This window comes from Pieris napi, chromosome Z (assembly GCF_905475465.1).
Source record: "Pieris napi chromosome Z, ilPieNapi1.2, whole genome shotgun sequence".
Taxonomy (NCBI): domain Eukaryota; kingdom Metazoa; phylum Arthropoda; class Insecta; order Lepidoptera; family Pieridae; genus Pieris; species Pieris napi.
The window spans coordinates 12,453,623-12,525,711 of record NC_062259.1 but is presented as its reverse complement, the minus strand read 5'-3'; the positions used below and the strand labels follow the sequence as shown (position 1 = coordinate 12,525,711).

At 33.7% G+C, this 72,089-nt stretch overlaps 2 protein-coding genes across 2 annotated transcripts; one reads left to right on the top strand and one right to left on the bottom strand.

The window, feature by feature from the left end:
* Positions 1-12,118: 12,118 nt before the first annotated feature.
* Positions 12,119-20,767, bottom strand: LOC125062598 (EF-hand calcium-binding domain-containing protein 1-like). Its single transcript, XM_047668611.1, has 5 exons — positions 20,592-20,767; positions 17,490-17,559; positions 16,999-17,179; positions 14,477-14,587; positions 12,119-12,737 (listed from the first exon to the last, which is right to left on the bottom strand). The coding sequence occupies exons 1-5, from the start codon at positions 20,710-20,712 to the stop codon at positions 12,552-12,554; spliced, it is 669 nt and encodes a 222-aa protein (XP_047524567.1). The 5' UTR covers positions 20,713-20,767; the 3' UTR covers positions 12,119-12,551.
* A 26,488-nt stretch (positions 20,768-47,255) lies between these two features.
* LOC125062739 (calcitonin receptor-like) lies at positions 47,256-70,554 on the top strand. The gene is made up of 9 exons (XM_047668840.1): positions 47,256-47,424; positions 48,739-48,859; positions 50,195-50,296; positions 51,660-51,778; positions 59,473-59,546; positions 61,140-61,246; positions 61,430-61,537; positions 68,590-68,710; positions 69,319-70,554. Exons 1-9 carry the CDS (start codon positions 47,333-47,335, stop codon positions 69,348-69,350), a joined length of 876 nt encoding a protein of 291 aa, XP_047524796.1. The 5' UTR covers positions 47,256-47,332; the 3' UTR covers positions 69,351-70,554.
* Positions 70,555-72,089: the final 1,535 nt, after the last annotated feature.

Sequence of the window (72,089 nt, the reverse complement as noted above, 5' to 3'; positions counted from 1 at the left end):
AGTATCATTCCTAATTCTTTGTTTAATAAATGTTCCTTCGACTATCTACCTATTATGATTTTAATAAACCTAAAACTTAAATCCAATCAAAAGTTATTTACCTATAAAATTATATATAATCAAAAAGTAAATTTGAAATTACATTTAGTAAATGACAACTAAAACATATTTTTATTATCATTGAAATCTCTATTCAGGGTGGATCTATGCCGAACACATCATCGAGCGTTCCATTTCTGTCAACCGCTTCTTGCCGTAGACCTTCGGGCCAGAGGTCTCAAGGTGGATCGCAAAGAGGATCTCAGGGATCGGGAATCCTCTCCCACATGGTAAGGCTCTTTCCCAGCCAATCTGCAACTAGCAGCCCCCGCCGCACGCGCAACGTTTGGTTCCCAGGCAATGCGAATTCCGCTTACAACTCTATCCGTCATTCTACCAACGTATTGACGAGGAAGTTTGATTCCCTTAACGTGTTTGTCAACAATATACAATAGAAGGAAATTAAGTAAATCGATTATTCAAATATCTGTGTTTGGAGTGAATCATATTCCTTTGTAACATCAGACGATCCACATGACACTTAATAATTATGGGGTGCATCACTTAGACTAAGTGGTGACTAAGCTGGTGCGAAGAGAGTTTATCTCTCAACTTGTTGTCTATCAATTCTAAAACGAAATTTTATGATTTCATGCAATAACAATACAAAATACAAGTAAAGAAGCAAAGTTAAAATGTATTAACAAATGTGGCAAAATGATTTTTAATTTGGATTATACAAAATTTAAACGATTATTTTCCTAAAATTAAATCTGATGGTACAAAGGACAAAAACTAAAACAGCTTATGGCACCTATTTTAACAGTCACTGCATAAACTCACACAAAAGAATGATTTTAACGGTTTACTTCTTGTTCCCTTACACAAATAACGATCTGTAAAAAAACTGGACATTAGATACAGTTTGAAATGCGCCGTTATTTCTAAAATGCCTGTGCCATATTTTATGTACAATTTGAAATGTGCAGGAATAGCGTCAAACAACTATAAACGCCCCTTATTCATGAATAATTCAGTTTTTCACTCACTCATTCTCGATGTTCTATACGCTGTAAAGAAAAGAGACAGAACAGTTGTTTTAAAACAAAACTGTTAAAAATATATACTGAATAAGGCGGCTAATCTTTACGCGAAAAATTTGAGAAGAAAATAAAAAAATCTACTTTTAAAGAAAGCTTTGTGTTCTGTATTTAAAGGCCTGTATTCACTTATTTTCAGATTATATTTCAGATTAGTGCGAGTGCAAGTGATTAGTAATTGACATTGATTAGTGCAGGTGTGTAGTGCAAGTAGTGTCCAATTATTGTTTAGTGACTCTTAAGTAAATTCAGATGTCATATAGTTTGGCAGGCACGCTGCGAGTGAGGGGTAGGGAGTGCGCACGCGACGTCCCTATTCGCAGTTCACTCGCAAAAAAAATAGAACACGCTTCTAATCACTTTACTACGCAGCCAACTAATCACCTGCATTAATCAGTCGCTGTCCACACTTGTTTTCTCATAATCACTAATCACCTACACTAATCACTTGCACTCGCACTAATCAAAGTGAATACACGCCTTCTAGGTGTTCCTGGACATGTTAACATATTTATTCCTAAAATTGTAAATTTTAATAAATTTGTGACTTTTTCCTTAATGTTAGTTTCTATTGATGTTGTTAATGTACATGTTGTTAATGTGATGTTTTTGCATTTCACACAACCTTCTTTCTCCCTTCTACTCTTCCAACTTTCTTCTCATTTGGAATTTTATTTATTAAGATTTAATTCATTCATTTTGGGAAGACACGGGTATGAAATGTAGAAGTTGATGATTTTATAAATTTATAATAAATATATAATTACCAGGGATGGATCTGTGATAGAGTATAGTAATATTATATCTTAATAATGAAAAACATTCCAAATGTAAAACGCTCAAACCATGTTTATATTAAATTCATCTGGATTTTTAGGTCGCAATAAATGAGTTAAAAATTAATAAACTTAAAATACAACGCATTTATTAAATATGTTAATTACGCGTGGATACTAACATTATCTTGCTTATTTCAAATATATCTAACTCATTTTGGATAAACCTTAGTAAAACAATCTATAAACACACGTATGCATGATAAAATCAAAATCTGTCTAATTACAATCTTTTAACTAATGCACTCCTTGATTTATTTCTGTCAAATTGTGTTAACAATGTGATGAAAAGAGACAGTGTACTTTAGTTAAAAAGGTGTAATAAGACGGATTTTTTTACTTCTTTGATTCTGTGACATATGCATCAAAGAGTTACCTGTCAACTGTCATATTATCTAACAAATAGCCCAATTATTATTTATCTATTAGCACAGTGAGTTAGGCTTAAGTTGGCGAATTAACGTTATTTCGAGGAGTTACCCTATTAGGTTCTTAATGGACGTTTTGAAAAAAAATATTGTCGTAAATGGGAAATCAAATTAAATTTAGTCAAACATGGGTGATTTCTCATCGCTCTAATTTATAGCGATCTTTTACACAGACTTAAATAATTTTTATTTTATCTTGTTATTTCTTTATAATTAACCTTAGGACTATGACTGAATAATGTGATGTTAACGATCCTTCAAGATTTAAATTTTGAAACTAATCGTTCATTTTCATACTATTTTCTAAATCTATTGTATTTAAGTTGCTTATTCGCTTCACTGTACATTCGAGCCTTTTAGAATACCGTAGTGTACGTAGATAGACAGTTAAATTAATTAAAGGGTCAATTTTGCTTCCGGGAAGTGGTTGCGATTGCCTTTAGTAAATTAAGCCGGTAAGTATTCCCCTAAATCTTCAAAACGTAGAATTTGAATTTTAAATTTAGAGCGTAGAGTTCGAATTTGATTTTGCGTAATTGTTTAATTCGCGCGAATTAATTTCAATATTGTGGTTAATTTCAGCAACAACTGTTTACCGGACGCTCATAAAGAATTAAATTACGATTAACTTTGTTAAACGATTGGTCATTTCGGAAACTTCAGATGACGTTAGCCGCTCGACATCTTCATTATATGGAATCATCATCACTGGCTTTTTACTTATATTATCGTCGTAAATAATTATATACATTTGTGTCGCTTTTTCAAACTGTCGTAAAATTCGTTCGAGTTGCATAATCACAAAACTATTGACTTATGTTTAACTACGCATGCCATTTTGTAATGTATAATATTATTTTATACTGTGCAATTCGCCTTTTCTACTCAATTACTATTTTCATCCTAGAAATCTTGAGGGAATCGTAGGTGCGATATTTTTAATTAGGTCGCGGTAAGTGTTAGTGTAAAAAGGAAAATAAAAATTTCATATTTATTTTAAAATTAATATGAAGGGTGAAACGAAAAAGGATGAGAAGGGAATGTCAATAGTGTAGCAAAAATTTTACTACATTTTACTATTGATTTAAAAAATGAATAAGACAAAGTCTTTAAACGATTTTAGATATTAATTACCTGTTACAAATTAATATACCTATGAAACGTATCAAAGCATCGAGCCAATATTAATGTATCAGTAACAAAGATGGATGTAAGGGTGAAGTAAGAGTATTTATCATATCATTGTCTATCTATAATTTTATCGATGTTCTTCCTATTCCTATTCATGGCCTTTTATTCTTGTCAATAATATTAACCGACACTTAACTATTTCTAAATAGTGTCGATAGGCTTAAGTCACTTTATGGAGAATACTGAGACTGTTGGATTTGATTGTCAAGATCTGTGGTGGCTACCACCTATTAGGTCCAAATATGGATTTATAAGTATTAGAATAGGTACCTAATGAAGATGTCCAGAAAGTGAGATATAGTTTTAAGATATTAAAAATATATCAATTTACATATGTGGAAAGTTACAGTGTGAATGTCGAATGATTTTTTATAAAGGCGGGTACAATCTGGCACAGAGTAAAGAAGCTTTTATCACTGTAATTTTACATATAAATATATAGATGTATGTAGTCATATCGATGTTGTGATCTCCTAAGGTTCTATGTCTTTATTAATCTATAAAGATTTATCTTGCATATACAATATTAAACTTTCCGATACGTTTATTTTTTAACAAAATTGTATCTAAGGTTGTGCCATCTTCATAGCTTTTTTTAATTAGTTTTATATACACTTATACATTTAGTGTATCCTAGATTAACACGATAATCATTAGTAAGCAAGGAGTATTTTATGCAACAAATCCGTCCATCCTATACCCTGATTACCAATTATTTCGTCCTGATTTTTTTTATGGCTCTGGCACGGTTTGTGCATTAGCCAGCGTCAAGTATAAGATTTTTTTATAATTCGTGCTTGCCTTAGAACTTCGACCGTGTCCTCCATGTACGGTTTAAGCACTTGCCCGGTACCGCACAACCATTCCAAAGGCCGAGAACAAATTTAAATTAAATTAAAACTTGCCCTCGAACCGGGAATCGAACCCGGTACCCCTCACCTACCTGCAACACTAACTTACTTATTTGGAATATAAATTATAGCCTTTTAACAAAACCACTTATTCCCATCATATCGTTAACAGTTTGAGGGAAATAAAACATGGAGTACTTAATTTAAATTCAATTACATTTTTATAAATGCAAGGAATAATTAATTTATTGATCTTTAATCAAAGTTTCCCATTTTTCTATACACATCGTCTTTAACATAGTTAACGTTTGTTCGGGAAAACCTTAACACTACTTAGGAACTTTGCCGTGATTTATTTTTAGGCTGACAAAAAATTAGGAAACCAGTGATTAAATCACAGGCCCTGCGATGTTAGAATACGTTGTTAGCACAAATATTCTAAAAGAAAACGCATACTATTTTGAATGTGAACGGATGTATGTCCTTCCACTTTAGCTTCAAACACACTTATGTTCACTTTTATTTTAATAAAATAATACTTTACGTACAGAAATCGATTGCCCTTCTAAGGGGAAATATCAAAGTACTGTCTCGTTTTTACATTATTATATATAATTATGGTATAATTAAGTTATTCGGAATTCCTTGATATTCTTGTTTTAACATATGCACATAATCAAGTTAATATAGCATATGAGGACGGTAGACGGCTCCAGTCCAGTTTTTCTATTACCGGTATTATTAAGGCTATTTAATGATTTAATTTATCTAACTTTAAATTTGAGAATTCTAAATTCGATTACAGTAAGGATTACTTTAGGGCATAGATCAAAAAGGGAAACACAATCTTGTTGCTTACTAATGATTAAATCGACATATATATTTATAAAAAATTTCTACTACATACCTTTTCTACTCTACGGACTGTTTTTTCAAGATTGAAATGACAATACATTTTTTTTATTCTATTGAATATGTATTATTTTTGTACTCAGTATACTTGTAGATTTATAATTTCGTACTAGAGCTTAGTTTATTTTACGTCCTACACCTTCCTAAAGGTGACATATTATATAATGTATCACTTCTATCTTTCCATGTAACGATATAATTGGTGTTATAATCAAAAATGTACAATCAAACTTGGTGTAGCAAAATATAAATGTTAAGCGAAGTTTTATCACGAAAGAGGTTTAAACATTTTAACCATTCAGAATCTTTAAGTTACGAGTGTGAAACAATTGGACAAGCCACAAGTTAGAAATAGCGTCTTAAGAAACTTTGTTGAGTTACTTGGCCTAGTTCTATGTTTAACCATTCGTAAGGGCAAGTAATAGATTTCCTTATCAAGCACATTGCAAGCAAAAATCTTCAACTGCCGTACTTTTTATCAAGCCGATGCAGTTGCAAGAATTATAAAAGCTGTTCATTGTGTAGTAAGAAGAAACTTTAAAGCAAAACATCAACCAAAAAGTTTTAATTAAAAAAAAGTGAAAAGCTATTGGCGTAGACTTCACGTCAGAGTTCGAATTTGGAGAGCTTTTATAACTGGTCACACTCGTAAATCTATACCTGTGACCCAGGGATAAATCATTTACAAACATGGAACTGTCCTACTATTCGAGATTGTTCATTTGCTGATTGACCGGGGCCGATACTAATCGTAATTATGTTTAAATGTCTTTCGTGAAATTTCAATCAATTAGTAGAGTCATTAAAATTGGCATTTTTAGTTAAATGTACCGTAGATTTGACGTGAAATATGTAATAAACGATTCTATAAGTAGTAAATACAGTCGATGTTTAAAAACTTGAATGTTATGTTGGCAATTGCCTTTATGTGTAGAGAAATAAATAATGAAAAAAAAACTTGTTTTTCTTATAATCCCAATAGTAATTTTTGTTGTTATTTTAGTTCTTTAATGACCCCAGATCCACATGAATGTATTGGTAGAAAAACGTAAGAATGTTTTATATTCGCATCTGTTTCCAGACCTTAGCTTTCAGCGTAAGTTCTCTTTGATCATTTTTATTGCTAGGGTTACCGATAATCCTTCTGTGATTGATACACGCTGTCATTTATCGAATAGAATAGTTTGAAGATACGACTTTAGCAATGAATTTATAAATTCGAACAAAACACTATTCTTTAAACGAAATTTACCGTATTTCAACCAAACTTTCACACGCAATCATGAGGAAATAATAATAAAGAATACATTTTTGACATCCAAGGTAAAATATCTATAGATCTCTATTTTTAATTTCCAAGTTACTCGTAATAATTATTGTAATAAAATTAAGATAAATTGTTTACTATTGGGTCGAGGGTTCGAAGATATCAGCATTGCCTCATATTACCGTTTTCATTAATTATGCCTGAATTAGTTAAAGATTGCCTTTTCATTGTATTTGCTTACAACGTTCTGACAGTTATTTCAGACTAGATTGACTGAGTTTAATTAGTTTCATAAATGAAATCTATCCATCTCTTTGAATTACAGTAGTAATATCATTTTACAGAATATTATAAATAACTTATATTATATTATTTGAATACTTGAGTATTTATAAATAAAAACGTGTTTAAAATATGTCAGGCGGTAATCTTAACCTACCCTACCATAATGTAATTAATATTTATTTATAATATAAAAATGAATCGCAAAATGTGTTCGTAAGCACATAACTCAACAACGCCTGGACACAAATTTGGCCAATTCTTTTTTTATAATATTCCTTGAAGTACGAGGATGGTTCTTACGGAGAAAATTTAAAAAAAATTTAGTGAAAAAGCCTAAAAACAACACTTTTCTATATTCCCATACAAAATATTCGTAAGAATACTTAAAAATCAATTTGAAGTTTAATACCATATCATAAAGTTCAAGTGTTAGTGGAGGGGTTCCGGGAAAGTAAATTTTTATTTTTTGACATAATGTATCTGTTGTCTTATCAACTTTCTTTTTTTCTCTTACTAGCTAGACCAGTGTCTCGAATAGCAGAATAAGTATTTAAAAAAAATAAAGAATCGACTGTTAGGCGGTACGATGTTCGCCAGGCTAGCTAGTTTGTTATAAAAATAAGGCTTTATAATTTTCATTTTAGGTGATCAACCATTTTGATAGAAAATGGATTGTTCCCGGCCTTCTATATATTCTGGAGATTTTCTGAAGAAATTTCATAACGCTTCAGCAGTTTCGGCTGTATGTAGAACTTTTTGTAGAAATTTTATAAAATTGGATACAGATTTCTCATTATCCACAAATCTCGTAATAAACATTATAAAGAAAATGCTGCAGAGAGCTAATAGATGAAACCAAAGGTTGTAATGAACACTGACCCAAACTCCCTTTATCCTTTAATCAAACCTTTTCTATATTATTTAATAATATAATATTGATCGGGTATATGAGTGGCACATGCGTAGAATTTTGTTTGGGTATAACTAATTTAATCAAGAGAATTTCATTCATATACTTGATTATATCATCATCAATGGCTACAGCTACTTGTAGGCCTTATCCTCCTCAATTATATTTTGCAATCGCAATCTATTTAGTGCTTCTTGCGTCCAACTTCGATACCCTATTCTTTCGAGGTGCTTGACAACTCCACCCCACCAACGCAGCCTCTGTCTACCGGGTTTTCTCTTGCCACTTGGTTGTGAGTTCAGTAAGGACCTTGGGGTTCTGTCGTCTACCATTCGTTGCACATGTCCAACTTTAGCCCATTTTATGAATTCCACGATGTCGTTAAGGAAGTTACGTGGGTAACACTGAAAATGTTTAGAACGTGCCAGTAAGGCTGAATTTAGTCTCACACTCACCGTCAGCGCTCATAGATCAGCGCGTAGTTCATCAGCGCTGACGCTCAGCGTGGTTCGTTTTAGTATCGTATTGACCGCCTTACTCGACCTGTATCCACTTCGCGATTTGCCATGTCTGTACACGCTGACGACGTCCGTTCGACACTACAACGCTCACTGAAAGCAGAGGCGCTCTAGCGATCGTCAGCGCTGACAGCTACGCGGCGCCGACGCGCGACGCGTACGGCCACGCAGCCATCGGCGCTGACCACCGTGCGCGCTGATAGCTACGCGTCATTCAAAAACGCTTCCCAGAAGTTCATATATCTTGACCATCAGCGCCGACGGTGCGCGTGCGGTCGGCGTGACACTAAATTCAGCCTTAGAAACATTGCTAATGAAAACTTTTTGAATTATAATTTTAGAACTCTTTCGTAAACTTATGTAGTATATTGAATTCATTTGTCATTTGTTTTTGTGAATTGGCGCCAAATCTAAAACTCTTGTTACACGTAAAGCTGAACCTAAGTGGGCGATCTGCAGTTTCCATACTAAATTCATATCCGCAATACACGGACCGCTCGAGCAGTTCCTGAGCAAACTGCATATTGCAGTTGGTCTTGACTGCAATATGCGGTCCGTCTATGGCCCGCTTTACGCGACAAAATTTTCGGTCAATGATTTATTATGACTATCGTTGTGGGCTTACTCAACAACAAAGCTATGATAGGTTGCGATTAGCATTTCTTAATGAAGCCCCATCTCGTGCCCCCTATTTACAAATGGTTTAACAAGTTTAAGCGTAGACGTAGCAATCTCCATGATGATCCGCGTGAAGGACGTTCTTTAACAGCGACTACTGAAGATAACATCAGTGCTGTGCGACGCATGATAGAGGAAGATAAGAGAGTGACCTATCGTCAAATACGGGCAAGCCTAGGCAATGGTATGAGTCAAGTTCAAAAAATATAACACGAACATTTAGAAAGTCTACCAGATGGATTCTCGACCGACGACCAGAAACACCTTCGCATGGACTGGTGTCGTCAAATGTTAAATAAACATCGGTGACTCAAATGCTGTATTTGACATCGTCACAGGTGATGAAAGCTGGATATATTGCTACGAACCCAATAGTAAAGATAAAATTCAAGGTATTTGCTTTACGAGTCCTGAAGATGCGGTGAAAGCGTACAAAAATGCCATAGAAGAGACCCCTAAGGAAGAATGGTCCCACTGCTTTTCTCAGTGGTTCCACCGAATGCGACGATGTGTAGAGAGTAGCGGAGATTACTTCGAAAAGTATTGGCAACTTTCTATTAAGCCGTTTTTCATTTTCTAAACATTTTCAGTGTTACCTAGGTATAAAATTCTTCATTATAGCGAATATGTCAAACGCCAAACAAAAAATATAAAAATAAAACAGTGGCGCTACAACAGCTTTTAGGTCTGAACCTCAGATTTCTGTATCTGTTTCATGAGCATTTGTTAAATTATTAGGCCAGTAGGTGATCAGCCTCCTGTGCCTGACACGCCGTCGAAGTTTTTGGAGTAAGGTAAGCCGGTTAATGTAAGGTTAATGTTAAATGCGCACATAGAAAGAAAGTCTTTTGATGAACAGCCGAAGATCGAACCTCCTCCTCGATCGAACGACCTCAGGCATGAGAATCGCATGCTGAATCCAATAGGACTGCTTGATTATATAATGTTTAAAAACCTAGCAGTCGGTGCCCATGGGCGGCAGAATCTATTCGTGTGAGGCCTCTAAATTAAAAATACAATTGGATATGATTTTTAATCAGCTTCAGTATATTAAATTGGAGATTCCATAACCAGAATTTATAGATTTAATTATAAATGAGTTGGCATCCAATTCGAAATTCAAATAATTTTTATTCAAAAACCGATGTTCATTTAAATTCAGTGTCTTGTTTTCAGAATTTGTTTTTGTGAAATTCTGATAGTTTTTGGCGCCGTAAATAAATGTAAAGTTCGTAGAATTTTCGAATATGAGAAATACGTGGAAATCCCGCTGCGCAAATTACACGAAACGAGTCTAAAACGAGGAACATGTTATGCAAGCACATAACATGTTCCTCTATCAGTTCAATCGTTTTAAATTTATAAATTTTGAGTTGAAGAGCGAGCTTCGCGTTTAGACGGTAACCATTTACATCGACGACGATTGACGGCGAAAGTGGAAGCGCATCCAACTCAATTTACGGCTGATCTTGCTGAGGGTCTTGGAGCGTCAAATCAGAATGATAAAAAAGCTAGATCATTGGGCGCGAACCATATATAAGACTACAAAATTGCCATAAAACCAGGAACTTCTGAATCGAATTGTTACCTACGTTGAAAATTGAATACTTAATGACAACCATAAGCCTTCGTCTCAATGGGTGAACCCAGGTACAGCAGATGATCTAATGATGATGACTGTTTAGTGGACCAGTTGCGAAAAAATTGAAAAAAATTATAGAGAAGCTAGCAAATTCCAAAACCGGGGCTGGTCAATCTCTTCCCCCCCCCCCTTGTTTCTCCCCTTAAAATCTGTCTTCACACACGTCACAGGTGAGTGATCCCTTTCAGCTCTGCCTTGCGATTCTTTAACTCACTTTTCATCTCACTTGATTATCAGAATGCCAAATCGTAAAATGACTGCTTCATAGTATAGAAGGAACATTATAATGCTTCTGGACAACAGTTGGACCAAAATATTGGATTACTTTTTGTAATGATGTCAAGTCAAGTCAAAATAACTTTATTCATATAGGTAAACAAGTACTTATGAACGTCAGAAAAGTTAAAATATTCTAAATTTACATTTACTACCAGTTTGCAAGTCAAGGGCGTAGAGCGGGCAAGAAGAACTGGCAAGAAAGTTTCCGCCACTCTTTTTAATAGAGGATTCTGCTTAGGCACTTTGATTAAAATCCTAATTTTGTCGCCAACAACAAATCAACTACCACCAACTGACCTTATACAAGGAATCAAGGTTATGACCCATTAGTACTCGTCTGTATTAAAATATATCTAGATCTACATATAGTTAGTATGTGTTGTAATTGTAATTTATCCTAATTGTAAAGTGGCAGTTTCGTCATGTACCATTACTAGGGCTCTTAGACTCGTGTAAACTCGCGAAAATCGTACTTCTAACGTTATACAATAAGAAAATATGTTGCGACCTTAAATGTTTTGAAAAATCAATTACTTAGTATACAATAGTAGAAAATAGAATGGGTCTACTGTTATATTTCAATAGTATTAAATGTGATCCTTAACCACACAACATACTCAATGTTATTAGATTTTATTGATTTTATCTACAGTATTTCTTAGTAGGATACCAGTACAGCCATTTCACCGAGGTGGTGTGATTAAACCCAATGCCAGTTTATTCTCAACTATGTTTGATATAGCATCGTAAAAAACTGGCTTTTTTGTACCCAAAATCTATATGGTAAGTAACAGACAGACCGATGATTTGCCTACATATGCAAAGATGTGGACGTGTGTAAACCCGTATACAAACTTACGAATTGGAATTTTATATACAGTGGTTATAGTTAAAACTCGAATTTAACCATTAATGTTTAGCGCCACGTGATATGTGTAATTCCTTAATTATTATTTTCTATTTTTATAAATCTTTATTGCAATAAATTTAACAAAAAATATTAATGTATGCTTAAAACGTACTATGTAAAATGCCTCAGAAAAAATTGTAGGCTTTGTAGGACTTCTTATTAAAATAAGTAAAACAGATATTTCGTGAGTGATATTAATTATAATAAATGGTTTTAACATTATTATAACCTGAGGGTACAACGGCTCAAGCAGGACAAAATGAAACGGAATATTTTGATTATATTATTTACTACGCAATAAATGAGTTACAATTTAAAAGCATAACTATTTCTTGGAAAATGCCTATACATATTTAGACGTTTAGAGTCAAACCAAAGTTTAATAGCTAAATGTATATGTGTATTCAAGTAATAAATGACTAAATATTTCTACTGTGATAATGATACGCTGGTTGGATATTTGTTTCGAATATTCCGCTATTCAGCATATAACTAGAAGGTTGATTATACTATTTATAAGAAGTATACTTTAGTAAAAATTTAACATATACAAGAGGATGAAAAATTGCTATGATAATTTTTAGATGGTTATATTCCATGTACATGTTAAAATTTATGTAGAAACTCAATTCGGGATTAAACGTCATCGGAAAATCACGCTTTGTAGCCAATATTCAAAGTTATTTTTAATTCCTTATAAGTAATTTACATTTTGGCCCAATTAGGACACCAAGTAGCCAAGAAGGAGTAAACAGCAGGTCTCTCCGGCAGACAATACCCGAGACTTTCCAATAATGAAGGTGTTTTCGTCACCGACTTGTGGAAGTCATCGAAGTTGATCACGCCATCTACATCTGTGTCCATGCGTTTTAACATAATGTCCACGAACTCCTGAAAATGTACGAGACATTTAGTCACTTCAAGATTGAATAGAGGTCACTAAATCAATTTTTATTAAATGTTTTAATTAATATTTAAATTATTAATTGCTTTACGCAAATAGCATACGTAGCTTTACCTGTTTGGCTCAGCTTTACGTCTGTCGATGAATAATAAAACAAAAGTTTAAGAAGATTTATATTATACTAATATAAAATTCGTGAAATGAGAATAAAGGCGGGCGAAAGTGGTGTAATTGTATGAACTTCAAGAAGTGTGTGTTTTATTATCGTCTACTAGCCTAAGCCAGACATATCATGAAAACAAATCAACTGCCTTGACACAAGGTTAATTACAATGGATACGACATAACCATTCCTTAGATAGTGACATCTATCTCACAGCATATAGTAACAATTTATTACAGAAATACATTCATCGAAACTACTTGTTTACAAAATGCCATTTTCAAATTAGCATTATATTTTTTGTTATTTCTTAACTCTATTTCTATTTTAAGTAATATTAGCAAAAACAAATAATATGTACTTAATACAAAAAGGTGTTTTGTCTACAACATAATGGTGACTGGCGGTTGTATAGAGAAAGCATTATAATTTCCGAGTCAAACTCTACATTATAGAGGGCCCTGAAAGGCAAAGTATGGTTATCTTAAAATAGCCCGTCTTTAAGTCTATACAATCCAAGAAGAAATTTAACTGTGAATTTTGAGCCAGGCGTCATCTATGAGTAATGGATATAACTAAACTAGTAGTAAAAATAATGTTGTGGTGTTATAATATCAGTTTGTCTTTTTTACCCTAGATCACGCTTTCACAGCTTTATAATACATCACTCGATTCTTATAACCTTAACAAATATTTCAGTAATTTTTATATTTAATATATAAACTTCATAGGAATAAACGTTACAAATATACCAGGATAAATGCAAAATATGAAAGGTTAATAATTCTACGAGTCGTAAAAAGCTATACATAGTCTTTTACTTTATAGAATTTAGAAACTATATTTCGAAAATAGAGGGCGTAAGCTATTTTATCTGTACGCATCCGACAGCGTGTGTCAGGATTCGCAGGCAAACAAATGATTACGAAACATATACAAAAATCTGAGGCCTAAAAGGTTGTAGCGCCTTTGTGACCTTTATTCCTACATTGTTTTAAAACCTGATTAATTTGAAGTAAAACTGCCCAAATTTGAAAAATGTAATTAAGCGCGTAACCCTTTGCACGGACGCACTTTCACACGTACACACTCGGGCATACGCACACAAAGATTACATGTTCACACACATGCTTATTTTTTGTAATGTTGAAGAATTGTGAACCAATAAAATTATATCTAATATATAAAATTCTCGTGTCACAATGTTCGTTCCCATATTCCTCCGAAACCTATTCTTATGAAGTTTTTTATGCAAATTCAGTAAGTCTGAGAATTGGACATCTACTTTGCAAATTTTAAGGGTGGTCCCATCCCAAAATGTTTATTTTTTAGACAAAACTTTTTGTTTTTATTTCTTTATGATACTTCATACAAAAATACTTCCAACCCTTAATTGTCACCCCTATACGATCAACCCCTATTTTTTATGATAGTAGATAGTTATTTTTATTGACCTAAAAAAATGTTTCCTAGAAATAATATACATGGCAAAACGTTTGTTTTGTTGTTTGCCGGGTCAGCTAGTATTACATAAAACTAAGCGTTCAGCTATTTCAAAGTTACCTTGACAGCTTCTTCGACATCGTCATCACGGGAAGCTTTTGCGATGCTCTTCTTCATACATTGATACATCGTTTCCCTCCTTAAATACCCTTCACCCAGCAAGTCATAGCACTGTAAAATCGGAAGGGGCGCTTGGATTAATAATGTGTTTATATGAAAACCCTGGATTTAATAATAACTTCAGTTAGGTAAGTTATGCTTCATTTTATAAATGATTGAAGAAACATTTTTGTATTAATTTACTATACTTTATTTTGAAAAGACCGAAACAGGTGGAAATCTGAAGGTGCAAGGTCAGGTCTATACGTCGGATGCATTAACACCTCCCAGCCAAGTTCTCTTAATTTTTGATGAGTGGCTCTAGTATGTGTGAGGTCTAGCGTTAACTTCATGAAAAACCACATCCCTTCTGTTGATTAATTCCGTCCGCTTTCTCTCAACTCCTTGCTTTAATCTCATCAGTGTTTCGCAGTAGAGTTCAGAGTCGATGGTCAAAAAAAATAAAAATAAAAATTTGAAAAAAAAAATTGAAAAAGCTTAAACCAAATTTGTGCTACTCTCACAGACACTGCACTAGGTCCATAAACATTGCAAATTTTTTTCGCGGCTTGCGTTGCATTTTTACCTCTTTTGTAGAAAATTTTTAAAATGTATCGAATTTCTTCATTAGATTCACTTATCTTGACGGTACGAAAAATAAATAAAAATCACACATTATCCTAATATGAATTTGGTAAAACTTTCTACGATAACAAATACAGGCAAATACATATAGTATAGCCAAAGAGATTTTATTACAAGTTCATACATAGTATAATGCGAAAAGACTTTTTCCCCAACCCAAGTTCGTTTCGTGTTTGCATATTATGTAACTAAGCTACGTATCCAATGCATGTCATGGTCATAACATTAATTTCTTAGACCTTCGTCTTCGTAACTGACAAGGAAGATGTAACTATATCGGAATTAGTCGCATAACTTCTAGAGTTTCCTGGTGACAGATACATGGTGAATTAATAAACCACTGTCATATGTATGATACGAACGCAAAGGGCAATAGCGCACTAGCGGCCAGGTCGCAACGTCCAGCGATATAGATACATTATTACTAAATCGCCATGAAGAACGCGGTCAGCGACTTCAACGAAATCGAAGAGACGCATCTGCGGCCCGTGATTGGTCGCAAATTTAAAATATTTCTTACTTTTCATTTTTGGCTTCTACTTGAGAGATACACGAACATTGCGGTAATGATTTAGAAATACGTCACCCGAATTGGGGGTTGAAAGTGGGGGGGGGGGAGTAGAAGGGGCAGGGCTATCACCCCCAACCACTTCCACGCGCCGGAAAAAGTTATTAAAAAATATATTAAAATACGAACCTAGTCCTGACCTAACAAAAAGATAATAATAGGTTTTTTGGACAGCTCCGGAACTACGGGAAATGCAGCCCCTCCACCCTTGCGTACCAAAGCACAGGCATTTTATTCAAGCCTCCGCAGTTCCGACTTTTGGGTCGCCATCGGCGACTAGCCTTAGCCGTTACGGCTTGCATTATGCCTGTGCTTTGTTACAGCGGACGGCGGCTGCTCTTCCTCTGCGCCTACGGATTTAAAATAACACTCTAGGGGTAGAACAGCCTAGTAACCATTACCTCAATTGTAAATTTTAGCCAAGTCTCCAATAAAATAAACGCAGAAGCACAAACACGTTAACTTGAAACTTGCTCAGCGTCCATTTTGAAGAGCGCTGTATTTGCACTGACCAATGTAGCTGTGGTTTTAGCCGCGATGCTTGGTAGGACTCTTGCGGCCTGGTCGCCGGCCAAGACGCGCGATCGGGCTGGCTAGTGCGCTATTGCCCTAAGTGCAGATCATGTCGCAAACTCTGCATTCAGGCATTGTCAAAACTGTATGACCAAAACAGAATCAAATAGGGTTCGTCCTTATTATGTAAATAAAGCTTTTAGCGTACAATTGTGATCGCGGCAGATCGATAATGGGAAAAATACTAAAAGTAAAAACACCCAATTTCCTTCTCAATTCTATTTATATACTACGACAGATGAATGAGGTCTTCAGTTATTTATTTATTTATAAAAACTTTTAGTACAAGAAAAGTAAAATATTTTATGGGCAAACATGTATGAGGGGAGCAACTATGCATATCCAAACCTAGGTTCCAGTTAAAACAATGCGGACTGTTTTGGTTTTTACCAAGAGATAAAAAGAAGAGGGTAGATGTCCATAAAAAAGCCGAAAAGGCTTTCAACGATTAAGTCCCGCCAGCGAATTTCTCTATGATATAAAATATGTTAAAACAAATTATTCAAAAAGCTTGGTATGGCGCTTTTTTTGCTGATACTATGGTAAATCAAATATTAATTACATGTTTCTTTAATCGTGAGGCTGTTTACAATTATGTTTTCTTAAATTCAGAATCGAAATTATTTTTATATTTCTTAAATTAATTTAAAATCGCATTAGCTTTTTATTATCAACGCTTTGTATAAATTGATAATACCGTAAACGCGTAGGAAATTCGTTCCTCCAACGTTCCTCTCAAGTAGAGAGATATTGCTTTGGCGAAAGTTGCCATGGTAACAAATGGTGAAGTACCACGGTCTAAGGCTACCATCACCCGCTCCATCATATAAGAGTCTGTCATCCCCAGGCCAGTGTGCAGAACGTCTCTAAAATGTGCCCTGAAAGAAAGCTAAGTATAATCTCCTATTGCGATTAATTATTTATTTGAAATCAAATTACCTCGAATATAATGTTATTAAGTAGCTCTTGAAGTTAATTCCGTTCGATGGAGTTTATTTTATTCAATAAAACATATTTCGATGAATAGAATATTTACGTAGCACTACAAAGCAACTGACTAGACCTTTTATTTTTTTCGGACATACGGCATTTGCATTGTTCAAATATTTGGACATATGAAATCCTTTGTTTAAAACAAAAACGAAAAATGCGCCATGAAATAAATCATCAAACAAATTTAACTTTTACCTCGATATTAAATCCGATGCCGCCGGCTTCTCATCGCGCTTTTGAATCTTGAAAAAAATTACCATAATTTCTGTGGGTCATACAAGAATGCATAATACAATGTGAGACAAAATAAAATCAATATAATGACACAGACAAAGTGTTCCGCGACCATAACGATGTTAGCAATTACTAGTGACATTCTAAATAGAATCTAATCAATACAATGCTCTTTATATGGGAGACAGTCTCAAATGTGCATAATACAAATTTAAAATGCACGCTATATTAATGAAATGATTTGCTTAAGGCTTTCGTCACCCGAAGAAAATATATCGCAAAACAATTTTATATTTTGAGACTAATAATAAAAAATAATATAATAAATTATCTTTTACGTATAATTATAAAGCCTTATGTAATAGTCTAAGAAAAACTTAATTATTCATTTATAGAACGAATATCTAAGAAGTGGTATCAATGTCAATAGTGTTACCGATGAACTAAAATACAATCGCAAATTGTTTGCAGGTCACAGTTACGTGTGGGGTTCTCATCTAGAGATCACCCACCCTGTGCTCGAACCCGGCTTTTATGCAATCGATTTTATTTTCTTAGTATGCTATAAAGACATATTTTTATCTAGATACTTATAGATATATATCATCAATATCATTTCATATCATAAACAAAGACAATGTGCTTTTAGAAACAATTATTATTGTTTCACGTTTTCTTCCTGGTAAAAAGGCAAGATACGATTAATTATAATCACATCTGCTTATGGCAGTATACATTTTTACTCAAATTTTAAACGCAAACACGGATCTTTGTCGAAAATTAATCGCATCGTTGGCTCTCGGAAAATTATTTCACCCTTATACAGAATTAATTGAGTTAATACACTTAGTTAGTATTTAGTAATAAATTTCATAACTTCGTTTCATCAAAATTCAATCGAAATCGTTGTAAAAACGTAATAAACCAATTTGCACTCCAATTTATTAACGAATGGAATGCAGATTAATTTCAATGCCTGTCTACCTTCAAACATCCAATAAATCCATAACCCGTTGCTTACAAAAAAGTAATATCTGTGCTTGTGCGCAAAATTTCTTCAATTTCAACGCTTCAATGACCGAAAGACATTAAAAGGGGCATTATTACACACTTGTGGTATCTTTGTCACCGTAAAATTGTAAACACCGTTAGATTGTAATCTATCTCGCGAGGTTGTAAACTGTCGAAAGATTGTGAACCTCAACCAACTGCTTACCTAACTCTATGGACATATACCGGTCTACTATAAAGCCGACCAATCAGGGACAACCTTCGGACAGTTGATAATTTTAAGATTGTAATTTGACGATTTCACTTCGATAGATTACAATCTACCGAATAATAATACGTCAAATTGTAAGCAGTACGCTGAGGTTCACAATCTTTCGACAGTTTATAATCTCGCGAGATAGATTACAATCTAACGGTATTTACAATTTTACGTTAACATCTTCATAATCACACATTCATTTCTCAGATATTAGACAAATCTGTATCATACAGAACGTAGGTACGAGCGTCAATATAGTATCGTAATTACACCCATAAATTATATTCAATATTATACCCTAATTACCACAGCTTTTACCGTCAATAATTGCAATGGTGTCTTCAACTAACAATTTTCCTATAAATTATTCTAAGCATTTACCCGATTACAGGGTACGTTTTCAGTATGAGACACTTTTGAGTCGTTGGTAAATTACGCGTCGTCTATGACTGAGTATGGACGTAAATCAGGAAATTGATATTACTGTTACTGGGAATATGATCTTTATACTCTACGTGTAATGAAGGGTATTCGTTAAACCTGTAATAAAAAAAACTTGAGAGGTGTCAAGGGACACCCGGATGGAACGAAGTTCCTTTCGATTAATTTATATGTTAATTGGTATCATAACAGTATGATAGATTTTCTCGACACCAATCTTTTATTTCATCGTCTATTACAGTTTTAAGAGACCAGGAATCTAAAAGAGGAAGAAGGATGATGTCGTTGTGCTACGCAGCGATTAAATAGTAAAGTAACCAAAATATAAATTAAGTGGCACAATTAATAAGCATATTTTGCATTTCGTGGTTTAGATGTTTTAATTTAGTCTCATCTGGTTCATCTCCTTGTATAAGCTGTTCTCGTTGTGACATTAGTTCACTAATTTTTGAATTCGCAGAAATTTATGACATTTTCCTAAAACATTATTTTTTTATTTAGTATAATGAATATTGGAACGAAGTTCCTTATTTTTTATTGTATTGTATTGAAAAAAATTGCAAGGAAACTAGGGACCCTGCAATTATTATTGTAAAGGGATTCTGGTGTACGTTTACTACGACTAATTTAGTTAAGTGATTCCAAAAATAATTTTCACTTATCGCTGCGAAAAAAAAACAACATTACGAGGTGTTCCCAGGCGGTCACCCATCCAACTCCAGGTAACTTAATCAATACTTTATTTAACTTTATCAGTACTTTATTGCGCATTTTATTCCACATGTGGACAAGAATAAAAACCAGCTAAACATTAAGTAAAATTGCATTAGGTAAATTAAAATAGCGAAGTCAATATGTTTGTAAAGTTATAGGCTTGTTTCTTATGGCTTGCACCATTGTGTGTTTTTGAAATGGTTTATTTATCATCGTGTTTGGAGTGTTTAGCTGAAAAATCTTCTCAATCAATCATCAATCATAAATATTTTAGTTAAATCAAAAGATATGAATTGCTAAATGTCATAAAATACTATTATAATAGAATTTCTCACACTTTATTTTAAAAAAACATCTCCAGATACAGCTCCTGCGGAGATTCGGAACTGTAAAGCGATCCACAAAATCGTTTTACTATTTACATTATTACCAAACGGTGACCGTATGACCCAACTCTAGTTGGTCTAGATTACTTATATATTGATAGCTGTTATAGACATGAAAAACAATACCGAATGGCAATCGATAAAGGAGACTGAAAAGGGATTCCCCAAATATTTGTCATATGATACTAAACATTGCTTATTATGAGCGTGTATTAATATTCATTCATAACAAAGAACGTCGTCTCGACTTACGTTCAAGTTCGTCAAAACTAAAGTGTGTCTCCTTCTGAATCTCTATCCACATAGCACCATGTTTTTTTCGAAAGCGTATTTCTTCCATCGGATCTAAGTTTGAATCGAGTGATGCAGACATTGTACAATTTTAATAAAATTTAGGGAAAACTTTAAATTATTTTGGTTAAAAAATGTTAAACTGACAAATTGTCAAAATACGTCAAGTCGCATTACTATCAAAAAAAAGTGTGTATGTACAAAGTACACATGTCAGAAGTGAAACTTATGTGGCAAACAAATATAACATGACAATATTTATTCTAAACAATAATATAGGTATAACTTCACATATTACATACAACTAATATTAAATATAAACATAAACTAATAATAATAAAATAATATACAAAACTAATCTTTTAAGTGTTGTTCATATTTATGTAAGGATAACATCATAATATACATATTTTCCTAAACAAACTCTTTTTATATTTTATTTTTCTTCTTTGCCGTCAGATTGACGATGTTTAATTTGTCACTTGACATAGTATAGTGCTTTTAATGAAAGAAGTCCCGCGGTGATTTTCGGAACTTAATTTGACAGGTCGGCAATGTTGTCATTCGTCGATGTTATCAAGTTCGTTTGTTGTGGTATATTTTTGTGAATTTTTAACTAGCTTAGTGCATTTTAAAGATTTATTACAATGCCAAAAGTTGTAAAAAGTTCGGCTCGAGAAATGATATTAAAGGTGAAAGAGTTCTGTGAAGCGGAACATAAGAAACAAGGTGTTTTAATACCACTAAACAATGTTCGGAAGAGAGTTGCCGCCATAACAGGTACTTTTTAGAGTTGCCATTTAATAATTTTTTGCTGTATTGATGGGACTTTTAAGGTATAAATTCGTTTTTGCGACAAAATTGAACAAATACATAACGTGATGAAACTAGGTAACTGAAATTAAAACATATATTACATATTACATAAGCATTATAAACTGAAAGTTACTATTATTTTTAATTGTTCATAATTTAATTGCAGGTGTGTCAGAGAAAACTGTAACAAGAATTACAAACGAAGGTATAACAGCGGCTTGTACTTCGAAAAAAATTGTAACCCAATAATTATGCAATAAAACTCTGAATAAAAAATTGTATTGCTTTTCTTTACCCTATTTTCTCATCTTTTCCCTGTAAGTAGGTAGAACACCGCTAATTTAAGTAAATAATAATATACTTTTTACATAACAGAAATATTGTTTCATCGAAGTATGCAGAAAATAATATTATTTGATAAATTACATCTGCTAAATGTAAATAAAATAGGTAAATTTTTTACTCATAAATGGCAACATTACGTCATGCGATTGCAGCGCCGCATCTGGGGGACTTCTTTCATGAAAAGGACTATACATGTAAAGTGCCCTGTAAACGATCAAATTGTTTGTCAAATTTGTTTGCCAAACTTCACGTTTTCATCAAACAATAGCTTGTTAACTTTCTAGTAGATTCGGGTTTCTCCTTTCGTGACGTGACGTCGCCGTGCCGTGCCGTGCGTGCATTTTTGGCATTGACTCTAGCACTGTGTATCAAGACAAAAAAAATAAGACGATGGAGTCGAGAATGGTTGAAATTAAGAGATAAATACGACGCATGCAACTATATAAAGCGCAAATTCGGCCCCACATGGAGTACTGCTCTCACCTCTGGGCGGGGGCTCCCCAGTACCAGCTCCTTCCACTTGACCGTATTCAACGCAGAGCGGTTCGAATCGTCGATGACCAATCCCTTTCCGAGCGGCTTGATCCTTTGGCGTTGCGTAGAGATGTGGGGTCTCTCTGCATCTTCTACCGCATTTACCATGGAGAGTGTTCAGAGGAGTTGTTCGGATTAATACCTGCAGCTGAGTTTCGTCATCGGACGTCGAGGCAGAGTACGAAATTCCACCCGTATCACCTCGACGTCCGCCGTTCCACAACTGAGCGTTTTTCAAGGCAGTTTTTGCCGCGCACCACCACTTTGTGGAACCAGCTGCCCATTGAGGTATTTCCGAACCAATTCGACTTAGGGTCCTTCAAGAAAAGAGCGTACCGATTCCTGAAAGGCCGGCAACGCACTCGCGAGCCCTCTGGCATTGAGAGTGTCCATGGGCGGCGGTATCACTTAACATCAGGTGAGCCTCCTGCCCGTTTGCCCCCTGTTTTATAAAAAAAAAAAAAAAAAAAAAGAGAATTTGCTACGGGAAATATTGCGCACTGAACCTAAAGACTACGCAAACTTCCTGCGCATGGACCATAAAACTTTTGAAGATTTACTGACTATACTCCATCCTCGTATTGAAAAAAAGGACACAGTTATGCGGAAATCTATACCAGCTTCTCAAAGGTTATCAGTAACTTTGAGGTATCTGGCTAGCGGCGATGATTTCGAAGACTTAAAATTTCAAGCCTGCGTTGCACCTCGAACATTGAGCAACATTATCATTGAAACTTGTGAAGAAATAAATAAAATAAAATAAAACAAAAAGCCTTTTATTTCTTGCTAAAAGATATACAAAATAACAAAGGTTTACTAAAAATAAAAAAAAAAATCACGATAAACAGATATGAAATGCAACATAAATTCTATGTTAGTAATATTGTCTCATATTGTCACTGAGCGTAGCGTCCTCCATGATGTCAATACAACGAGTGAGATCTTGTTTCAAACTCGACATCAATCCAGATTTTCATCAAACACGACAAACACGTAGATTGTTTGACAAACGCCTCAAACACAGCAGTACACTATCAAATAATTTGACAAACACGTAAAATTTGACAAACAATTTGATCGTTTACAGATGTTTAAATTTTTTCCATTATAGGTATTATTTTATTTTATAAAGCCTAGAATATAGGCTTGAAATGTTGTTTCTGTTGTATTCACAGAGAAACGCAGTTGTGCCTTATTTATTCCCAGTACTCGTATAAGCGATTGATACCATTTAATTATCCTTATACAAATCTAAAAGTTTAGATTCACGATACTTAGAGGGACGGAAAAAGGAAGATATGTTAGGAAATTAATGAATTTAAATAATAAATAATAAATAATCAATATTAAATAATAAATAATAAATAATAAATAATAAATAATAAATAATAAATAATAAATAATAAATAATAAATAATAAATAATAAATAATAAATAATAAATAATAAATAATAAATAATAAATAATAAATAATAAATAATAAATAATAAATAATAAATAATAAATAATAAATAATAAATAATAAATAATAAATAATAAATAATAAATAATAAATAATAAATAATAAATAATAAATAATAAATAATAAATAATAAATAATAAATAATAAATAATAAATAATAAATAATAAATAATAAATAATAAATAATAAATAATAAATAATAAATAATAAATAATAAATAATAAATAATAAATAATAAATAATAAATAATAAATAATAAATAATAAATAATAAATAATAAATAATAAATAATAAATAATAAATAATAAATAATAAATAATAAATAATAAATAATAAATAATAAATAATAAATAATAAATAATAAATAATAAATAATAAATAATAAATAATAAATAATAAATAATAAAAAATAAATAATAAATAAAAAAGAGGGCACGTAACCGAAAAATGTGACGGTAAATTTTTTTCCGTCGCTAAAGAAGTTTGACTTCAAAAAGGTGACGATTTGCTACAACATTTCTCACATACGTCGATATGAAGTTTCACTTCAAAAAACTTTTTTTATTAAATAGCAAGTTACATTTTTAGCAGATATTGAAGCCCCTGAACTACGTCTAGGGAGACCTGTACATCAGGGTACTCCGCTCTTTCAATGGATTAATGAAATAGTAACTTAACAATAATTTAAACCAAAATACTATATTATTATAAAGAAAAACAGAAAGCTAAGACTAATAATTACTTTACGTTACGTTTTAATAGACTGCAAATATCTACATATAATTTTTTGTTGTATTTCTGTGTGCACTATAAACTCTTCTAAGCCGGAGGGAGGTGTGTACTATTAACTTATTGTGCGAAAATGCTGCCCAGTGGTTGTTTGAACTATTGAAATTGTTTGTTTTTCGCAACTTTTCTTCGAAAAATTAACATCGCTCGTATTATGAAGAGGTATAGCAGTATTTTCTATGTATCTATATTTTTTTGTTTATATAAATTATTATTTTCTTGTTTTAAGAGTAATTTCAACATTGAGACGAATTCCACAAACCGTAGAACATAGATCAAATGTTGACTGGACACTACTAATGGTTAACGGTGTAACGACGTGTATACAAGAATCATGTTCTCTCTTAATTTTTACTAGTGACCCGCCCCTGCTTCGCACGGTTGCAATGCTGATACTAAATTCAAAGTGCTATAGGGATAACCACTTTTATTTTTGAAAGGAATCTCGCTGTTGGTCTTAAGAGCCTTTACAGCTCAGCTCGGGCTGTTTTGGCGAGCGTATCTCGGCCTGAATGAGCGTTTTTTCCCGCGGCAAGCCCCAGGGGCGCCTCCTGTGAGTCTCGAACCTCGGCTTGGGCCGTCGCGGGGTAGTCAATTGCCGGAAGGGCAGGATGGAAGCTCACTGAGTGAGCGAAGTACGAAGTAAAGGTCTTCCACGGTGAAGGAGGTTTTTCACCCTAATCTAATTTAGATTTTTACTAATATTGGCCTCGCGGGCCAATTAATATGTTGTTTGCTACGGTGTTTGGATCATCCGGATCCGTTAGTATGTGTCGGGGCCTCCTTCGAGCCTTTTTTGTCGGGAAGGCGTAGTAATTGATGCTTTTACGCACCAAAGGGTTGGGATGATTTTTCGCCTTGTCGAAGTGTCGAAGGCAGGGAGAACCGCGGCCTCCGACGCGCTATTTATAGGCACGCTCCCGCCGCCTTGGTCCAGCCGGCCGGCCATTATTTGTCGTAAAAAGTAAGTGACAAAAAAAAATATTGTGGCATACCAATAAGATATAGATATATACCAATGCGGAGTTTTCTGTAGACCTTTCAATGTGTACAATACTTATTACATTATTTTGATAAATCTCGTAGGGTTCAGCCTGCGTTTGCAATATAAGCGGATAAAATGTAATTATTTACGACATCACATTAGAAACCTCAAAAACAACAGTACTTCTCCACTATTTAATGGATGTTATTATACATATTAACTTCCTCTGCAATCACTCTATCTATAAAATAACCGCATCAAAATCCGTTTAATGTATCCGCATCAAAATAATTAAGCATACATAGAGATATAGGGACAGACAAAGCGACTTTGTTTTATACTACGTTCTTAACTTAAAAAATCTTTCATTACGTCATGACTGAAATAAACTCATACCAATGTACTAAACAAGCCATGCGCAACGGCGACAGGCGACATGTACCTAGCGAATCGCGCGGGCGGCGTCGCGGCGGGCAAGCGAAACAAAGCTATGAATCAGTACGGCGCGAGCCACGAAGTCGAGCGGCAGTCGTGGCGAATAGAGCAGGGAGTAGATAAGTTTAGTCGTTTTCGCGTCGAAAAATAAATACGCTTTTTTTATTACTGAAATACTGGCTCTGGCTATTTCGAAGTCTGGCCATCCACAGCATAAGTTTAAGCATGTAGTGAAGAAATAAAAATAAAATTTCCAGATTCTCATAATTTTTCAGCGGCACTTAAAATTCTATTTGCATTAACTTTTTTCTCCAATTCTGGTTGAATATATTCATAATAATATAATCGAAGGTTTCAATACTCATTCTTGTATACAAAAAAAAAATTCTGGATATAGTCTGTATTTCTCGTACTTTTTGTGGAATTCTCCCTCGATTCTTATTTAAATCATGTACTCCACAATCTCTTCCAAATGTTAGGTCTTGAACCAAAAAAACTATTTCTTTTCAAGCAATATCGAGATAATTTCGATAAAGACATTTCGCTGTCGAACTTCAATACATTACACAAAACTTTAATTTTTTTTTTAAATACTTAGACGCGTTTCCGGCAGCAAAAATCACTTGAAGGTGTTCCAATGAAGGTCCCCCGAGACTACTACATAATTAGTATCATCAAATAAGTGCGACGACATTTATAACTGTTACCTGAACAATACATAAAAATTAGTTATCAAAGAAGTTTCACTTCTGACATGTGTACTTTGTACGCACGCACTTTTTTTTATTGAACAGGGAGCAAACGGGCAGGATGCTCACCTGATATTAAGAGATACACATGGACACTCTCAGTGCCAGAGGGCTCGCGAGTGCGTTGCCGGCCTTTTAAGAAATGGTACGCTCTTTTCTTGAAGGACCCGAAGACGAAATGCTTCGGAAATACTTCAGTGGGCAGCTGGTTTCATGGACAAAAAAAAATTCGGCAGCGTTTGTTCGAGACATGTTAACATAAATGAAACCACATTGATAGAAGCTAAGTGTCAACCGTATTTTTAATGAGTTTTATCAGTTAATAATAATAACAAAACTTATATAAAATTAAGGGTGGCGATACTGAACTAAAAAAAAAAAATATTCCAGATTTTTTTAGCCAGCTTGTTTACTTAATTATTTTCTAATTCTAGCGCAGGTAAATAAAAAAATCAATTAACAACACAACAACAACAACACGAATTTGCTTTCTGTATATACGTAATTGCTTCATACTAATTTATCCTACAAAGAAAAATACGTACTACTTCCATAACTGAAATATTATAGTCTAGTCGACAAGTTGAAAATGGAACAAAATAGAGATACTGCTCTTAAAATTATGTGCGATAGCTCATTGGATCCGGAATGACGTCTAGAAAAATGTGCTAAAAGCGTGTATTAGCACATAAAAAATTGCAAAAGTTATAGACAATTAAAGATGAAAAAAAAATGGCATTTAGTTTTTTACCAATATTTAATAAACTATTAATATTTAAGAAATTTCAAATAAAGATTCTGAAAGAGGAGGAAATTTCCAATAAAAAACTCCTAACTCCCGGAACTCTATCTCCATTATTTATAATTTTAATTTAACGCTGAAAATAGGTCTGCGGGTGACATTTTTAGGATTCGCGCGTGGCGTCAAAAGCGACTACGGCACATTAATTAATTAATTTAAGGTATTGAATATATTTTTTTCGCACATAATTTTAAGAGCAGTATCTCTATTTTGTTCCATTTTCAACTTGTCGACTAGACTATTAGACATAATTTGGTCAACGAATGCATGCAACCATTTTTTATTACAGAAACTAATGAAACTTCGTTGTAGAGCAATTCATGAGTAGTCTGAATGAGTATTTTTGTTAGGCTTATAGTCAAAGTTTTTGGTAAGTCGTAGATTTCGTGGACTTGAAATTAAGCTAAGCTAACACTCGGAGAGATTCGCAGTTTGCTCTATAAATACCGACTGTGTCTTAACTCGATTGTTAAGTCTGAGCAAAGTTTATCTCACCCTGAGACTGACTGCTGACCTTACAGCAGCAAATTCCATTTACTGAGTAATTGAAAGTTTAAACTTTATTGAACAAACACGAAAGGGAATCTTATACAAATAATCAAGTGGAAGCAAAAAGATTTTTATAAATTAAATTGCAGTACCTAATATAAAATTTCGCAGAAAAATGTTTTTTAAGTCGCTCTATGAATTAAAAGTGAACAATGAACATTTATATGGCTTTGCTTTACTTATAAATTTATAATATATATAAATATATTTATAAATTTAAAGAAAGAAAAGTAAATTGTAATTTACTTTGATACAATGTACCTTTTTTTCTTGTGTATGTTCCAATATAATTTATACAACAATAACAATCTAAGAAGTTCTCGTAAAAAGAACTCGTATAGGTCACTATTTGTATAGTTATTGCATGTATTATTTATAAGGATTGATTGTGTTTCCGTTTAGTTATAAATATGTCTAAGTCTATTAATCATTACAATCAAGTATACAGTATTTACATTTTCCTTAACCTACTAAGTAATAATTAAAAATTAATAAAAAGAAAATAAGAACAAATTTAAAAAGTTTGGTCCCTGTGGCAGTGTACCTTTAACACTGGCAGCATTTCCTCGCTGTATACCTACGATACTTATTCGTTGAACCAGCTCTGGGATGACCGGTACTATCTACCAGGTGCGAACTTAAATGTTTAATCTTTTTATATGTATAATTACTTTTTTCAATTGATTTTACCTACTTATTGTTCGTGCTAGGACCTCAGTTATACGACTGATTATCGAGGCTAAATCCATGCGCACGCTATACGACGCGCAGTCCATTGAAAAGTTACATTTGGGGTTGCGTTCTTTAGAGGACGCAATTTTATTTTTTTGATGTGTAGGGGGGTCAGTGTAAAGCTAAAAACAAGTTTGTGGGGTCGCCACCCTTGTCCCACGTCCGCCATCTTGGAAATAGGGGTTGAAATGGTATTTACGATATATCTCTTAAACTATTTATTTTATTTTTTGTTGCAAATTAAATTCTCTACAACTTTGGTCCAGTAACTTTTTGTCGTAGAACTATACATAAAAAAGTTTTAAGCGAAAATCTTCAGAAATTCGAGAAAAAAAATTATAATTCTGACCATTTTTGAGGAACAACTTTTATACGCATCATTTTTTCATTAAGTCAATAGCTAAGGTTTTACAGCGCTCCGAAGTGAGTACTATTTTTCAGTACTCTTAACTATACCTATATTATACGTGTGTACCTATAATATGTCATCAGATATTGTTTTTTTTTTTACTTTATTATATATTTTTTTTGTCTGCTGCTGCGACGACGAACAACATTATCAGTTCGATTATCCACGTAATAACAATAACACGTAACATGTACACTAACTTCCGAAGCAGTCCGTAATAATTTTTCTATAATATTCTTTTTTATAAAAAAGTAAGCAAAGCTCCTCAAAAAAATAGTACATAAACGTGTTAATTTTTTGTAGGAATCCTCGAAAAATCATTTAGTTTTAAGCATAGACAATGTATGGGTATTATGTGTAAAAAAGTAAATAATTACGCTTGACTTAATAACCAAATAAGATAATCAAAGACCCTCCCCTCCCCCCTATAGTGCTTACGTAAAACTTGAACGGCCCCTAATGCCTCACAATAATCTAAAGTCTAATAATCAACATTTATTTTTAACACAGAAAACCTGAACTGATTAATAGGAGTTAGTAACAAATTTACTTAAGAAAAATTTGTAATATACCGAGTACCCACGACAGAATGTCAAATAAGGGGTTGCCATATGAAGGCATAAAAGAAATTCTTTCTGCGACCACACAATGTCATATAATATAAATAACAGTGCACTTACGCTATGTCTTCTACGCAAATGACCACTTGTCAGGCAAGTCCTATCACCTATTTGCCTACGGATTAACTTTGGCATTCACTAATTAGTGTGATATTATTCACTAACAAGGAATTACGCCAATTAATTCCATAATTGTTAACCTCAAGTATGAAATTAATTGGCACAATTCAATATCGACCATCCAGTGTTGGTCATTAACAATAATTGGAGACTGACGAAGCTGTGTGTCAAGTTAGCTAAGCAAAATTTTTTTTATTAATAATTTTATGACATAAAATAACTAATAAAATTATGGAATTATAAGTAATTAGAACATAATTGTGAGGTGGAAAACATTGTGTTTAGCATTAGCTAACTTGACACATACCAGCTTTGTCTGTTTCCTAGTGTTGTAAAACCCCAAGATCGAATTGGATTATATGGATTATATTGGATTATTGGATTATATGCCAATTATTAACTTCATTTTTGGAGTAATCACTTATATTTATTTATATTATATGAAAATGTGTGGTCACAGAAAGAATTAATAAACTTTCCTAATGTTATATTTATTAAGTTACCAACCATCATGATTCGTTTCATAATTGGAATCGATATTGAATGTTACACCTTGACCTTATGCCCTAGGATCTCGAGATGCGGGGTAGGGGGCGTCCTCACTGAGCCTCCATCGTGGTTGGTGTTGTGTTTCGCATTTTATCTCGCTCTAAGTCATTATCTCTCGCTCTCTTCGCCTCCTCAGCAACTTACTTCACAGTGTCAACTGAATTCAAAGAATAAAATATAAAAAGCAATTAATAGAAATATTGTTCATCCTATTAAGTCTAACTTCTTTATATAACTGACACTGTGTTATGCTTATAATGTATATGTATAAATTAGAAAGTTTTTGCTGACAAAAAAATTCCTTAACTTTATGTTGATATGCATCATAAGATCAGCATCTCCAATCGCAGCTACCCAAAATCACAGTAACGGTAGCCAAAACAAGAAACAATATATACCCATACAACAGCGCAACAAATAAGAAAAAATCTCTAGCAACATATCAAAGCGTCAACTAAAACTACCCGTCAATTATAATCAATTAATTACGATAGGTACAGCCTACGGAAATGCGAGCGCAACCTATCATATACACGAGACCACAAACAATAATTGGTCAAGCCTAAACTGTAATTGTTCAATATCAGAAACTAATTTTGATGCTTATGGTAAAGTTCAGACTTGATTTCGTAATACCAAGAGAGAAGGACAAGTGCTAGATTTTTTATAATGCATTTAATCCCTACATATATTTGAACAAATAATATAAATATTTTATCAATCGTTTTACGATTACATGCCGGTAGAGTCACCACTGAGCGTATCTTTACTGCTTAGACAAAATGTTTTTTTTTTTCGATTTAAATAATCTAGTTGATTTAGTAATGTATTCTTATTGAATGATACGCAATATTAAATTGTGAATCACGTACACGAACAATGTAGGGGCAACAGCTAAACACATAAAAATGCGTTTGCTTTAAAGTAATCTAACTAACACTATCTAAGTAACTAGAAAATCTGCGCATCACCCTCTACGCAAGTCCATATTTCAAGGGCATTCGTGGAAATAGTATATATAGCGCTTACCTGCGCCATCCAGACTGCATTCTGGAATAGTAGCTTTGTGATCTCCGGACAGATCGTAGCTCCGTCGAGGTCCTCCTGATAAATATTTGCGAAGTGAAATAAAATCAGTGTTTCGAAAAAGTAATAAATATAATATTATTATTATATATTTTTTTACATTACGTTTATATTTTAGAAAAGCTTTTTGAAATTATCGCGATATTTTTTTTTTTAAATTGTGAAAAATTTAATAAAACCTAAATTATAGTGTGTTAAAGTGCATAAAATAATATTTATCGTGTTTTTTCAATATTACATTGATAATAAATACATGTTAATTTATTTAAAGCAAAATATTATATCAAAATTATTATTAAAATTTTATAAATAATTTTATGTAATATAAAAAATTAAATGATTTTTTTTTTTAGTTTAAAAAACTTGATGGGTTGAATCACCGAGTAGAATAGAAATTCAAAAGTACCATATTTTTGCTAAAAAAAAACTAGATACTTTTTGTATAATATCGGAAATTTCTGTTAAAATCAGCGTGTCTATCGGAAAACTCTTACCTGTTGCTAACCACCGGTTGCTTGTCCTCGTGTATAAAACTTTGTAGCGGTTACACGAAGCTTAGCTTACACAACGCAAAGAATTTCTCTTTGTCCGCAATTAACACTTGTAAGAGAGACATTATTTTATATTTACTATATTAGGTAATCTTATGCCAAAGCTTGACGTGACTATCTAATTTTGTTCTACAATATTAGCGATAATTTTTAAGTATCTTTCTTCTCAATAAGGAACAATTCAAATTTTAAATCCTTTTTTTAGTAGAAAAATTAATTATCCTAATATAATTTTTAAACTTGGTGAGATTTTTATATAAAATAAAATTGATCCACCGAATAAATTATCGAATGAAATAAAAAAAGTTTAGTTGAACCTGTACCTCGGACAAAGAATGAGTCCTTCGGAACCTTGCCTAAACGGACTCCTTTTAATAATATATTTTACTAATTATTTTTTAAAGTTAGTTATCGTTTTTAGTTATATTAATTTACGTCAGCTGTAGGATTACGAAATAAAGAGAATTGTCGAATTATCTTCGCTATGAAGTTACGTGTAGCCCTCGCGTAAAAAAAACATTTAACGAAAATTAAAGTTGGTAATAGCCTAAAACTAGATTTTGAGCGTCAATTTAAAATGCACCAAAATCGCGTCACAATTTAGTAAAAAAATTCAACATTTCATTAATATTATATTTATTTTATTTATTAATATTATTCATATCAAATAAATCAGTGAATTTGAGCGAAAGCGGAGTAGCGCCTTTCAAATATTTTGCACATTTCAGTTAATATTCTGAAAACATAATCTGAATATAATACTTTCTATGAGACCGATTCGCTGAGCTGAAACGGCCGTCTCAATTGTATGTATTAGTCTACGGGAGTTATGAAATATACCAAATATTTCGTACCATACCTGTCGAATAGTTAATTTGCTCAGGGTTTTTTAAGTTGCTCAACACAACATTATTCATGAAACTGGCATATTGAATAATTGAATATATTTCCTGAACCTTCCGATAAGTACGTACCCTACCCCCAATAAAAATAACGCCAACCTCGTTTTGCAAATAAGAAAAAAATGGCTTTATTCACAGAACCATTTTGGGCTATATTGTTTGACTTCTGAATATAAACATATTCACGAGATCACTTTTTTCGCTGTCCGCTTCTCGTGTATTGCCCCTTAAACATTTGAGTTCGAGTTTGAGTTCGAATTGAGAACTAGTGCGACCTGAAAACTTGGTCTAAACGCCCGGAATCGATCAGACCCTATTCACTTTATAATCTATTGATTTTTGTATAAAACAAAGAAATTAAAATACAAGAACTTATCAAAGCCGTGACGCTAGCTGCTACTGTTGTGAGTCAGGGCTTGTTTCAAAAGCCAAAGAAAATAATTTTCATTTTACATTTACATTCGAAACTTATAAGAATATTTTTTTTATATTGTCCCTATAATTTCGTGTCGTAGGGTTAGCGTTTCCGCAACTATTTCAAGTGCGATTTATCTACTAATTATGGGCAATCAACGTAAAATAAAGTAACTTCATACACAAAGCGAATATGTAGGCTAGATGTGAGCTGACCAGCTTGTCAGATATTTTTTAATAGAATAAGAGGTTCGGAAAATCTCAACAGTGTGTAATTTACTATAATTTCCATTAAAAAAAAACATTTTTTTACCTGCAACATTACTTTAGCCTTATATTAGGGTAATAAAGATTTGCAAATATTATGTCCAAAAAATTAACAATGTGTGTCAGGCACAAAAAATAGAAGGCTTAATGGGAAAGGGCTCGCGAGTGCGTTGCCGGTATTTTTAAGGAGAGTCTTTACGCGAGCGACGATAGCTTTTATAAAATTCAACCACGTCGAGATCCACACTAACCATACAATCACAATCACAATTAGGAATTGGCATAATATATAAAAAATCAGAAATTCAATTAATAATTTATTCAAAAGAATTCAAAAGTTAATTTCACATTGGCATGAGATATAAAAAATACGATAGTGAGATGTTGAGGAATTATTTACTTTATTACTAAAAAAAACAAAATGCTTTGTCTTTGCATATCTAAAGAAACAATGATTATTTCATTAGTAGATATTGCCAGTTAAGTCAAAGCGAAACCTCCTTGATACAGTTGGTAGTTTGACCAAAAAAAGTTTCAGTCAGGCACCGATTCAATGGCAAGGGTTCAGTCGGGATGCGTTACGACGGCGTAAGGACGTTCCTTTTCGCGAATATTTAGAGAAATGAACGACGAAACAGGCGGGAAAAGTTAATTCTCTTGGATAATCGTATCGGATAAGCATTTAGTGTATATTGATTTTTATTATATCGTTCATAAAAAAAATTATTAGGATCAATTATTTTTATAGGAATTTCATCATGAATTACTCTGAACCGAAATTTTGGAACGGAATAAACGTGAGCAAAATTAAAGATGTGTGTTACAAAGGATTGTCCAAGCCGGTGAAAGGTAAGTTGTATTTTTTAAAATTATTTTTGTATTATAGAAATTCGGAACAATTAAACGTCGATTTTCATCGTTCATTCATCATCGGGAAGAATTTATGATAAATATATCGTGATGATCGTAGAACAATGTCGGATTCGAAAAAATCCAAAATCCGCTTTTTATCATATTTGGATACTACATTGACTATATATTAAAAAAAAAACTATGTTTTAAATTTCAAATTAATCAGTCGGTAAAGTGACGGGTTTGAGACACATGTGATTTTTCTAGAGAAATGTGTAAATGAATGTTATTATTTTTATTTTGTTTCAAAACAAAATCTTTTGTTTGCTTGTATGCCAATTTCATAATAACAGAATATGAATTAAAATAGTTATGACAAAAACTAAAATGATTATAATATTATTTTGAAATAGCTAACTTAACTATTTTGCAATTTAATATTGAATGAGGTATTTGTTGTATTTTTAAACGCATTACTTAGATTCATTGGAGAGCACAATAATTAAAACCCGTCACTTATTTTTATTTCAAACCTTAAATTTTTTATATATTATCGAAATTCCAGACACATTCTTCAAGAATATTATAAATAATTTCAAGCAATTTACTAATAATTACTTCACTCGAGCTTGTAGCTTATACCTAGGTAACACTGAAAATGTTTAGAAAATGAAAAACGGCCTAATGTAGAAAGTTGTCAATAATATTATTGTTCGAAGTAATCTCCGTTCCTCTGTACATATCGTCGCATTCGATGTAACCACTGAGAAAAGCATTGGGCATTCTTCCTTAGGGGTCTCTTGTATGGCATTTTCGTACGCTTTCACCGCATCTTCAGTGCTCGTAAAGCGAATACTTCGATTTTTATCTTTAGTTCTTGGGAATAAATAAAAGTCGCAGGGCGCCAGGTCAGTACTGTATGGCGGATGACTCAATATCTCGACACCTGCCATAGTCAAATATTCAACAGTGCGTTTTGCAGAGTGCGCTGAAGCATTGTCGTGGTGAAGGAGGGTCCTGCTTCGAGGGCACTGCTGTCGAATTTTTTTCAAGACTATACAGCGATGGTCATACCAGTCTGCAGTAACTGTCTTTCCATCTTCTAGCACAACTGTCGCGAAATGATCTTTCCGATCAAAGGATGAGGCGATCATCTTTTTTCCTTGACTTCTTCTTTCCTTTACCTTAGCTGGCCGGTCCTCGAAAGGAAACACCCACTGAGCTGATTGTCTTTTGGTTTCGGGTTCGTAACAATATATCCAGCTTTCATCACCTGTGATGATGTCAAAGCATTTGATTCACCGCCGTTGAATTTATCTAGCATTTAGCGATACCAGTCCATGCAAAGGTGTTGGGGTCGTCGGTTAAAGTATGGGGAATCCATCTGGTACAAAGCTTCCTGACGCCTAAATGTTCGTGTAATATTTTTGAAGTGAAACTTCTTTGTCGACGTATGGGAGAAATTTTGTACAAAATCGTCACGTTTTTCGGTTACGCGCCATGTTGCTTTTTTTATCAAAGTTTAGTATAGTGACGTAAAGAATATAATATAATATATGATAATAATAACAACAATATAATATTAGTTTTGAAGTGGCTTACAATAAGAATAACAATATATTAATTTGAAAGTGATAAAAATCTTGAGAGGTGTCTAGGGACACCCGGATGGAACGAAGTTCCTCTCGATTAATTAGTGAAGGAATTGTAATATTTTATTAAGTTATTTATTATTTATTATTTATTATTTATTATTTATTATTTATTATTTATTATTTATTATTTATTATTTATTATTTATTATTTATTATTTATTATTTATTATTTATTATTTATTATTTATTATTTATTATTTATTATTTATTATTTATTATTTATTATTTATTATTTATTATTTATTATTTATTATTTATTATTTATTATTTATTATTTATTATTTATTATTTATTATTTATTATTTATTATTTATTATTTATTATTTATTATTTATTATTTATTATTTATTATTTATTATTTATTATTTATTATTTATTATTTATTATTTATTATTTATTATTTATTATTTATTATTTATTATTTATTATTTATTATTTATTATTTATTATTTATTATTTATTATTTATTATTTATTATTTATTATTTATTATTTATTATTTATTATTTATTATTTATTATTTATTATTATTTTTATTTTTATAATATTAAGAGTTTTAGATTTGCCGCCAATTTACAAAAACAAATGACAAATGAATGCAATATTAGTATGAAAACGTTTTTTGAATTTCAATTTAAAACACTTTAGTAACCTAATATAGTTATTAGGTTACTAAAGTGTTCTAAATTGAAATTCAAAAAACGTTTTCATTGGCAATCTTTCTAACTGGCCAGTGAACATTTTCAGTGTTACCCACGTATATTGCTAATTTATAGATAATGCTATACTTATTAAAATTTTCTATCTTTATTGTTCATAAGACATACAATTTGTCAAATGGTTAAATTCTAAACATAAAACCCAGGTTGTACATGAGTGTTTTTGTTTCAGCGGTGAAGGACTTCTGTCCTACTTATTTCGATGGCATTAAGTGCTGGAAGGAAGCCATGGTCGAGCAGACCCTACAAGAGCCATGCCCAGACTACGTGATTGGGTTCGACTTGATGAAGTCTGTCAGTAAAACGTAAGTACATATGAATATTTGTTGTTCGAATTCCCATACCATATGCGCCATTTAGATAGGTAAGGACATCAGGAACTATTAGCTTAAGCTTTGTTCAATAACATTTTGTATATATTATGAAAGCAATTATAACTCATCCATTTTAATAACTTAAAAAAATCCTATAATCGAATAAAGTTAATTAAAAGTTTTGTAATCTAATAAAATAGTTTTTTTTCTATTATAATATCTAACTCTTTTTGTCAGCACACTTTTGTGATGTCCATACCTGTTTATACAGACCTGGACAGTGGTATGGCCACAATCCGATCTGATGCGGCTTGTTTAACCTCCATTTCTACAGTTTTTTCTTCTAGAATTTTTGAACAAATCGGCGAATTCTTAGCCTATTGTAACGTTTTTACCCATCAACACATGTTGGGACCCCTACCACACCCAGGCTCTCCAGGAATACCAGGAAATCATTGATTAATATTTGTAAAGAGTAACATTTTTACGGTTCCAGTATTGCGATATTGGCCCATCAGAGTAAATAGTGTGTATCGAATTATTTGTTTTCCAAAACTGTAGTTTATGATGGTATAGTATGAGCTCAAACGGCACCCTGCTTGGTGATCTAAATGATTGTTTACTGTAGCGAAAGATTTTGCTTTAAAACCAGATCTGGATGGCTCTTGACATTTTAATCGAAACTTTATTTCTTAGAAATTAAACAAATAAATTTATTTATTCTTGCGTTTGTATAATTAAACTATGAACCGCGCGGTGCGCTGGCCACTTTTACTATGTGGAGATAAAAATCCCAAATAGCATTACTAGAGCGAGTTAAAACGCCCTAGTTTATCGAATAAATTCCCATAGAGCATGCAAAAAAGGTATTCCGTCTGATTCCGATTTGCTCAATATACAGGGAGGTCAAATAGTCGTAGATCAAACGAAACTAGGGGATAGATGAGGTCATCAGCTGCAAAAAATTGTTCTATGGGAGGTCCCTAAGCTCAACCCCTGCAGAGTTATAATTTATTTCCGTTTTTATAAGAAAATTTGATTTTTTTACTAATTCTTATTAAAATTGGAAAAAAATCTACATCCTGTATCTTTTTCATAATATGCACTAGATTGGTACTGATGAGTCCTTGCGTTAGACATACTATTTATAGTTGTTTATTGAGTTTATTGAAGATAATATTAAGTTATACGATATAACATTTTTTAAAACCTCACTGTGAAAAGTGACCCTGTATTAGAAAGATATTAGAGCGACTTAGGCCATGTGTAATACCTTAGGGTAGTAGGACTCCTTTCTCCGCAATTAGACTCGTGGTTGGTCCGTTGTGCGTAATACCTTTTCAAAATCCCTATTAAATTCGCCAAAACATGTAATACAGAGTCACTTTTCGGTAGAGTATTTTTTTCACAATGGGGTCTGACGTAAACAAAAATTTTTTATATCGTATAACTTTATATTATCTTCAATGCACTCAATAAACAACTATAAATAGTGTGTCTAAGGCAAGGACTCATTAGTACCAATCTAGTGGATATTATGGAAAAGATTAGTTTTTTCGAATAAATTATAACTCTGCAGTGGTTGAGCTTGGAGACCTCCCGTAGAACAATTTTTTGCAGCTGATGACCTCATCTATCACCTATTTGCGTTTGATCCACGACTTTTTGGCCACCCTGTATAGCTACAAAAACTACAATAAAATTTCCATACAAAATTTGAATTTTGTTAAAACAAGTGTTTTTTACATTCGATAATTCTCAACATCTCTAAAACTGCCTCAGCAAAGCGCCAGAACTATGAACTATTATGAACTCCATCCCTCCACTCCTGGGGGGGCCCTAACCCCTTATCAACACCCTAAGTAGCTGAATAAAGGGGGAGTTACTGCTACCTTTTGGGTGGGCTGTCTACGTTCTCGTGTATGAAAGTTTTTGACTACCATCATTAGAATGTTCATCTTTGAGAGTCCTCCATATTAGTGCACCAAAGATGATATGTGTACCGGAAAAAATTCCTAGAATTAGCGATTTAACTTTGTTTTAAATAGTTTCCTCGCAGGATGAAATTTAACGTTAATAAACTTTTTATCAAAGTCCTACGTATATGAGTTTGTTCTTCTTTACACAAAAGGCAGATGCATTCGTACATATGTAAAGTGCAAAGTACCAAGCGGAGAGCGGCGCGCTAACTTTGAACTAGAGAAGTCGTCGACATCAAAGGATTTTCTGCATTTTTCAAATTATTAGGGTAACCTGTCGTAACAAATGAGTCGATCTACTTTCTGTATAGCGATTATTTTTTGTATAGAAATTATCTTTTTATGCTTTAGGACTTACTTGACTTAATTTCCTTTAATTCAACCAATTGCTTATGAGGGAAGCTAGTTGGTAGTTGTATCAAACGGTTGAGCCTTTAGAGGACTACATAAATACTATTCTATATAATTTTTTATTTTTTTTACAGAAATTTCAAAAAGGTTAGTCGACATCACAGGAGACCGAAGATCTGGCAGCTACCCCGGACAAAGAATTAGTCTAGCGATTCAAAGGGGGAACGCTGCCAGTATCTTCGGAACCTTGCCTAAAGGGGTTCCTTTTAATAATATATTTTAGTTTATGTTAAGGTTAGTTATTTATTTCAATGTATATTATTTTATTATTATGTTTTTTAATTGTAATTTATATGTCTGGATATTACATTCTATATAATATATGTGTGGAATATTGACGTTGATTTATCTCAACAAGCAATTTATGGTTTCGTTCCGTTAAAGGTATCCCATTTTATATTCTTTTATAAGATTCGCATCATTGATTAATTTCATATGACACACATGCCATATATTTAATTATACCTATTGGACAACTTACAATAGTTATAGCTATTGTTAAGGTACGATTCCACCACTTGTTGACGAACTTGTTCACTGAGAAGATTTTCTGCCGACAGTTGCTAATATGGATGGGCAGGAAAACGTTATTTTATTTTATTTAATTTTGCACACTAACGAAACACATACAAACACTTACAGAGAACACATGACATAGAAAACAAGATACATGCATTTGCATCAATAACAAGTGTTCACAACATTTAGTTATGCTTGGTTATATATTCTTGATCATTAAAAATATTACTTGGCATAGTGCGTGCACAATTAAATGTGTTCGCTTTAGTAGCGGAAGCAGGGCTGAATTCGCGAACAACGAGTGTGTGCGCATCGACACGAGTACACTATTTGTACCGTCTGCGCGCACGCAAGTGTACATTTGTGCGCAACTTCGCGTTATTTTGTGTTTGACAAAATATTCGCGCACAATTTGTTATTGATCAATCAAAACAAACATTTGTCCAGTACGCTGTGCAACACTGTCGCACACTTTAGCACACTGGTGGAATCGTATCCTTATGCCGACTGTATTTAAAACTTCTTGTACCGTAAGCCAAGGGTTAAACGTCAGCGCTACGGAGATCGAAATCGCAAATAAAACGCCATCGACATATATTAATTTTAAGGAGTATTTCACTTAACGTACTACTTTAACAGGTGCGGAGCTGATGGGGTCTGGTTAGAGCCGACCAATTACACTAGTTGCTTAACTAGTGATGAGGATCTACGCGTAAGTACTAACACATAGGTATATAGCATTAGTACAGTGTCAACTATAAAACATTTAGTAGGACGCCTATTGTTAAAAGTCAGTAGAATGAATTGAGAGAAACAATCGCCGGCACTCTTTACGCACTTAGCATATAAAGCAATAATTATTTATCATAAATATATTGTTATATGGAGTGAAAATCATAATTCTCGATTTGAAGTAATATATAATGCCACTGTGAGGAATCTTAGCATGTAAAACAAATTATCCAGTTAGAAACGCAGAAGTCCATTTGTTCGGGCTGCTGCCAAAACACTTTAATGATATTTAAATAAAAGATTGCTTTGCTCTTAAAAACTAATTTAATGAGTGATCGCGGTGATGGTTGATGATACACTGATGTATATAGAAAATCGTCGCGCGCAGGCGGCGATCTAACTATATTTACTTATGCTATTTTACAAGGTGTTCGGTTACTTCCGAACATGCTCCCGGGCGGGAGAAGAAAAAAACAAAATGCTTAAAATTATACATAATAATGAGAGAGAAAAAAAAAATTTACTGATAAAAAAATAATAAAAAAATGAGGGATTATGCTACATGACACTATCTTCGATTATCGAGAATGCCTTTCGCGCACTAACACTTTCACTTTCATTGTGAACCACTGATTGAATTTCACTATTATCACTGCGTTGCGCGCCCGGTGAGAGCACCAGACGCCGCCGACGCCGACACCTCCTCCAGGCGACGACGAGCGCCGCGCACGCGCACGCGGCGACCAAGCTGTAGCTGATGGAGTATTGATGTATGTCGTGGCTCGATAGCTCAGGCATTTCATACATGTTGCTCTTCATGCTCTATATTTGCTTTTTTAAATCGTTTGTTGCCTTATCGAGAGAGTTTAACCGACTACTTATAATGTTATACTGCCTTTCCATCGATGCTTCTGTTCTTTTTAGCAAGTTAAATTCTGACTCTACTATAGAAGTTTGGTTACGCCATAGATTTACCAAGTGTTGTTGATTATTTTTAATTAGTTCTATGTCCTCAGTGTATTTATCTGCAAAATGCTGGTCTAGCACACCAAACAATGTGTTCGCAAGGTAGCCTACGCCGTTGATAAGACCGCGACGCTGTCTGGAGTGCTCGGTAAAATGCTGTGTCAATAAAAGTTGATTGTTGTATTGTAATTCTGAGTAGTCGTGATTCATTTGTAGTAAAATCATATGGCATTGTTGATTATGCTCGATGTTAGTACATAGTTTGTCCAAGTGATTTGATAATTTTTTGTATGCCAGTTCACCTTGCCAGTACGGGGCCATATCGTGGTACACAACTAAGGTCCATTTGTCTCTGATAAGTTGCATCTTTGTTATGGGGTCGAAATACAACGATTGGCTGGCGCTCATCTCAGTAATATTATACTCCGATCTAGACGTAGACATAATGCTCATGAATGAAAGAAGCCCTATCGCCATTGATATAAAGTCGAATTTCTTCTTAACTGGTCGTGTCTTCTTTCCGGCTGTTGATTGACCTTTCCATGATTCATTCGTTTGCTTGCTTGATGCTTTTTTCCTGTTTTGTTCTTGCTTGCTTTCAGACGCCATTACGCATGATCTCAAATATTTTTTGGTGGCACTGTATCCTCTTATGATCCAGTACTTCTTTCTTAAACATGTCACAGTAAGTCTTGGCCCACCATGATAAGTTAGTTCATGTGCTTCTGCTATCAGTAAGGTCGTGAGACGCCCTTCGTGGGGTATGATTGCTGGATGCTTCATCTCAGGATCTATGTTTGCTTTTGATAATCTTCCACCAACTCTAAGGATTCCTGACTTGTCCAGGTGCGGTGTCAAAGGTAATAATTTGCTTTTACTTTGGACACGTTTATGTTCGCGATAATGCTCTATATCGCTTGCGAATGCGGATCTTTGCTCATTGATAATGATCAACCGACTTGCATTTTGTAGCTCGTGCGGTGTTAAATAGATAGGTTGCTCTACTGAATTTCTACATACAATTTTTTGAAGATTTTGATCGGTTTTATCTAATAAAATTTTCCGAAACATTTTTTCTATGTCGGTGACGAAGCCGACTTTATATTGTCTCCATGATAAAATAAGTGATTGCAAGTCTTTTTGTAAATTCGGACCTTTGTACATTAAATCATTAAGACTGAACCCAGACGACGTCTTTGCTGACCCACTGTAAACAACGCGTAGGAATTTGCTCGCGTCGGCACGCTGCACGCCGTGGTGCGGGAGATAACTAACTTAACTTTCGTTATATATACAAGGTGTCATATGACCGTCTAGATATTCCTGCATAAATTGTTTGTAACTTGTTGCCAAATTAGGACCCTTTGCTAGTTTCTTTTCGATGTTTTGATATTGTGCTATTGCTATGTGCTTAGACTCTTCTAATTTTTCTTCAAAATTTTCTGTCATTGGTAACCTGACCTGGTACCGTTCGTCTTCGAGTCTTTTTGTTGTTTGCTTATATAAGTCAATACAATGTTGATCATCTGTGGACATTGAATACTCCTCCGTTATACCCTCGATCTCCCGAAATTGTTTCAGGTCTTCGAAGTTGCTGAGTACAACGTTGCAGTGAAATGTTTGGGGCATGTTTCCGCAGAGAATCCAGCCAAGGCGCGTTTGTTGTGCTATTGGTTGTGATTGATTTTCGCCCTTGACTATCCCGCTTAAGATTATAGATGCGAAGACATCCGCTCCGAATAGTAGATCGATTGGTCTGCTTATATTATAATTAGGGTCCGCTAATTTTATGTTATCTAAATACGGTAGAAACGGTCTATCGAAGCTGTGATTCGGCAAGCTTTTGATTAAGTTGTTTATAATTAAAACTTCGGTTTCGAATGAGTAATCATCGTTGACAGACGCGCACTTGATAGTGAGCATGCCTTTGCAATTATTTTGCTTTTGACCGACTCCAAAGATAGAGCCGTTGCATTTTTGCCGTTGTAAACCTAATGATTGAGCAGCCTTTTCCGAAATTAATGATATCTGGGATCCTTGGTCAATCAGGACCCTCATTATTTGCTGTGAACCATCGATTGCCGTGATTTTGACTTCAGCGGTTGCTAAGAGAACTTCGGTTGCCTTTCCCATGGCTGCATGGGGCGTAGTTGCTGCGTTGCTATTTGGTTGAACGTGAGACTTCGAAGTACTTGCGGTTGATATGGTTGGTTTTTGCTTGCTAAAGGCGTCATGTAACAGGCTGTTATGATTTTAATTACACGTACGACATCGTTTTATTGAATAACATTTATTATTTAATGAGAATACAAACAGTTTGCACAGAGTTATAACTTTTGCACGGTTTTAAGTTTCAATTCGCACGGCATTTGCAAGAAATTATTGCATTGGAATATGCCGTGTGCCTGGGAACGTAATGGACATATGATACCCGTAGATACGTGAAGCGCTTTCATGATGGGACGCGGTGGGAAAGTTTTGTTTGATGGTTGGTGTTCAAAATGCTGTTTTCGATTTTGATAATAAGTTTGTTGAGTCCCTTGATTTGTTTTTTGAGTCGAAAAGTCTTGTTTTTTGCTAGACGATTCTAGGGTAATAAATTTCAATTCTAAGAAGTCGATAAACTCTCGTAAAATAGGCAATTCCCGGGGATTTTTGACTGATTCAATATAATCTGCATGGGTCTCTGTGTCGAGTCTTTGTGATAAGATATGAACTATGATGGGGTCCCAGGTGCTTATGTTGACACCTAGGTTCTTTATAGCATTAAGTACCTCGACTGCTGTGTCATGCATCCTCTTGATCTGGATCAATGACTGCTGCTGCATGGTTGGGAGACTGAACAGAATATTCATGTGTGATGTGAATATTAATCTTTGATTATTATACCTGTTATTTAGAATTTCCCAACATATAGAGTAGTTTTCGGAACTGATTTGTAGGTGACGAATTAAATTTTCGGCATCACCTTTTACCTTGCTCTTCAAAAACTGCATTTTTTGTGCATTTGATAAGGACGGGTTGCGGTCGATTGTTTCTAGGAAAAGGTCCTTGAATGAGGTCCAGTGCTGGTAGTTACCCGTAAAAACTGGAATATCCATTTTGGGCGTAGAATACTCGCGATGTGCAACGGACCATAATTTGCTGTTGATTGATTTGATGTACTCGTTGTATGTTCGTTCATGCTTAGAAAATATGCTTTGATATACCTCATCCTCACCTTCTTGGTACATGTCGACCTCCCAGTGAAGAGAGTCTATAGCTGACCAGCGCTGCTGTATTGATTTTAGGGTATATTCAAACTCCCATTTTTCGGACATGCTACTTAAATATATGTTCTGCTTGCTGTACTGATTCATATGTAGACGATGTTTGCTGTTGACTAGGCTGATAACCTTGATTATGCTGTGCTGCTGCGTCTGGAGTCACAATGGTTGCTGCTGGCTTATTAGCTGACAGTGGAGAGGCTGCCCGATCCCTTACACCAGAAATAGATGCCTTTTCTAATATAGGCTGTTGGACAGAACCTCTTGCTTGTATCTGCTTAATTAATTCCTTTGTAGATTCATACAAAGTTGTTGCCAATTGATATTCGGAATTGATAATGTACGGATGCTGTTTGATTTCATCGTAGGTACACAACTGTATGTGATTTTATTGAAAGTCAGACCACAGGTCTTCCAGATTAGCTAACCTACGCCTAGCATAGTCCGGTCGCGACTTTCTTTCCGCGGGGTCTTTTTTAATATTTCTTTGTAACGACTCGAGAGCCTCAAAGGTTGTTTTTTGATTTTCAATAAGATTATCGAGATACATACTGGATTAAGTAGTAATATGGAAAGATCTCACTTGATATGCTGTTACTGTTGTGCTGTTGCTCGAGCCCGCGCGGTGCTGTCGATGCTGTATGCTGCTGCTGTATGCTGCTGCGTAGCAAGCCTGCCTGGCTCGCCCACAGGTAATGATGCTGTTGTGTGGTTAGCCTGCCTGGCCACCTCACGAATACTGATGCTGATGCTATCCCTGGTAGCAAGCCTGCTAGCTTGCCGAATCAGAACTGATGTATGCTGTGATGTATGCTGTGTGGGAGCTGGTTCAGCTCACCGCACTTGATGATTTAATGTAATGGTGCTGGCACTTCGTACACACGAAACTTTCACGAAAACTCGCGTTCCAGGTCCCGCCTGTACCGAGGCTCGAAGGACCAAAAATTTTCGGGCTGCTGCCAAAACACTTTAATGATATTTAAATAAAAGATTGCTTTGCTCTTAAAAACTAATTTAATGAGTGATCGCGGTGATGGTTGATGATACACTGATGTATATAGAAAATCGTCGCGCGCAGGCGGCGATCTAACTATATTTACTTATGCTATTTTACAAGGTGTTCGGTTACTTCCGAACACCATTTATGTAGTTTTCTAGAAGATTCCGCGTGATAATTCCCCAACTAGAACAACTCAGGCGCGCCATGAGTTACAAAAATGCGGGACTCGATTGCGCTAACGCTGCTACCCTGCGGTGGTGCAGCATCACTGATAGCACGATCAAAAACCAGTGACATTAACAACCTTTTAGGTTTGGGCCAGAGATTACTGAATCTGTTTCGGGATCATTTGTTTTTTTCTCTTAGTAGGTCTTATATGTCAGACACACGCACAATAAAGGATGATTCACGGTACACCGTGTCGCGACCGGGCCGGGCCTCGGCCGGGACACGTCCACCGTGCGCCGGCCGGGACAGTGGTTCATGTTACACCGGGCTGTTTGGGTGTACGCACGTACGTGTTTGGACGACTATATCTGTTTTTGTCAACAAAAAAAAAACAAAAAAAATCTTGAATTACAAGAAATTTTTAATATTTGGGAGTTAATTTTGTATGAGAGAGTAGTACTGGCGGCACATCCGTTAAAAATCAAGGATCTTCTAAAAATTTCTGTGCAAAGTAGATACGTATTAAAAGAACATGATGATTTTTTATCATTTTGCAGGCTATTTTCAAACCTGCCTTGCGATTCTGTAACTCACTTTTCGAACTCTCACGGTTTTCGCAGCGGCGGTCGCGTTCAAATCAGTCGAGAAGCAGTCATTTTATGATTTGGCATTCTGATCAGGAGGGAGCTTGTAGTTTATTGTTTATCAGAAAGCCAAATCGTAAAATTACTGCTTTACGACTGATTTGAGCGCGACCGCCGCTGTGAAAACCGCTCTGTGAGTTCGAAAAGTGAGTTACAGAATCGCAAGGCAGATTATGTAATTTTGTTCAAATCCCCATAGTATATATAGCTTTCATTGTAAATAATGAATTTTGTCACTATTTGATCGGATTGGCATTTTCCTCGATCCGCATTATAACTTCTAAACAAATGTTTCCATTTTTTTTTGCTGTTAAAAAACTAAACAATGAAAATGGATGACTTAATGATTGGTGTGATTACAGATGCGCAACCTAGGACACTTTTTCTACGTGGGTTCTTACGGCCTCGCGACATTTATCATGATTATGGCGCTTTTGATTTCCGTGGTTTTTCGGTAAGTTGTCTCTTTTTTTATATAGAACAGGGGGCAAACGGGCAGGAGGCTCACCTGATGTTAAGACATTCTCAATGCCAGAGGGCTCGCGAGTGCGTTGCCAGCTTTTTAAGAATTGGTACGGTCTTTTCTTGAAGGACCTTAAGTCGAATTGGTACAAAAATACTTCAGTGGGCAACTGGTTCCACATAGTGGTGGTGCTCAGTTGTGTAACGACGGACGTCGAGGTTATACGGGTGGAATTATAGTTGTACCAGATTTGCTTGCCTTGCTGTCTCTGACTTTTCCTCCTAGTGGCTGATGCACACGTTATTGAAATAGATAAAGAAGTTCTGTTGATTACCGACGTGGAAATGAATACTATAGTTATCCGAGATAAGATCGAAGAAGAGGTCCTAGTCCAGATAGAGTCCACGGTCGGGTTTTAGCGATTGCCCTTGAATATCTAACGGGACAATTACAGGAACTTTTCATTCTGTTTCCATATAAGCAAGTTCGACGAAATAAGGCTACTTTGTTTTCGTAACGGTAAATCTGATGGACTCCCGATCAACATACAGCCCAATTATCTTCCTTAACGAGGCTGGCAACAGCTTAGTAGCTGTGCGCCTATCACTTTTCTGGGGCCATTGGGGCTAAATACGAGATTAGGGCTGGTCAACCGACTATTGCAGCAATTATTGACCCAAAGGAGACATTTCACAGAGGACCATGGAGATAGTTCACAGAGGGAAGGCATTGTATCTTTAGATATTTCCAATGCCTTCATTAGCTTGCCGATCCAGTTTGTATTTGACATCTTCGCTTACGTTAGTTACTTTAAAAGCGTTAAAAATTCAATGCGACCGATACGATAGTGATAGTGTAGTCTTAGGTCTTCTAAATTGTATCTCAATCCACAATCTTGTCTTGAGCGCTCTCAAATCAATATTGTCTGTATAGCGCTTGAAATGAGATTTTTGATTGACGGTATGAAATAGTCCTTAAATTTACATACTACATCTCGAGCAGAGATACAAAGCCTGTTGCTTTGTATCGAGATAATTTCTGTGGGTGAAAATGTCAAATAAAAGTCGAAACCACGGTGCGATTGTTTTGTAATTGGTAAAATGGATCGCGACTGGTACTGTCACGTATCTGTGCTTGGACCAGACATGTTGTCGATCATAAAAAAATTAAACTTGCTGTCGTCTAGTCTCTTATTTTACAATCTCACCCCTCTTTAGTCTCTAGCCACACCTTTAGGAATAAGATGTTAAAATAGATGTTGCAATTTAATTTTTACTATGACTAACAAATGAATTTTCTTCAAAGGAAGGACTGGTTTCGCGTGATCCATTTCAACTTATTCCTTGCTAATTTGTTCAAAAACATCATGACTATGACATGGTATATAAACGTGATACGGGACCCAGAAGTGGTGTTATTTAACCCGGTAAGTTAATATATTTCTTTAATACAATCGACTTTAACTAGCATACCTATAGCTTAACGGCTTGCGATTAATAGTCTAGTCGACAAGTTGAAAATGGTACAAAATAGAGATACTGCTCTTAAAATTATGTTCGATAGCTCATTGGATCCGGAATGACGTCTAGAAAAATGTGCCAAAAGCGTGTATTAGCACATAAAAAATTGCAAAAGTTATAAACAATTAAAGATGAAAAAAAAAATGGCATTTCGTTTTTTAACAATATTTAACAAACTATTAATATTTAAGAAATTTCAAAAAAAGATTCTGAAAGAGGAGGAAATTTCCAATAAAAAAGCTCCCGGAACTCTATCTCCATTATTTATAATTTTAATTTAACGCTGAAAATAGGTCTGCGCGTGACATTTTTAGGATTCGCGCGTGGCGTCAAAAGCGACTACGGCACATTAATTAATTTATTTAAGGTATTGAATATTTTTTTTAAATTTGAAAAAATTATGGTATGTTCTGAACACTATAATTAATTTATTACCGTTGGAAATTTTACATAAAATTAATTTTTCAACAAGTTAAACGATTGTTAACTAACGAAATTTTCTCGAACTACCGTCTTAATTGTAAGTGAAAAAAAATGTTTAGTAAATGGTCGTAAAAAAATTTCGCTTTGTAGAGCCTTTCTTACATTCATACTTAACAAGATCGTGCCATTAAAAGTTAATAAAATATTTATACTTTGTTTATAACAATTTTTTACTTAAACAAAAACTAAAAAATCCAAGTAATGTTGTTTAAAGTTTTTTATTGGAAATTTCCTCCTCTTTCAGAATCTTTTTTTGAAATTTCTTAAATATTAATAGTTTATTAAATATTGGCAAAAAACGAAATGCCATTTTTTTCCATCTTTAATTGTTTATAACTTTTGCAATTTTTTTATGTGCTAATACACGCTCTTGGCACATTTTTCTAGACGTCATTCCGGATCCAATGAGCTATCGCACATAATTTTAAGAGCAGTATCTCTATTTTGTACCATTTTCAACTTGTTGACTAGACTATAACATAAACACGCGTTGACACGCTCACAATCACATAATTCAATCTTTGTTTGACGCTTGTATTATTTGTTGTGTTATATTCTTCCTTTCAGTACCATTAATTAGATAGTCCCTTAGTACTCGTAATAAAAAATTAACAGTAAAATGTGAATGAAAATCTTTGAAAGCTCTTGTTACAAAGTTCTCGAGTACTGTTGTCATTATATAAAAGCTACCTATGTTCAAGTCGCTTCAACTCAAACCTTTGAACTGTTTGTGGTAATGGTGTTTCTTCTTTTTATAGATATGGTGCCAGCTTACACACAACATCACTAATTACTCTAACTTGGCGAGTCATTTCTGGCTGTTTGCTGAGGCCGTAAACATCTACCAGACGGTTGTTATCGTAAGTATAAAACATGAATATTTAGGGGAATATGTTTTTGGATTTTATTTTCTTATAAACAAGTAGGAGGCCGACTGTGCCTGACACTTGTCGTTGATTTTTGGGTCTACGACATGCAGGCTTTTCATGACATTTGCCTGCATGAGCAACTTTTATTCTATGCGCACATACAAAAAAATAATTGGTGCTATCAGGATTTCCCTTGACCTTAGTAACTATGGCAACACTGATCAATTCTATTATTGATATATATAATATACATGCACTTTAAGTGCCCTGTAAACGATCAAATTTGCTTGACAAACTTGTTTGTCAAACTTCACGTTTTCATCAAACAATAGCTTAGACGATCAAACCAAATATCTATCAAATTTGTTAAATTTCTAGTAGTATTCTCCTTTCGTGACGTGACGTCGCCGTGCCGAGCGCGAGTAATTCAGATGACGCATTTTTGGCATTGACTCTAGCACTGTGTATCAAGACAAAAAAAATAAGACGATGGAGTCGAGAATGGTTGAAATTAAGAGATAAATATACCCACGAGAATTTGCTACGGGAAATATTGCGTACAGAACCTGAAGACTACGCAAACTTCCTGCGCATGGACCATAAAACTTTTGAAGATTGACTGACTATACTCCATACGGTTTTATTTAATAAATAAAATAAAAAGCCTTTTATTTCTTGCTAAAAGATATACAAAATAACATAGGTTTACTAAAAAGAAATAGGTTTACAAAAAATCAGGATAAACAGATATGAAATGCAACATAAATTCTTTGTTAGTAATATTGACACTCATATTGTCACTGAGCGTAGCGTCCTCCTTGATGTCAATATAACGAGTGAGATCTTGTTTCAAACTCGACATCAATCCAGATTTTCATCAAACACGACAAACACGTAGAATGTTTGACAAACGCGTCAAACACAGCAGTACACTATCAAATAATTTGACAAACACGTAAAATTTGACAAACAATTTGATCGTTTACAGGGCACTAAACACGACAAACACGTAGATTGTTTGACAAACGCCTCAAACACAGCAGTACACTATCAAATAATTTGACAAACACGTAGAATTTGACAAACAATTTGATCGTTTACAGGGCACTTTATTTCTTTTGTATTCACAGAGAAACGCAGTTGCGCCTTATTTATTCCCAGTACTCGTATAAGCGATTAATACCATTATAAAGTATGGAAAAATAGGTTTCTTAATTATTTACATTTTCCTTACGTTAATGTATATATTGCAACGATATACTTCAACTATAAAAAAATGCCATAACGAGTTTTCTACGTTTTATGTAAGAGAAAATTAAATTAAATTAAATTTTATGCCTTTATTTTTTTACAGGTGCAGTCCAGGATGAAGGACTCATTTTTGCCGTTCGCCTTAATAGGGTGGGGCATACCTGCAATTGTAGTGTCGATTTATTCCATGACCCGCATTTTCTACTCAGAAAACACGGAAAGGTGAGTCTCATATCTTTTAAAGCATGGTTTTAAAGTGATGTTTCGATGGGATTGATTTAGGGAAACGGCATCTTTGCAAAGACCTCAGTGATAGGGTTCCCAACGATTATACTTTGTTAAAGCTGTTAACCAAAAAAATCTATTCGATAACCGTTTTACAACTTAATACACGTCATTTGAAAGCAATGGTCCTCAAAAATCTCAAATAATTATTCCAATTCGCCATGAATCTAATCGAAATTTGTATTAATTTGGTTAATTCTCCGACTTTTTTATTGTTCTGTCTTATGGGATTGGGAACTTTGGAGCGTAGTTTTTACTTCAAGGCTGATTTACACAGGGTCAGTAGACAAGTCAGTCGCAGCGCCGCGACTGACTTTAACTCTTTACATGAAGTAAGTAGTAGTGGTGCGTTTCTCACGATGAGCACACGTGTGTGAAGTCAGTGGGAAAAATGAATTCGCGAAAACAACTGAAACGACGATTTAATTATTTGTTGAAAAATTTATCAATTTTGCTGTTGAATGAGTTAATAGAAATGGTAGAAAATGAGATAACTAAAAATAAACAACGCTGTTGACCGCATTTCTTCATTGCGGTAATTTAGAGATTTAATATCCCAAAGGCACTCGTTTTCGCCATATATTTGCACCAATTTTACGGTTTCGTCTTCGCTAAGCTTCATTTTTATCGCCAGCGAAAAAAACGTGGTCACTCTACAACGCAGCGGCAGTGATTAACCACGCACTGACTTGTCTGTTTACACGGGGTTTATTTGGCTGGCTCTCAGAGCTGATTTACACAGGGTCAGTAACTGACTACAAATTCGAGGCAAGTCAGTGCTGACCCGAAAAAAACCCTGTGTAAACTGATTTGAAGTCAGTGCAGTGGCTTAAAGTCAGCGCTGACTTGAATATTCGGACACGAATATTTTAAAGTCAGTTGGCGCCCCCCGCCACCCGCGCACCCCCGTGTGAGTCAAATAAACCCCGTGTAAACAGACAAGTCAGTGCGTGGTTAGTCACTGCCGCTGCGTTGTAGAGTGACCCTGTATTTTTCGCTGGCGATAAAAATGAAGCTTAGCGAAGACGAAACCTTAAAATTGGTGCAATTATATGGCCAGTTTGTACTCAGCAGGATCTTCAAATCGCAATTGCTTCAGCGACAAAGCAGAGCCACCAGTTTCGTTTCTATCGTCAATCCATTTTCTTACCCATTGTCGTTTATTTTTAGTTATCTCATTTTCTACAATTTCTATTAACTCATTTAACAGCAAAATTGATAAATTTTTCAACAAATAATTAAATCGTCGTTTCAGTTGTTTTCGCGAATTCATTTTTCCCACTGACTTCACACACGTGTGGTCATCGTGAGAAACGCACCACTACTACTTACTTCATGTAAACAGTTAAAGTCAGTCGCGGCGCCGACATTGGCGCTGCGACTGACTTGTCTACTGACCCTGTGTAAATCAGCCATCACTCTCTAGTCAACGCTGTGCATCGCGAATTCATGCTATAGCTGCAATAAACACAAACGCCATTGCATTTTATATATATTTATCTGTCCTTAGTACGAATAAAGTTTCTCGATTTTCAAAACATTAATTCTATTTGATCTATATTCCTGTTTGCATTTAGTTCCAAATACGCAATTCAAGTACTTCGTACAAAAATTTATAAAATAAAAACAATGGCTACAACGGTTTGGCCCCAGATCTCTGTATCTGTTTTATTTTCATTAATTTTCTTAAAAGGCAAGTTAATGATCACGACTATTAATATCATATTATGCCTATTCAGCGTAGGTTTTTAGTGGGTAGAGTTCAGTAATTGAGTCTCACAATTCACATGTCCACACATGAAATCGCGCAGTTGAGGGGAGCATAACAGCCAAAAAGCCAGTTAGGCCAGATAATGGCCACTATAAGCAGAAATTCTTGATTACATCAAAAAATAAAATTGAGATATCATTGCGAAGTGTTATTAAATGTTATATCACGTCCTTACAACATAAACAATTTAGTTGAAACCTTTTTTTAATTTCATATTTTAGTAGCTAATCATGAAATCTTTAATGGGTACATAATACATATCAGTAAATGACATTGCAACAAACCAGTTTTTATAATGTTTAGCGATAATCAATATCAAACGCTACAAGCGACGAGATGGCACTGTACTGAAATTTGCATGATATATAAAAATGTTTCTTGAATGAGAGGTAAGGGGAAAGAGACGTCTATTTTTTTATAGAACATAGGGCAAACGGGCAGGAGGCTCACCTGATGTTAAGTGATATATGGACACTTAATGCCAGGGGGCTCGCGAGTGCGTTGCCGGCCTTTTAAGAAAAACTCTCATTTCCCTTTACCACCACCACATTATAGTAGTAAAAACATACAGGGATGAATAATAAAATATAATGGTTATATATAGTAGGGTGGGTCAAATATGTATGAAGAAAAAAAAAAGTTTGGTTTTTATAGGAGCACAGTGACTAAAAGGTGCTAAATGGTGACTGTAAATAGAGTACGGAGTTTGATAGCATTCGGAATTAATCTTCTGCCTCCGGAGTCATGTGAAAATTAAAAAAATATATTAAAAAAGGGCCATTGCATATTGACAAGCAAAGATCTTTTGTTTTTAATATAAAGACCGAAAATCATAAGAATCTTTTGTTTATTAATAGAGGAATATGAAAATAGAGTAATAACAATTCTCATTAGCTAAATTATTATTTAATTGAAATGTTTAGGTGCCGTTAAAATCCTTCTTGCTGTCGAATTTTCGCATCGCTTTCCTTCAATCTAGCTGGGCGTCTATGAATCCCTCTCTTGATGGTTTATCGCATATAGTGGCTGAAACTTCTGTCACGGCTTTATCGGCTCTTTCTACTGCTTGATTGTGACAAGATAGACGTAGTAAATCCGGTTCTCCTTCTCCTTTCTGCTCAATAAATAATAGAATTTTTTTCGGTAACAGATTTTAATAGCGGTGGTTCAGTAAAACTTTTCTGCCAATTCAAAAGGTCGTAGTATGCTATTGCGTCAAATGTAATATTTGGTAACTGAAAAAGACACAGTGGTTTTAATATTGCTGATCTAACATGAGCTGAACTTTCAAAATTCGACGTGCAGCTAATTCGCGAATTTTCAGCTGGGGTCTGTTAACAATTCAAGTATTTTCTGGGTGCGTCAATAACAGCCTTCAATGCTGTTGGTGCATATTGCGTTTACTCAATAAGTTTACAGAAGGGCCTCGATCCATCATTACAGCTTGAAAGAGTTTTTATGGAAAACCATATCGGCGCGTAAAACTTAACAGCTTACGTTGCAAGAGTGCTTCATTCATCACATTCGTTTAAAGAGATTTTCAGAACGAGTCTCTACTTTAGCATACAGACGCAAAATCTTATTGTCTCGTTAGTTAACCATGGGGCATGAGACATTATGCCTGGTAATTTGTTCGCTAAATTGCTGGGAAATGTGCCTGTTGAAACTGCTTCGACTATTCTGTACAAGTAGTTCTGGTCTGTACTAACAGAAAGCTCCAGTAGGTTCGTAGGAATAGGAGTAAACTGAGTTATGGAACCCTCTCACAGATTTTAAGCTGCTTACTAATTCCTCTGAAAATGTTTGGGGCTCAGACGTACTGCCGTCAATATGTTGAAATAACTAATTTTGTCATCTGTTTTGTTGTGTCGACATCTATACTACCAATTACCATTTTTCTCGCGGATCGTCGATCTACTATGAAGCTGTGTTTTCTTGCAGGTACTTTTTACCCCAAAAAGGGGCAAATCTCGACACTTGCAAGTCAAGACGTCATTCCATGACGAAAATCTTCGATCTTAAATCTAGGTTTTTTGGGTGAGATTTTAGCAAATTTTTGCATTTTAAATGATATGATTCCAGCATTTCCTTCATTTGTTTAGGTTCAACTGTAGGAATAGATGATTTCGTCCACATTTCTATTAGTTTTGCAATCACAATACCCTCAATTTCTTTATTTCCCGAATTTTAGCTTATGTCGGGTTCACCCATACAATTTCATCACATCTTCATATGTGGGCAATATGTTGTCTTTCAAATCACATAGACTAACAAATAACGGATAATTCCAACATTTTCTCGTATATATTTTCATTCTTAATAAGTCGTTAAAAAGTGACTGCACTCAATTACGTAATGCGTGCAGACATAGATTGTCTTTGCTATAAGTTGTGCGTTTCTCGTCACATCTAACACCACACCACACTGGTGCCAACCCCTCTTTACACTTTTGTCCTCGAACTAAACAAAACAAAAGATGCACTATTCTTTTTAAAAACAAATAAGCGCGAATAAAGATTTAAATAAAGTGAAGAAAAAAATCGCAACATGGGCTCAAAAATTACAATTTTTAATAAATTCTATCTCAATCCGGAGGCAATAAAATTTAAAATAATTATATGTATTTCAACTTTACGTATCAATAATATACGCCATTTAGCACCTTTTTGACGCTGTGCCTGTACGAATAACTAGATTTATTTCTTTTGGCCCACCCTAATATATAGTTAAAAAAAAATTAACACAAATTTTAAAAATTTGGTCCTTTTGGCATTAAAAATCATCGTTACGAGTATAGCGGAGTCCGTAATGGGTCCGTTCCGGTCGGCGGCAAGGTGGGCGCAAGGCGGGCATTAACGCTGGCAAGATTTCCTCGCTGTATTGCGATACTTATTCGTTGAGCGAGGAAAGCACCAGTCACCGGTACTTTCTACCAGGCGCCAACTTAAATCTAATTTTTTTTTCTAATCTAATTTTCAATTTTTTTTATTACGATATAGGTTATAAAAATTGTAATTATTGTATATTTGTTTAATTTTAAATAATTATTTTGATAAGGGTTAAAGGTATCCAGGTCAAATTTCTTTCATCCGCTACGACCCGTTAAATTTAGTTGCAAAAGAATATAATGACATTTTAAACACAATTGTACGTACATGTCAGAACATTTAAACATGTAATACACCTAGCAGTAGGATTTATTAGTAATTGTGCACAAGTCTTATAAAAATAAATTAATATGGTTTATTGTTCAACAAAAATTACTAAAAAATATAATAACAATTCTAAATTAACCTATAAAAGGGCTACGTACTTTTAAGCTTCGATTTTATCTATTCCCACAAAATTTTTTAACTACCAAGCTTTGATATAGGAACAATGATCAAGTATACAGTATTTAGAATATTCTTAAACTACAACGTAATAATACAGATTAATAAAAAAAAAAAAAGTTTGGCCCCTGTGGCAATGTTCCTTTATCGCTGGCAGCAAACTAGTAATATAATATAGAAACTAATAATTCAAAAACATTTTGTAGGAGTCGGCATCCCTATTAGTAATAGCTTTTATTGAGGGTAGTGACACAAGAGTAACGCGGGCACCACACATCAAACAGTTTTTAAATAATTTGATCTTAACTGGTATTACTTTGCAAATACGATTAAAATTAACCTGACAACTAAAAATCATTAAATTATTTTAACGTGTTTGGTAGGTAGTATTAGGTAAACTAATAAACAAATTCTTGTGTCAGCTATGCAGTGGCGGATTTACCAGCAGGCTGAGAAGGCTGGAGCCTAGGGCGGCAAATTTTAAGGGGCGCCAAATTTAGTTCATAAATTTTTTATTTCGGTTTACAAATTTAAAAAAAAATATGATACACACACATAATACGAATTTCGAAAATTGGAGAGAAATTAAAAATCGAAATATTCTCATATACAGTGCTAATTAATAAATATTTCAACATCTCTGCATGAACAATTAAAACAAGCGTTTACTGATTAACCATTAATGATTATGAACTTTTAGAATATCGCGATTCGATATTATAATCGAAATTTAGTAATTTTTACATATATTCACTGATAACTGCTATAATTTTTTGTTCGTGTACCTAATAATTATGAGATCTGCTTACCCAATTCAATCGATATAATATCGATGGTCTAATAAAAATACTGACTAAAATTGACTAATTTTTATTAAATAAAAAACTAGTTCAATATCTTATAGAGATCATATTAATCAAATAACTGATATTTGAACGACTATGACTTGACAATAAAAAAATTCCCTCCACAAAATATGAAGTGAGACAATATGCTCATTAGAAAATTGATACATTTTATCAGTTAATTACTTTATTTGCAGTAAGAAAAGTTTAGAAAATCCAAATGAGCAGGCCTTAAGCGCTCATGTCCTACACGAATTATTTAAATTAAATGTTTACATCAGTAGATTTGATAACTTTTTCGCAAAGCCATTTTTTCAGAAAATGCCAATCGGAATGAATTAATTATAATAAGATAAAACAATACTCAGCTGCAATTTTTTATATATTTTAGATATTTTTTCCTTAAAATAATGTTTTTGATAATTCTTTGCTGTAAAAATAATCAAGGATCTAACACGGTACCATCGTTCTCAATAAAAATAACTATGTATATGGGAAAAGTTGATGTAACGAGGATGATGGAGCACAAATTATAAAGTTGGAATTTTATTGATAGAAAATTGATATGATTGTGGACTAAGATATCAAAATTTAGAGGCGGCAAAAATTGAATAGCCTACGGGCGGCAAATCTATAAATCCGCCACTGCAGCTATGCGTGCCTCTAGCGAAAGTAACATAAAAAAATTGCGTACATCATAAATTTAAAACAGAATTATTATTATTCTTAATTGTATAATTTACAAGCAATTCTAAACAGAATAAACCTTAAATATATAATATAAAAAGGTCGGAATATTCAAGAACTGAAAGCCTTATTTGATGTTACCTATTAAGGTATGTCTATATATGTCATAAGGTATGGTATGTGACACATGTCATATTTTTTGACAAACAGTTCGGTATGCGAAAATATCGCCATAAAAGCTTTTTGCACCAACCACACTAATACTTGCATTTTAGTAAATGTTTGGTTTTAAAATGAGTTATGATTTTTTTTTTGTCTCGACAAATTGCCAATATATTGTTATCAACCATAAAATATTTGATAACGATGATGTTGGTCAAACTAGATTTAAATAAGAAATTTGCCTGTTTAAAATGTAGTATTCTAAACTATATAGTATTCCAATTTCATTAAAATGTATATTATTTAATAATACTTCTTCTTGTAGTAGCATTTAGGGTATATATATCTATAAATTGCGATTTCAAGTTCAAGTTTGAATATTAACGTCTGTTCCGTGGCCAACTGGATTGTGGTTCATGTAATCGGATGTGGGGCGTGAGATGCCGAAATCCCGTTAGTGCAAGCGCGCGAGCATTGAGCAACAAATTCTTCACTTTAAATATTTCCCTATTTTAATTATTTAGAATGCTATGATGTTTCCACTATTCTATGTAACTCTAGTGGAGTTACATAGAATACTACTTCGACTAGTAGCACGGTTTTTGGATATCATGGATTTGGAAGACATGCAAGTCGCAACTACACTCCGCCATTCCACTTTGCCCTTGATGAGAGGTCGACATAACCTCGACGACAAATGGTAATTTAAATATTTAAGCGAAACAGATTAGTCAAAAACTCTTTTTGTATGATTTTTGAACGTTTACTTTTCAAAAATTAAACAAAGTTTATTACTATATTTATTGAAACTAAAATAAATGTTGTTTTTTTTAGCTGCTGGACCGGAACCCAAGGCGATTTCTACATAATATCTGCGTTTAACTATGGAACTCTAATAGCTGATTCCGGTAAGTTTATTTTTAATTAGCTTTCTAAAGACCCATTTTTCAGTTTCAAAGCATAGACACGTAACAACTATTTATGGTAAGTACAGTATAGAGTGAATACTTTAATTTAATCCTAGGTTGAATTACTATTATATTTTATTTATGAAGTACTAGGTGACCCGGCTAACTTCGTTTTATTTATTTATTTATGCTTTATTACCTTATTCACAAACATACACATAACAAGAATACAAAAAAGAACATGTTACAAAAGTTATAAGGCAACGGGCGGCCTTATCGCTAACAAGAGATTTCTTCCAGGCAACCCTAATGTGGAACAATGAAAAAGAAACACCTACAGAAGGTAGAGTACAAGAATTACAAAAATTATCAACAAAAAAAAAACTCAAAATAATCAACGGGTTAGTAACGGCTAAAGCTAAAAAAAGTGTGTACTTAGAGGGACGACGACGACTAGGAGACCGATACTTAGAAAAAAGGAAGATATGTTAGGAATTTAATGAATTTAATTGTCATTAAAATATGAAGTGTCGAATAATAAATAATAAATAATAAATAATAAATAATAAATAATAAATAATAAATAATAAATAATAAATAATAAATAATAAATAATAAATAATAAATAATAAATAATAAATAATAAATAATAAATAATAAATAATAAATAATAAATAATAAATAATAAATAATAAATAATAAATAATAAATAATAAATAATAAATAATAAATAATAAATAATAAATAATAAATAATAAATAATAAATAATAAATAATAAATAATAAATAATAAATAATAAATAATAAATAATAAATAATAAATAATAAATAATAAATAATAAATAATAAATAATAAATAATAAATAATAAATAATAAATAATAAATAATAAATAATAAATAATAAATAATAAATAATAAATAATAAATAATAAATAATAAATAATAAATAATAAATAATAAATAATAAATAATAAATAATAAATAATAAATAATAAATAATAAATAATAAATAATAAATAATAAATAATAAATAATAAATAATAAATAATAAATAATAAATAATAAATAATAAATAATAAATAATAAATAATAAATAATAAATAATAAATAATAAATAATAAATAATAAATAATAAATAATAAATAATAAATAATCAATAATCAATAATCAATAATCAATAAAAATAATAAATAATATGACGGTAATTTTTTTTCCTAGAAGAAGAGATAAAGAAGTTTCATTTCAATAAAGTAAAGTCTAAAGGAAAAATAACAATAATAATAAATAAAAGTATGTATAGCCAAAAATTTACGACGAAAAGCGACTTAGTGTATTACACACTAAGTCGCTTTTTAAAGTCTCTAGACGGAAGATCTTTTAATTCTTTTGGTAATTTATTGTAAACTTTAATTGCCATACAAAAGGGGTTATTCCGAAACAGTTCCAGATTAATTTGAATTGTATTTTATGGTTGTACAATTCCAAAAATATCACACACGATCTATATGTGAAAGTATACCTACACTGATAATTTCCGGTTTAAATTTAAAAAAAAAATATTATACATTATCTAATTAAGTGTTTTTTAACAGTTCTTCTGGCGATGGTAATCTACATAGAAAAGCAAATGACCAAACGATTTCCTCGCCATGTCAGAATGGATGCAGCGATGAAATCTGCAAAAGCTTCTCTTATTTTGGTAAGTTTCTTCCATCATATACTATTTAATCCAGCCTAAGCCTTAAGTCAATAACATGTGGCACAAATAATGAGGCCTTTAGCTCCTTGGATCATACAAAAATTGACAGCCTAGAATCGATCTGTTTAATGATATTGTGTAGAAATTTTGAAGTTGGCTTAATGTGTTTTATTATTTAACCAGATTCCTCTGTACGCGGTTCAGGACTACTTGATTTCGAAGCAGCAATCTCGTCTGTATGCTCTCAACGTGTCATGCCTAATAGTTTCTGCTGTCATCGCTATGTTCAAGGTAAGTATGTACTTAGAGAGTCTTAGAGACTCCTATTATCTTCGTAAGTATCGTGAGTTGTCCAATTTTTTTAATTCTAGTAATTTATTTTTCATGTAAAGTCAACCGGGGCTAATGCGTCACAATACTTTGAATAGCATATATATTTGGTTATAACAAAAATATTATAAGCCCTCATAAGCTATAACTTATGATACATGTTAGGAAATTTAATCAAATTTTATAATTAAAGGCAATTTCATGGTATTTTAAGTAACTTCTACTTGTAAATGACGTTTTTACAAAAGCTGTGATATTTAGGCCCCATTACCTTAAGTGGGGCGAATGCGTCTTTCAGTATGTATCATGTGTTTGGAAGAGCTATTTACAATTTAAATAGAGATAATTTATAACAGTACTAGTAATCTAGCTTATTATCTTGTAAGCCAAATTCTGCACCAAGTTTAAGATAATTAAGTAGTTGAGCAAAAATATTCGGGGCTATGGCGTCTAATTTTCCTAGTTTCTTGTAGATGCATTCGCGCCATCCAAGATTCCAGGGGTGCCAAATATTTTTTTCTAATAGGTAGTATTTTTTAAATTTTTAATCAAACCACAACTTAAAATTATACACCATTTATTAGAATAAAAGTCTGACAGCATTTTGCCCTTACAATTACAAGTGTTATGATTTGTAATGATCAATACATAACTAGATAGAGTTACGAAAACATGTGAGATCTTTTAGTTAATTGAATTTCAAGTTTTTCTATGTTAACAACACTTATAATATTGATAATAATTATGAAAAAATCAGTCTTTTTTTACAATACTTAAAAATCAGCACTGCTTGCTTAAGATTACGTAAATCTCGTTGTCTTATGTACGAAACATCACTGAATATTGTAATTTTTAAAATTTTCGTCAAATGTAACATGACCTCTGCGAGATATATTAGGCTTCTGAAGGAACATTACAATATCATCGTAATGTTTAACTTCTGATATATCCTCCACGTCTGGGTAGTGAAAAGACATAAACCTACTGTTCTTTATTTTTCTCAAAAAATTCACGTTGGGTATATTATTTTCATTAACAGAAATAATATTCCCCACGTAATACTTCACGGACTTTTTGGTTATAAAACGCACTAGTATCAAGTCGTGAACTTCTAGATTCCTTCTGCCAACATTTGGTTCAAATTCTTCATTTCTTACTATATTTTCGTCACGATTTGAAAAAACTTCATCAGTTACATTTTCATTGCATGAGTACAGCGACAAATTATCAAAATCTTACATTTCCGCTAACTAATGTTCACCATAAAGATCTAAATCTTCACAGCTTATATCAGATCCATAAAAGCATATCTGTTTCAACTTCAGATTCTTCGTCGTAATCAACACACTTCTTTTGTTTTTTGGCCCTTTTTTTAGATTTTTTATCAGCCTTCTTCTTCTTTAGTGAGTGTTTGGCTTCCTTGCTGCAATGGGGTTCTTTGTTATCTTTTTTTGTAGGTTTTTTAATGTTCTTTTTTGCTTTATCTTCCTCTTCTTTTCTTTTTTTTTCTAAAAATTCTTCCCTTGGAATTACTTCACAACCTTTTGAAATTTTATTTTTTTTCAGTTTCACTGTCAAAAACATCACTTCGTTTAATTTTCTGCAATAGTAAAGTTTCGAAAGAAATTTTTTCTGAAGCAGACAAAATTCGATCTTCAATAATGTTGATCTTGTTTGTGCTGAGTGTGTTTGAGTCGTTTAAGTTAAATCCCATTCCTTGATTGTTTTCATTCAGTGTGATCTGTGGGTTCCTGGCTACTGTTTACCTTGTGGAGTACTATTTGCAAACTCAAATATTTCAAAAAAGGAATTTGTTTTCTAGATTTTTTAAATTGTGTAAATCTTTTTAGCGACTCAGGGTCAAATGTTTCTTCTGGAATAGCGTCTCTGTTGAATGGGTATATGCCGCCTTTTCTAAAGCCATTCCGTATAATATTAGGATTCAGTTCACGCCACACTTCTCCAATAATGTGACTAAATTCATGTTTCGGCAACTTTTTACCATTGTCATTTCAATCGTTGCCATTGTACCAGTTTTTCGTCCCAACTATTTTTCATCGATTTGAAAACTGACAAATCTAACGGTTGCAGTAAATGGCTTGCATGCGATGGTAACTTTATAATCGTCACTCCGCGTTTTTGTGCTTCTTCTAAAATTGTCAATTGGATGTGAGTAGAATGACCGTCAAAAATTAACAACGCAATAACGGTAGTATTGAACATATACTTTTCAAATACTTTAGAATCTATCCAGCCATTTGGCGTAGCAGCATAAGATGTATTCATGTAACCTAGTTCCGACATCCATTGGTCCCATGTATTTTTTCCTCGATTTATAATTAATGGTGGCAATTTATCACCAGCGGCGCTGGCAGTAAACAAGATAGTAACGTTATCTTTGCCAGATGATGCGATAGTTCTTGTACTGGCAAATCCACGGGCGCCAACAACTTTTGTTTTATCAGGGTCATTTCCAAAACTTGACTCGTCCAGATTCCAAACTTTTTCTGGTCTTCCTTTTAAATCCAGTTCATTCAAAACCTCTTCAAGGATACAAAAGTACTCGTTTACTATAAAAGGGTCACATGCAACTTTCCTGGACATCTCCACTGCTTGTGGCTTTTTTAAGGACAGATTGTGTCTTTTCTTGAAAACAGAAAACCAATCATATCCAGGCCGGTTGTTTTTAAACGGGGTTAAGTAATTATTTTGAATCACATGTATGCTAACTAAATCCAGTGTTTCTTTAGACGTAAGTCCAAACCCGAACTTCTCCATAACTCGCAGACCATTAGCTAGTTTGAGCTCGTTGTCTGTGTCAATCACGGTGGGTGGCCCACGAGTTTCTTTTACGACACCTCTTTTTTTATTTATTCGATCACATATAGTCGTGCAAGGTATATTGTATTTACGTGCCGCTTGGTACAAATTTATTTTGCCACTTCGTACTTCCTCTACAGCTTGTTTTAATGTTTGAAGATCATATGTAGTGGTTGTTTTTCGTTTATAGTGCCGAACCACGGTGTTGAAAAACCTAAAAAAAACAACGTACTTTATTATCAAATAAAAACAAACAATTCACTGACCTATTTATATACTACTATTACCATAAAATAAAAGATTTAGAACCTTTGACAATGGGGCTTTTGCGTTACAATAGACGCAATCACCCCGTCAAGACGGACGCATTAGCCCCAAAGCAAAAACATAACCTACACATTTTGAATTGCATAATGTCTCCAATACGCTTGGGCTAGCGTGATGACTAGAGACATTCCCTCTCGCCTAAGAGAGGAGTCTTATGGCCATTAGTGGGACATATAAAACGTGTAATTGAGTACTCTGAAAATCTCGAAGTTTAGATATTACAATTAAACTGAGTACAACGTGACCCTTTTTTAATGATAGGATCAAAAGAATTGGCCGCGGGCCCTAGTTACGCCACTGAATTTATGTATTATAAATCAAATCTTAAACTACCGTTTTAACATAATTGAAGTGCTCATCGACTAATGCAACCCAACGCGGTACCGATGTGCGTATATGTAGGTATGGAAATGTCTACTAAGAATTACGAAATTAAAGTCCTATTGAAGTTACTAGGTAGGAATGTAACCGTTTCGAGAATACACTTGAATAATGTCAAAATTCACATAGTAATTGTTGTAATATTATGGGGTTTTGACTTTGGTCGTGACTGAATTATCTCTGGAGAGTGCAAATGGACAGCTTCACCTGACCGCCCTAGGCACGACGATATTTAAACACCTTTCTATGTTTGGGCTAACACTGAATTTTAATACACCCCTATAACGTGATATTTGTTTATTCTGACCCAGGATGACCACTAGACCAAGGGTCTAGTGGTCATCCTGGGTCATTGTCACGCAATCATATAAGTAGACAGTTTTTTTATTTATTTATAAGTAATCTTACAGCTAACATACATAATATTACAAAACAAACACTTAGACAGTACAGAAAGCCAAAACAGATTACATAGATAAACAATATTATATACGAAAAATAAAACAAATAAGCGCATCAATAGACAAAACTATATACATACAGAAAACTGAAATTTAATATTTAAAACAACAAATAATACTAAATATTTTGAATCACTACCTAAACAAAACTAGATTCTTCCCGCCTCTTCAAATGTTCACATGTTCTTTGGTGAGGTGGAAAATATCAATATCCACATAATTAGTGTCATAGTTAGATAAAACCCGAAACATTGGTGAATTATGCAGGTAATTCGAGTTCGTACGAGGCACATGGAACAATTTTGTGTGTCTTGTCGCATATGGATAAGGAATTTTAAAAGAAATTAACGACAGCAAATAGGGGCTATCGATCCGCCCATTAAGAATAGCGTGTAAAAAAAGCAGGTCTTGCTGACTTCGCCGACTTTCTAATGAGTCTAAATTAAAATAATTGCAAGAATGTGCATAACTATCGAAGCATTGGTATTTTTTAAAACTAAGGAATTTTACAAACTTTTTTTGTATATTTTCTACTGCTTTTTTATACTTTGTATAATATGGAGACCACATAACACCCGCATACTCCAGCACGCTTCTAACATAAGCAAAATATAAGCTTTTAATGCAATGTATGTTATTAAATGTCTTGCATGACCGCTTGACAAATCCTAGTTGCTTATACGCTTTGCCTGTTATGTCATCGATATGTTGTGATAGGCCCATTTTTTCATATAATTGTATTCCCGGGTCTTTTACTAATTTTACTTGTTTTATTGGGGTGTTATCGATTTTGTAAGTGTATTGTATTTTTTTGTTTTTACGCGAAAAAGTTATCTTATTACATTTGTTTATATTTATTGAAAGTTTATTTTGTTTGTAGTATATTTCTAGCCTATTAAGATCTTGTTGAATTTGATTACAGTTATCTATTGATTTTATTCTTACGAACATTTTTTGGTCATCCGCGAACATAAGATGTTTAGAAAAGTGAAAACAGTATTTTATATCGTACAAATAAGCATTAAATAATAATGGGCCAAGTATTGACCCTTGGGGTACTCCTGATGCAATGTTAGTGAACATGCTTTTGTACCCGCATATTACTGTTGCTTGCCGTCTGTTAGTTATGTATGACTTAATCCATCTATAAAGATCACCACGTATTCCAAGGGAGACAAAGCTTATGTAATATATACAGTATAGCTTTAAAGATGTCGTGTTCCGTTATGTAAATGTTATTATATATGATATCTGACTCAGGTAGGTCAGGTAGGTCATAAGTATCGTCAGGAGAGTGGAAGACGCTGTTGAAGAATTTATTAAAACCATCACAAATCTCAGGCTCCGATTTATAGGACTCATCACCAAGTACCGGTATGCTAGGGTACTCAGATTTACATTGCCTCTTATTTCTTAAGTATGATCACAACGCCTTAGGATTTTTAGCCATGTTATCTTGTACATACTGTTCGTAAGATAGCATGCACTTTTTGGATATACGCTTTTGCCTACTACGTAACAATGAGAACTCGTCATAGTCTCGCGGGTTCTTATACATTTTCCAACGTCTGTGAGCTTTTCATTTATCTTTTATAATGTGTATAAGAGACTAAGAGTACCACACGGGGTACTTATTATTGCATTTATTACGGCTTATTGGGACATTGTTTATAATAATTCTATTCACAATATCGTAAAACTTTGTCGTAACTTCATCGATAGTATCCCTATTTAGTTGCTGCGTCCAGTTGACCTCTCTTAGTTCCTGATTAATAGCATCGTAATTACCGCGATAGAAATTATACTTTCGACCAACTTTTGGAGGTATTTTGCGCAGAAGTAAGTCAGTTGCATCTATAGTCTATACTTAAACAGGGATGATGCATATCGGGCTTATCCAATGCTATGTCAGCTCTGGTATTATCCAGAGAGACATTACTTAATATTAAATCCAACACATTGTTACAAATATTGGGAATATAATTATGTTGTGTTAGGCCAGAAGAATTTAACTTTTTTATGAAATCTTCGGAGATTTCTTGTAACTGGGTCGTACCCTGCTTTAAAATAATAGGTCCCGTGGGAGACCAGTTAATGATAGGAAGATTAAAGTCACCAACAATTATGAAGTAATCATTTGGGTTTGGTCAGTTATATGACTGAATGAGGAAATAAACGTCATAAGTCGTTGCGGCTGCTTAGAATCGGGAGGTATATAGACCAATCCAATATGAAGATTACGCCGACCATTAGCTCCAAGTGAATTTTCTGGTATAGTAAGCCACAAAGTTTCGACGTTAGCGCAGTTCCATTCAGGTCTTTCATAAGCCTGCAATTTAGGAGATATATAAATTAACAAACCTCGCCAATATTTTTTATGTGATGTTTCTTTAGTTCTATCACGCCGAAACATAGTATAATTACCCCCACAAAGTTCGCTGTCGTAAAACTTATCGCTTAACCAAGATTCAGTTATTAAAACAATATCAAAAGTAGATAAGAGTAGATTGCGATAAAATTCAGTCGTTTTCGTCCGTAAGACTCGCACGTTTTGATAGAATATGGTTAGGGTTTTATCCAACATTTAACGAAAAATCAAATGTTTGCAAAAACGTCGGTACGTTTATGCAAACATTTTTATGTAGGTAGGAAGATCTCGAATTCTGTATTACTGTGAAATTGTAAATCAAGAAACAAAGCACTGCTAAAACCACTGAAAAATACACGAATGATGCCATAAAATAATTGCTTAAATAATAAAAATACAAATGCAAAGTAGAATCTAAGAAATTTTTGATAAATCCCGCTCCGAATTTATTGTAATCGCTGGGGACTCTTCGTTTCTGCGTTAAAAAAATGCAACAGTTTTTGACCCAAACGAATTTGTAACCTTTGTTCGTAGCCATTGTTTTAACCTCTTTTAGCAGATATTTGTTTTCAGGGGTCAGGTGCTCGTTTACAAAGAATTTCTTTGAATTTCCAGCCAAACCAATATCAGAATAATAATTAAAACTTTTCAAACAGGGAGTGCTCTCAGCTACTTCTCACTGCTTGGATAACGAGGATTTTGTCATATCTTGTAACAGCTTGTCGGGATGCCGCCAAGAGGAGCCCGAAGTTGAAATCCCTATGACCGATATGAGTGGTAAGTCTTACTTATATTACTACTTCATACACTTGATTTTTTTTATGTAATAGGCGGCAAACTTGCTGGAGGCTCACCTGATGTTTAGTGATACCTAGTATGGGCGTACATGCCCATGGACACTCACATTGCCGGAAGGCGCGCAAGTGTGTTGCCGGCCTTTTAAAGAATTGGTACGCTCTTTTCTTGAAGGACCCTTAGTCAAATTGGTTCGGAAATACTTAAGTCGGCAGCTGGTTCCAAATAGTGATGATGCGCGGCAAAAACTGCCTTAGAAAACGCTCAGTTGTTGAACGACGAACGTCGATGGTATTCTGCCTTGACGTCCGATAATGAAACTCAGCTGCAGGTATTAGTACGAACAACTCCTCTGAACGATAGCCCCCTCCACAAAAAGGGGACCCCACGTGTGAGCCCTTCTAAGTAACGCACTGTCGTCTGCCTCAAAGAGTTATTTTGCAGGCCTCCATTACCCGATACTGGTTGGACTGAATACTGCTTCAAAGGATGAATTATTAACTCTTTGCATTATAAGCTTTAGCATGATAAGCAATCATAATTAAAAATCTTAGAACTAAAACTAAAAGGTATTCTTTTTTTAAACTCAGGTAACATACACCGTCGTGATTCACCTGTCTAAATAAATAGCTTTCATTCGAACCGAATATACGACCAACCTGGCTTTACATCGTGGACTCTTCGCATCCTTAGCATATGTTATGAAGCAAATAAAAAAAAACTGTGTTAGAATTCGTGTAAAACGTAAAACAAACTCTAATCTAATTAATTCGATTTCTTGGCTGAAAATTTTACTGGTTATTCTTGGCTGTTCTATTAATTAGATGAGAATTTGTATTACGCCATATATGGGTATTACCATTGTCAAAAAAAAAACACATATATGTAGTAGAAAAATTTTAATCGAATAGCGTTAAGATTCAATTATCTCTTAAAAAATAAGAAATTGTATTTTAAAAAATATCTAGATGTTCGTCCATTATTTATTAGTTCTAGCTTCTTCCGCAACAGCTAAAAACAGAGGATTTAATTAGCCTCCCTGTTGTTTGCGGCATTTCGGACCAACTGTCCGAAGTTGACTTTAAGTCTTTCAAATTTTGTAGACTTATTTTACTTCTAGAATCTCTTTTTTCGTTTAAGAATAAAAAATCCGACTAAACATTTGTCATTTATTTTTTAATTGTGTTAATTTAATTCTTAAATAGGTACCACCGATGACACGTTTCAATCATACATTTACTTACGATTTATAGGGAATTTTAATTTAGAATTTTATATTGAATCCCTATAAATCCCGACCCCAATGTTGTTAAATATATCTGTTTAAGATTATTAAAATATTAGATAGTATGTGTAATGGTCTAAGAACCATAATAGCTTTAAGGTAAAGGTGATCTCATATTAAAATTATGTCAACGCTAAATGCAAATTGTCTGGCGAAAAATATTGACCAATGACATCGGTCTCAGAAAGACAAACTGTGTCGGAATCCATCGGTCGGCGTAATTCTAAAAACGCATCTAGAGATCTTGACTCGCTCTTGCCCTCGACCAGGCTAATAATATTAAATACAAAAAAAAATATTACTGAATGTTATTCTCAATAGAAAGTTTATTAGATGTTAGCATTAGAAAAATTTTAGAAGTTTAAGGCTTTTTGTGTATGGACATCGAAGAGTGTGGATTATTTGTGCGATCTTTATGTAATAGTAATAGTAATAGTAATAGCATTACTATATTAGTAAACTAGTTCAAAATAAAAAAGTATCGATGTTGTTATATGATTGTGTTGATATTAATAAAGAACACAGAAAATATTAACTTAAAGTATTTCATTTATTTGACCTAAGAGATGGGAGGACGAACTGAAACTAACAACAGGCTACAACTGCAGAAGAGTCGCAAAAGATAGAAAACAGTGGAAAGGGTTAGAGGAGGCCTTTGCCAAGAGGCACACCGAACTCCGAGATATACTGGAGTGAAAATATATTAAAGTTCAGATATATAAAATGACAGAGTTTCGGAATTTAAAGGCTATATTATTATTATTATTACTTAATTTATTTACAAAATAATTCTTCTGCATTCATTCCATATTCTATCAAATATATATAACATAAAGGTTGGCTTACACGGGCAACTAAAATTGCTCAATTCCAGTCAATACTCGTCAACTATGACGTCACGACTACATCAAGCAATTTACGGCAACAGCAACAAGCATCAATACTGCGCAATACAATATTGAGCGATATGGCGCAACTTCATCAACTAGGCAATACTGTCCTACACGAGCATTTCAGTATTCTCTCGCTATGGATGACATTGTTCTTGCTGCGGCGGCTTGTAGCGCTTTTTTTATTATTAATCAAAAACAAAAAAGAAAGAAAAGGAATAGGCGTATCTGGGTGCGATCGTTTTTGGCAAAGAGGCCGCAATTTTCATTGTGTAAAGAATTAGATGATATATTATTCAAAAAATTTACTAGAATGTCACGAACAGTCTTTGAATTACTTTTGAATAAAGTAATTAGAGATTATTATTATTTAGACCTCTCGCTCTCCCCGCGGAAGCAAGACGGCAAGCCGCACAACAAACAAGTGCGAAAGAGTTATAAACAAAAATTTCTAGGAATTTCCAAGTCCATTGGCGAATGCTACACGCTCGATATTTATCGTGATATTTGGATCGTAATCCAGAATCACGATGTGTAGTACAGGCGTATCACGTAGCGTGATACGGATCGCTGGATTTCTAGAAATCTAAAAATTCACGATCCGTATCAATTATCGTCGATAAATATCGAGCGTCTACTGTCTGGTCGATATTTATCGCGTCACTATTAATTCTGCCAGCGATGGAAAAGGACGCGCATATATGTAGGCGGAATAATATAGAGAATTCATACTTGTATTAGAAACATTACCTATAAGTATAGGCTGATTTACACGTATTAAGTTGCCAAGTCTTAACTAAATTTTAACTAAATTTCAAGTGACTTAATTTTAAGTAACCGTTTACACGTAAAAATACTAAATAATTAGTTAAACTCATTTATTCGCTCAAGATGGACGACCACAGAACAAAATATTATAGGATTTTCTCTTCCTGATTGGGGATTTACTGTATTGTATGCTCCAATACATGATTGTGAAGGTTCTGGGGACTCAACGTAATACGTATTTGAAGAAGGCGAAGGAGTAAAACGGCTACTATTATTCATTGGGGAAGGGGTTCTACTACTGTTCATTAATTGTTGTATACGCATATCGGACAAATAGTTTTGGATATGTTTTTGAGCTTCCAGCGCCGAAAGCAAAAGCATAGCTTTGCAATGACTCCGCCAGCTTATGCTTTTCTTT

Bases quoted from the DNA above. Each gene is read 5' to 3' on its own strand.
- LOC125062598 (XM_047668611.1), bottom strand. From the start codon at position 20,712: ATGTCTGCATCACTCGATTCAAACTTAGATCCGATGGAAGAAATACGC. The intron at 14,588-16,998 runs GTATTATCAATT...CCGATTTTACAG, and splicing joins GAATTTCCTACGCGTTTACG to TGCTATGACTTGCTGGGTGA. The intron at 12,738-14,476 runs GTAACTTTGAAA...GTACATTTTCAG, and splicing joins ATGTCGAAGAAGCTGTCAAG to GAGTTCGTGGACATTATGTT.
- LOC125062739 (XM_047668840.1), top strand. From the start codon at position 47,333: ATGCGCAACCTAGGACACTTTTTCTACGTGGGTTCTTACGGCCTCGCG. The intron at 61,538-68,589 runs GTAAGTATGTAC...CTTTTCAAACAG, and splicing joins CTGTCATCGCTATGTTCAAG to GGAGTGCTCTCAGCTACTTC. The intron at 68,711-69,318 runs GTAAGTCTTACT...TTTTAAACTCAG, and splicing joins CCCTATGACCGATATGAGTG to GTAACATACACCGTCGTGAT.